Source organism: Hordeum vulgare, chromosome 6H (assembly GCF_904849725.1).
Source record: "Hordeum vulgare subsp. vulgare chromosome 6H, MorexV3_pseudomolecules_assembly, whole genome shotgun sequence".
NCBI classification, from domain to species: domain Eukaryota; kingdom Viridiplantae; phylum Streptophyta; class Magnoliopsida; order Poales; family Poaceae; genus Hordeum; species Hordeum vulgare.
Window position 1 is genome coordinate 26,305,314 of NC_058523.1, and position 71,782 is coordinate 26,377,095.

Here is a 71,782-nt window from a genome sequence, read left to right on the forward strand (position 1 = left end):
TCGGCATCTGGCTTACGGGGCACGGCAATGGCTTTGTCGTATTTCTTGAAGTTCTTCTTACCCTTGCCCTTCTTGAAACTAGTGGTCTTGTTGACCATCAACACTTGATGCTCTTTCTTGATTTCTACTTCTGCATACTTGAGCATCGAGTACAACTCGGGAATGGTCTTCTCCATCCCTTGCATGTTGTAGTTCAGCACAAAACCTTTGTAGCTTGGTGGGAGAGACTGGAGGATTCTGTCAATTATAGCATCATCCGGAAGTTCGACTCCAAGTGAAGTCAGACGACCGTGTAACCCACACATTTTGAGTATGTGCTCACTGACAGAACTGTTCTCCTCCATCTTACAGCTAAAGAACTTGTCGGATACTTCATATCTCTCGACACGGGCATGAGCTTGAAAAACTAGCTTCAGCTCTTGGAACATCTCATATGCACCGTGTTGCTCAAAACGCCTTTGGAGCCCCGTTTCTCAACTTTATAACATGACGCACCTAACCAGAGAGTAGTCATCACTCCGCGTTTGCCAGACGTTCAGAATGTTCTGGGCTGCTGTGGGAGAGGGAGGGTCACCTAGCGGCGCATCAAGGACATAAGCCTTTTTAGCTGCTTCAAGGATGAGCTTCAAGTTGCAAACCCAGTCCGCATAGTTACTACCATCATCTTTCAGCTTGTTTTTCTCTAGGAATGCGTTGAAATTGAGGTTGACGTTGGCCATCTACAATATTTATAAAGACAACTTTTAGACTAAGTTCATGACAATTAAGTTCATTTAATCAAATTAAGTATGAACTCCCACTTAAATCGACATCCCTCTAGTCATCTAAGTGACACATGATCCATGTTGACTAACCCGTGTCCGATCATCACGTGAGACGGACTAGTCATCATGGTGAGCAACTTCATGCTGATCGTATTCAACCATACGACTCATGTTCGACCTTTCGGTCTCTTGTATTCGAGGTCATGTCTGTACATGCTAAGCTCGTCGAGTCAACCTAGGTGTTTCGCGTGTGTAAATCTGGCTTACACCCATTGTATGCGAACGTTAGAATCTATCACACCCGATCATCACGTGGTGCTTCGAGAGAACGATCCTTCGCAACGGTGCACACTTAGGGGAATACGTTCTCGAAATTTTAAGAGGGATCGTCTTATTATGCTACCGTCATTCTAAGCAATAAGATGAAAAACATGATAAACATCACAATGCAATCATATAGTGACATGATATGGCCATTATCATCTTTGCACTTTCGATCTCCATCTTCAAGCATCGCATGATCATCATCGTCACCGGCGTGACATCATGATCTCCATCATCATGATATCCATCATCTTGTCTCCGTCATCGTCACGCCAACTACTACTATCACTACTACTATAGCTAACCGTTAGCAATGAAGTAAAAGTAGTAAGCACATGGCGTTGCATCTCATACAATAAATTAAGACAACTCCTATGGCTCCTGCCGGTTATCATACTCATCGACATGCAAGTCGTGAAACCTATTACAATAACATGATCATCTCATACATCATACATGCAACATCACAACTTTGGCCATATCACATCACATCTCAAACCCTGCAAAAACAAGCTAGACGTCCTCTAATTGTTGTTGCAAGTTTTACGTGGCTGATTTGGGTTTCTAGCAAGAACGCTTTCTTACCTACGTGACAACCACAATGATGATATGCCAAAGCTATTTACCCTTCATAAGGACCCTTTTCATCAAATCCAATCCGACTAGAGTAGGAGATACAGACACCCGCTAGCCACCTTTATGCACGGTGTGCATGTCTACCGGTGGAACCAGTCTCACGTAAGCATACGTGTAATGTCGGTCCGGTTCGCTTCATCCCACAATACCGCCGGAAAATAATAGGACTAGTAGCGGCAAGCAATTGACAAATCATCGCGCACAACCTTTTGTGTTCTACTCGTGCATAGAATCTACGCATAGAAAACCTGGCTCGGATTCCACTGTTGGGTAGCGTAGCATAAATTCAAAAAAATTCTTACGCATATTCAGATCTTCCTATGGAGAGACCAGCAACGAGAGAGGGGTGAGTGCATCTTCATACCTTTGAATATTGCTAAGCGGAAGCGTTACTAGAACGCGGTTGATGGAGTCATACTCGCGGTGATTCAGATCGCGGTGTGATTCCGATCTAGTGTCGAACTACGGCACCTCCGCGTTCAATGCACGTGCAGCCCGGTGACGTCTCCCGCACCTTGATCCAGCAAGGAGGAGGGAGAGGTTGGGGAAGATCTCCAGCAGCACGACGGTGTGGTGTCGATGGAGAGACGGGGTCTCCCGGCACGGCTTCGCCAAGCACCGGCAAAGAGGAGGAGAAAGAAGAGCAGGGCTGCGCCGAGGGAGAGAGAAAACTGTGTCTCCAAAAGCCCAAAAGTGCCCACTATATATAGGGGGGAGGGGCTGCGCCCCCTTGAGGGTTTCCCTCTCCTGGGAGGGGCGGCAGCCCTAGATGGGGGAGGTGCGGCGGCCAAGGGGGGGAGGGGTTGCGCACCCTTCTCGTGGGCCTTAGGCCCACCTGCGCTAGGGTTTCCCCCCTTCTCCACCTCCTGCGCCTTGGGCTGAGTGTGGAGGGCGCACCAGCCCACCTAGGGGCTGGTTCCCTCCCGCACTTGGCCCACCTAGCCTCCCGGGGTCGTTGCCCCTTCCGGCGGACCCCCGGGCCACCTCCGGTGGTCCCGGTGGTCCCGGTACGTTACCGGTGACCCCGAAACACTTCCGGTGTCCGAAACCATCCGTCCTATATATCAATCTTTACCTCCGGACCATTTCGGAGCTCCTCGTGACGTCCGGGATCTCATTCGGGACTCCGCACAACTTTCGATAACCTCGTATAACAATTCCCTATAACCCTAGTGTCATCGAACCTTAAGTGTGTAGACCCTACGGGTTCGGGAGACACGCAGACATGACCGAGACACCTCTTCGGCCAATAACCATCAGCGGGGTCTGGATACCCATGGTAGCTCCCAGTTTCTACACGATGATCTCATCGGATGAACCACGATGTCAAGGATTCAATCAATCCCGTATACAATTCCCTTTGTGTCGGTATAGAACTTGCCCGAGATTCAATCGTCGGTATACCTATACCTTGTTCAATCTCGTTACGGTAAGTCTCTTTACTCATTCCGTAGCACGTCATTGTGTGACTAACTCCTTAGTCACATTGAGCTCATGATGATGTTCTACCGAGTGGGCCCAGAGATACCTCTGCGTCACACGGAGTAACTAATCCCGATCTCGATTCGTACCAACCCAACAGACACTTTCCGAGATACACGTAGTGCACCTTTATAGTCACCCAGTAACGTTGTGACGTTTGATACACCCAAAGCACTCCGACGGTATCCGGGAGTTGCACAATCTTATGGTCGAAGGAAAAGATACTTGACATTAGAAAAGCTTTAGCATACGAACAATACGATCTAGTGCTACGCTTAGGATTGGGTCTTGTCCATCACATCATTCTCCCAATCATGTGATCCTGTTATCAATGACATCTAATGCCCATGATCAGGAAACCATGATCATCTATTGACTAACGAGCTAGCCAATTAGAGTCTTGCTAGGGACACATTGTGATCTATTTATTTACACATGTATTAATGTTTCTTGTTAATACAATTATAGCATGAACAATAGATCATTATCATGAACAAGGAAATATGATAATAACCATTTTATTATTGCCTCTAGGGCATATTTCCAACATATCCAATATCAGCACGGTGCTTCCTCGAAGTTTTTAGTAACTTCTTTTCTTCATGCTCTGAGAGGCTAGCACTAATAATAACGGGATATATCTCTTTTTCATCAAGATAAGCATACTTAAGAGTATCAGGCAACTGTTTGAGCTCGAACACAGGATCACCCTTTGGTGGGGGTGATTCTCCAAGCAGTTCAACAGGCAAATTATTCTTAAGGATAGGATATTAGTCAAAGATATATAACTCTATCTATCTCATCCCTTTCATCCATATGCATATCATTTTCATGCTCAAGCAAGTATTGCTCTAAAGGATCAGTAGGAGGCACAGCGATAGAAGCTAGGGCAATAATTTCATCCTTACTAGGCAACTCTTTTTCATGAGGTTGTCTACCAAACTTGGAGAAATTGAACTCATGTGACACACCTTCAAAGCCAACAGTGACAGTTTGCTTCTCACAGTCAATATGAGCATTGATAGTATTGAGGAAGGGTCTGCCAAATATGATGGGACAAAAGCTGTCTTGTGTGGTAGCAAGAACGAGAAAATCAGCAGGATACTTCATTTTACCACACAAGACTTCAACATCTCTAACAATTCCCAAAGGGCGGATAGTATCTCTATTGGCAAGCTGAATAGTGACATCAATAGGTTCCATCTCAACAGGTGCAATCTCGTCTTTAATTTCATCATATAAGGATTGAGGTATTGCACTAACACTAGAACCTATGTCACATAAACCATGATAACAATGATCTCCTACCTTAACAGAAACAAGAGGTGTGCCAACAACAGGCCTATGTTTGTCTCTAGCATGTGGTTTAGCAATTCTAGCAGCATCTTCACAGAAGTGAATATCATGGCCATCAACATTGCCGGACAGGAGATCTTTGATAATAGCAATGCTAGGTTCAACTCTAATTTGCTCAGGGGGTGTAGGTGTTCTAATGTAGCCCCTACGTATCACAGTTGAAGCTTTAGAATGATCCTTTATCCTAACAGCGAAAGGTGGTTTCTCAATGTAAGCACTAGGAACAATAGGATCATTATAAGAATGACTTTCTCTTCAACTGGATTGGGTTTAACTACATTGACTTCTAAGGGAGGATGGTATTTAAACCACTTCTATTTAGGGAGATCAATATGAGCAGCAAAAGATTCACACAATGAGGCTACTATCTCAGAGTCAAGTCCATATTTAGCACTAAAATCACAAAAGGTATTTGAACAAAGAATTTAACGCAATCAAACTTGAGATTCATACTTGACTCCTTACCTTCATCAAACTCCCAATCTTCAGAGTTGCCTTTAATTCTTTCCAATAAATTCCATTTGAAGTCAATATCTCTCTTCATAAAAGAACCGGTACAAGAAGTATTAAGCATGGTGCGATTATCATGAGAAAGGCATACTTAAAAGTATCTGGATATATATGGATATATCTCTTCATATGGATATATGCGGATATTTCTCTTCATATGTATATATCTCTTTTTCATCCAGATAGGCATACTTAAAAGTATCTGGAAACTGTTTAAGCTCGAACACAGGATCACCCTTTGGTGGGGGTGGTTCCCCAAGCAGTTCAACAAGCAGATTATTCTTAAGGATAGGATATAATTCTAAGACAACTCTACCTATCTCATCCCTTTCATCCATATGCATATCATTTTCATGCTCAAGTAAGTATTGCTCTAAGGGATCAGTAGGAGGCACGGAAATAGACGCTAAGGCAATAGTTTCGTCCTTACTAGGCAACTCCTTTTCATGAGGTTGTCTACCAAACTTGGAGAAATTGAACTCATGTGACACACCTTCAAAGCCAACAGTGACAGTTTGCTTCTCACAGTCAATATGAGCATTGATGGTATTGAGGAAGGGTCTGCCAAATATGATGGGACAAAAGCTATCTTGTGTAGTAGCAAGAACGAGGAAATCAGCAGGATACTTCGTTTTACCACACAAGACTTCAACATCCCGAACAATTCCCACAGGGAAGATAGTATCTCTATTGGCAGGCTGAATAGTGACATCAATAGGCTCTATCTCAACAGGTGCAATCTCGTCTTTAATTTCATCATATAAGGATTGAGGTATTGCACTAACACTAGCACCCATGTCACATAAACCATGATAACAATGATCTCCTATCTTAACAGAAACGACAGGCGTGCCAACAACATGCCTATGTTTGTCTCTAGCGTGAGGTTTAGAAATTCTAACAGCATCTTCACAGAAGTGAATATCATGTCCCTCAAGATCGTCGGACAAAAGATCTTTGATAATAGCAATGCTAGGTTCAACTCTAATTTGCTCAGGGGGCGTAGGTGTTCTAATGTAGCCTCTACGTATCACAGTTGAAGCTTTAGAATGATCCTTTATCCTAACAGGGAAAGGTGGTTTCTCAATGTAAGCACTGGGAACCACTGGATCATTATAGGCAATGCCTTTCTATTCAAGTGGAGTGGGTTTAACTACATTGACTTCTAAAGGAGGATGATATTTAAACCACTTCTCTTTGGGGAGATCAATATGAGCAGCAAAGGATTCACAAAATGAAGCTACTATCTGAGAGTCAAGTCCATACTTAGCGCTAAAGTCACAAAAAGTATTTGTCTCAACAAAGGATTTAACGCAATCAAACGTGAAATTCATACCTGACTCCTTACTTTCTTCAAGCTCCCAATATTCAGAGTTGCGTTTAATTCTCTCCAATAAATTCCATTTGAAGTCAATATCTCTCTTCATAAAAGAACCGGCACAAGAAGTATCAAGCATGGTGCGATCATCATGAGAAAGCCGAGCATAGAAGTTCTGAATGATAATTTCTCTCGAGAGCTCGTGGTTGAGGCATGAATATAACATTAATTTAAGGCTCCCCACGCTTGAGCTATACTTTTTCTATCACGAGGCCAAAAATTATAAATATAATTCCGATCACGATGTACCAAATGCATAGGATAAAACCTTTGATGAAATTCCAATTTCAATCGGTTGTAGTTCCATGATCCAGTATCATCACATAGCCTATACCATGTCAATGCTTTATCCCTCAAAGATAAGGGAAAGACCTTCTTCTTGACCTCATCCTCGGGCAAACCTGCAAGCTTAAATCAACCACAAACTTCATCTACATAGATTAGATGCAAGTCTGGATGTGATGTTCCATCTCCTGTAAGAGGATTAGCCAGCAGTTTCTCAAGCATACCCGAAGGAAATACATAGCAAATATTTTCAGTAGGTGCAGCAGGTTCAGGAGAAACTCCTTGTGCTTCCATTCGAGGTGAAGATACCCCGAACAAGCTCCTCAAAGGAATAGTTTCCATAGTAACAAGTGACAATAAATTTCAGGACAAAATGTTTCCTTACCAAATTCCACTTACCAAAGGCGCGTCACTCCTCGGCAACAGCGTCAGAAAAGAGTCTTGATGACCCACAAGTGTAGGGGATCTATCGTAGTCCTTTCGATAAGTAAGCGTGTCGAACCCAACAAGGAGCAGAAGGATCTGACAAGTGGTTTTCAGCAAGGTATTCTCTGCAAGCACTGAAATTATCGGTAACAGATAGTTGTGCGGTAAGATGATTCGCAACAAGTAGCAAGTAACAATAGTAACAACGGTGTAGCAAAGTGTCCCAATCCATTTTGTAGCAAAGGACAAGCCTGGACAAACTTGTATAGGAGGTAAAGCGCTCCCGAGGACACACGGGAATTTCTGTCAAGCTAGTTTTCATCATGTTCATATGATTCGCGTTCGCTACTTTGATAGTTTGATATGTGGGTGCACTGGTGCTTGGGTTCTGCCCTTACATGGACAAACATCCCACTTATGATTAACCCCTCTCGCAAGCATCCGCAACTACGAAAGAAGAATTAAGATAAAGTCTAACCATAGCATTAAACTAGTGGATCCAAATCAGCCCATTACGAAGCAACGCATAAACTAAGGTTTAAGCTTCTGTCACTCTAGCAACCCATCATCTACTTACTACTTCCCAATGCCTTCCTCTAGGCCCAAATAATGGTGAAGTGTTATGTAGTCGACGTTCACATAACACCACTAGAGGAAAAACAACATACAACGCATCAAAATATCGAACGAATACCAAATTCACATGACTACTTATAGCAAGACTTATCCCATCTCCTCACGAACAAAAGTGACTACTCACAAAGCATAATAATATTCATGACCAGAGAGGTATTGAATAGCATCAAGGATCTGAACATATAATCTTCCACCGAGTAATCCAAATAGCATCAACTACAAAGAGTAATTAACACTACTAGCAACCTTACATGTACCAATCGGAGTCGCGAGACGGAGATTGGTTACAAGAGATGAAGTAGGGTTTGGAGATGAGATGGTGCTGATGAATATGTTCATGGTGATGAGTCCCCTCCGATGAGAGGAGTGTTGGTGATGACGATGGCGACGATTTCCCCCTCCGGGAGGGAAGTTTCCCCGGCAGGACGACCCTGTCGGAGCTCTAGATTGGTTTTGCTCAAGTTCCGCCTCGTGGCGGCGGCAATTCCTCCCGAAAGCCTCCTCTTGATTTTTTCTGAAATGAACCCTCCTTATAGCAAAAGAGGGGAGCCAGAGGGCCAACAGGGAGCCCACAAGCCCCCTAGGCGCGGCCAGGGGGTAGGCCGCGCCTAGCAGGCTTGTAGCTTCCTGGTGGCTCCCCTCTGGTACTTCTTCCGCCCAGTATTTCTTATAAATTCCAAAATAATTCCTCGTTGATTTTCACAGCTTTTGGAGTTGTGCAGAATAGGTATCTCAAACTTGCTCCTTTTTCAGGCCAGAATTCCAGCTGTCGGCATTCTCCCTCTTCATGTAAACCTTGCAAAATAAGAGAGAAAGGCATAAGTATTGTACCGTGTGAAGTGTAATAATAGCCCATAAAGCGATAAATATCAACGTAAAAGCATGATGCAAAATGGACGTATCAGAGCCCACCATACCTTCCCTAACCACCACCACAAGTGTCCTCGGGCTAAATAGTGGACGGGCCTCGGGGGGTTGCTGGGTAGAGGCGGCATCTGGAGGCGTCTCTTGCAAGGATGGCTTGAAGAGAGACATTTTGCATTTTGCCTTAGGACGTTCCGGCTCCGACAAATCAGGCAGCATCAAGTCATCATCTCCACGATCGTAGCCTAAGTCTTCGTCGTCCTGAGCCATCAATCCATCATAGGCGGGTATTGAAATACTGGTTCGGGTCCTCATCATATCCTCCATGTCATCATCAACATTTGGTTCTTCGACAGCGGGGGCGACATGATCTGGCACTAATGGAGGCTCTCCCTCACGTCGTACGCTACCATCATCAGTCACGACAGGTGCAGGTAATATGGTAGGTGGGGTGGTGTTCATACCTTCTTGAGAAGTTGGCATTGGTGTGATACTGGGCTCCTCGAGACGAAGAAGAGACTTCGGCCAAGTCAAGATCCAGTTCTTGCATGCGCCAATAAGCGTAGGGGTCTCGTCGTCACCGACTGGTATCGAAGGAGGCAAATGCTCGAATCCCGCTAAGACACTGGCCACGTTAACCTTGAAGACGTCATCGGGCATCTGTCGGTTGTGGAACATGCGGTCCTTCAGCTTCACGATGGTTGCATTTCCCACAACCACCTTCTGGCCCTTGATGTCATAGAGTAGGGTGCACGGGGTGTCGTCGGCCTACGAAGGAGACATGTCTGCGACATCAAACATCTGAAAGGCAACTGAAATGGAAGACTATAGACATGTTGGTGAAAAGGGTATGACGCGTAATTATCGTGAGGGTGTCGAGCTCAGCCAGTGAGGAAGGCCTGCCGAGCATGCTAGAGACCGAGGTTGGGCTGCTACGAACAGGAACGTGATCTTTTGCGGTTGCTTGAGCAGTTGTTGGTGTTGTGGTGTTCGCCGAGTTGCTCCCGACAAAGCTGGGGATTGGGTTGTCCTCCGGCCGTGCATTTGGATTGCTCTTTGACCAATTGAAAATTGTCGGAATCAAGTTGGCCACTGCGTTAGTGACCAACCCACTTACTACGTCGACCAACTCTTCTTTGGTCTCAGCTTTGGTCTTATTGATCACAATCGCGACCTTCTCGTCGATGCTCTCCTGAGTGACGACCAACTGTCTCTTCCTTCTATCCTCTGGCCCCTCGGGGTAGCATGTCTTCCACGAGGCGCCATCTTTGACGCTGTGGACACGTCCATAGGACGGCGGCTTGTCCACCGGGACCTTTTTCAGTATGTTCAGGGCCCAGTTGAATGGGGTGTCCCACTTGGGCCTCGCCGACGACTTAGACGACTCGTCGCTTTCGGCTGCCTTTTGGTGTTGCTCTTTCTGCAAAAGGAACGTGGATGGTTTACTAATGTGACAAAACTTGTAGTCAAATTGATTGGAAGCTAATATGATAATGTGGTAATATAACAATTACCAGAAGTCTCATGAACTCCCTCGTGTTCGGGTCCGTGTAAAAGATCTTTTTGACTTTGTCCAACTTGTACCAGGCCCTGATCCAGTCATTCTCCAGCGGGTTGATGAACTCCGCCAAGGGGTCTGGGATCCCGAGGCTTTCACGTTCGGCGTCCTCCTTGGCCCATATGTGCCTCTTCCCCTCGTAACCACGGCTTCCGAGGCGGTGGGGAGGCGTGTTCCTGGCCTGGAGCGCCTTCATTTTCTCCGACTTTGCCTTGACTTCTTTTTTTTCGCAATTCTCCAGGAATTTTGTGAAGTCCTCTTCCGTTATTGTCGGATTATCAGCACGAATCTTGGACCACGGTTCATTCTTCCCAACCGCTTTTTCCACCCGAACTTTCCAGGAGGACAAGTCGTTGGTGAACGTCACCATCGCCTTCTCGTTTATCTTTGTCATGGCGGAGTCGTCCCACGGCTCTTTATATTCCTTTTCATTCTGGTTGGGGAACATGAACCTATTGTGCAACTTCTTTAGGAGCATGTGCTCAATATGTGGTATCTGCTTCAACCTCTCGTCGTTGATGTTGGCGGTTTCCTTGAGGATGCATCCAAGTTGATTGCACCAGCACTTGTGCGCTTCCTCCGGCACCGTTGGCTCTAACTTCAAGGGGTGAATCTCCGTGACCACAATTTGTCTGATGCCAAGCTCGTTTGGTTTTCCTATCCTCTTCTTCTTCAGTGCTCTACCGGCTACGACATCATAGTTGCCGGTCTCGAGGGCGGTTTCGGTGCTGGTTCCGGTGTCGGCACCGGGGTCGGGGTTGGGACCATTGCCGCCACCATGCAACCCCATCTGGTGTTCGTCCAGGTAATCAAAATAGCGATTTGCTGCCTCCATGGGGTCTACGGAGCAAGCAGAACCACCCATGACTTCGGCACTGGTAGACATGTTTCCTATGCAACAATTGTAAATAAAAGATATAATGAAGAGAAAAAAGGGGCCTATATTTGGTCGGAATGTTGATTCATTCCCCTTCCGGCAAATCCCGGGTACTCCATATGTCCTAGTTTCTAGCACAAGTCATGCCGAAAATTTCGGCATGACCTTTGCTAAAAAGTGGACATATGGAGCGCCTGAAATTTGTCGGAACGGAAATGAATCAACATTCCGGCAAAACATAGGCCATTGGGATACCATGAGGACAATAAATGGAATTCTCTTGACACCATCACAAGATTAATTATACAAATATAAACAGAAAATAATAAGTACTATGCACACCATGAGGATATAATAAGTACTAGCAAAGGGATGCAATGATCTACGTCGAATCTGAGAAAGGAAAATTGTTTCACTAGGGAAAAATGTTTTCTTGCCACATTTTCTGCCCACTAATTCAAAACATCAACTTTCTACCCACTAGTTCAAAATTGGTGTATCAAACTACGGTTTCTACCAAAACACATGCCTGCTGAAATGAATTTGTAGAAACCATAACTAGATAAGAAATGCTACACATCATCTATATGCATGCATACCAAAGCAAAACATTTCAAGTTCAGCAAGCTTTGAACCTTGCCGGGGGGTCTGGTACCTGTTGTCGAAGAGCACCTTGCCGGGGGGGTCAGGTACCTGCTGCTGAAGAGCACTTTCAGAGAGAGAGAGAGAGAGAGAGAGAGAGAGAGAAGGTGGGGAGTCGGGTACCTGTCGGGGCCTCACCTCAACCCTAGCCGACAGGGAGGGGCGGCGGCGCCGATGGGAGAGCTCAGGGCGGATCTATTGATGAAGGGCACGGCTCTGGGGGTGACGGCGACGTTGGGTGAAGTGAGGGGCGACGCGGGGAGGAGTCAGGGGCGGCGCCAATGGGAGAGCTCGGGGCGGATCTGCTGATGAAGGGCACAGCGTTGGGGGTGACGGCGACGCTGGGTGGAGTCAAGGGCGGCGTGGGAAGGAGTCAGGGGCGGCGTTGGGGGTGACGGCGACGCTCGGTGGACACCGGCGGCGGGGGAGGAATTAGGGAAGAAACAGGGGCGGCGGGGAGATTTGATGACTTAGCGCACGCGGCGGTTAACTCAAACTAGCGGTAGCGGTGGTTTAGTACCAGCGCTACTACTATAGTAGTTAGCAATAGCGCTCGTTTAGTACCAGCGCTACTGCTAACTACTATAGCAGTAGCGCTTGTACCGACCCAGCGCTACTGCTAACTTTCTTTACTTTATTTTCTTTATTACTTTCTTTTTATTATGTTTCTTTATTATTTTCTTCTTATTAATTTTCTTTACTTTTTATCATTTTTCTTTCCTTTTCTATTTACTTTTCTTTTCTTTTTATTATTTGTTTTTCTCCCGATCGACGATGACGGCGTCTCCCTCTCCCCCAATGCGCGAATATCACCGGAACCATGCATGTGGTAACATATCAGTTGACCGATAACAGCTACTTAAGTGCGTACACAAAATAGATACAAATATATAAATGTTGGTTTCTGATCAGCTGCGTCGACGATGTTTCACATTGAGCTTCTTCCCTTTCTTTTTCGTTGCCGAGTAATTGAGCCCCTCCTTGTGACATTTCTGGATCCATGGAGTACGATCTTTCCGCCGCATGTAGTCTTGATTCTTTTTTTCACGTATGCTTCATCGTCATCGTCATCTTCCCTCATCGGGTTGCCGTATTGGTCGTAGTCTTCCTCGTTGGCGACTCCATCCATTCCGACGATGCTCCTTTTGGATCTCCTCACGACAACACGACTGGGGTTGGCCGGGTCGGTTATGAAGAAGCATTGTGTCACGTGCTTAGCGTGTACCCATGGCTCATTTTTGGCGATGATGTTAACGTTCACGGAAGTGCTCTTTGCGTCGGGTATAGACATGGTGGTGAAATACTTGTTTTCTCTTACATGTCCTTGGCCCATCTTACACGGAACATCGTCGAATCGTGCATTCCAGCATAGTCAAGCTCCCAGATCTCTTCGACCCTTCTGTAGAATCTTTCAGTTGTGCCGTTGGCGTCGGTCACGCATTGAATTGTCACCCTGGAGTTCTGGTAATCACTATCCATGTCTTTGGCCTCCGTGTAGAACGTGTACCCATCGATATCGTAGGACTGATAGGTCACGATCTTGGGCGCAGGGTCATGTGCTAAGGCGTGTATGAGCAATTCGTCCGAACTGCCCTCTTCCGGGGGATTTTCAAGAACTTGCTCTTTGAACCAACGCAAGAAAGTAGCGTTGTGCTCTACAATAACTTCGTCGTCCGTCTTGAGCATCCCCTTATCATGGTACTTCTTTGCGATGCTTTCCTTGTGTCATGCCACATAATCATCTACCACATCTAGGTGTTGTAGCACTACTAAGTTAGCCCTGTTAAAGTCGTTCCGTCAATCCGAGTAGTCCACATGCAATTCCCTCTGGCCGTTGTTTTGACCATCTCCTTCGAGCTTCCCATCGTGCTTCTTGACGGGCAAACCAACAACAGGGTCTCCGACGCTTATATAATTCTCGCAAAAGGAGACGCATTCATGCGTCAGATACCCCTAGACGATGCTCCCTTCGGGACGGGACTTGTTACGAACAAATTCTTTGATGACCCCATTCATCCTCTCTAACGTCATCATGCTGTGAAGGAATGTTGGCCCGAGGTCGATGATGTAGTCCACGATGTGGACACACAGATGCACCATGACATCAAAGAACGCGGGCGGGAAGTGCATCTCAAGCTCACATAGTATGAAAACGATCTCTTCTTGTAGCCTTCGGAGCTGCTTCACACTTATGGACTTTCGAGAGATAACGTCAAAGAAGTTGCAGAGACCAATAAGCGTGTCACGGACGTTCTTGTCCATTATCCCTCTAATGCCAACCGGGAATATTTGCGTCATCATCACGTGACAGTCATGAGACTTCATCCCGCTGAACCTTTTCTTCTTGGGGTCTAGAAATCTGCTTATCTTCCCACAGTAATCGGAACTGACTTTGATTCCCATAAGGCACTTGATGAATTGATTGATCTCCTTCAGACTTAAGGTGAAGCAAGAAGGAGGGCAATAATTCTCCTCCTTCTTGTTGACTTTTCTTCCCCTTTCCCCCTCCTCTGTCTCGGTCTCCGTCTCCTCCATCAACTTTTTACGGTGGATGTCTTTCCTGATCTTCAAATCTTCCAAGTCATTCCTTGCCTTCGGCCCATCCTTGGTCTTCTCCGGCATGTTCATCAGTGTGCCAAGCAAGATCTCGAGGACATTCTTCGTGATATGCATTTGATCAAGGCAATGCGGCATGTCGTGATTGGGCCAGTATTCCAAGTCCCAGAAAACAGACCTTGTTTTCCATACCTTCAGCAGCGGCTCTGGCGCCTTTTTGATCTTTCCCAACGTGGGGCATTGTTCCTAGTTTCTCAACAGCTCATCGATTTCGGCGCCGCTCCTCTTATGTGGAGGTCCTCGAAGCTCAGCCAACCCATTGAATAGATCTCCACACTTTCTCCACGGGTCATCCTTCTCGATCCATCTACGATGCCCCATGTACACGATTTCCCCAGACCCGCCATCTCTCGTTGACGTAAGCTGCTGAGACGTTGTATCATCCATGCACCTCGTGCATCCGCAGTATATGTGGCACACCTGGCCTGAGGTGTACCCGTAACCGAGATAGTCATGCACCGTCGTCATCAGCGTGGCTCACATATGGAAATACTCTCCTTTGCTGGCGTCCCATGTCCATACCGGTGATTTCCATAACGTGTCTAGCTCCTCTTGCATAAGCCCCATATATAGGTTAATACTATTTCCCAGTTGTTTCGGCCCTTGAATTAGCATGCACATGTGTATGTACTTTGTCTTCATGCACTTCCATGGGGGGAGGTTGTACATCCATACAAACACGGGCCATGTGTTGTGGTTGGTGTTCTGGTTTCCAAACGGATTCATGCCATCAGTACTCGCACCAAGCATGATGTTCCTTGGATCTTCTTTAGAAAATCCATATACGATGTTGAATGCTCTCCACTGGCTACCATCTACGTGGTGTCTTGGCCTCGGATCATCTCCATCGTCGGGCTTCTTCCTCTCCGCGTGTCAGCGCATGAGCTTTGCTTCCTTAGGATCTACGAAATACCGCTGCAGACAGGGAATGATCGGAAAGTACCATACAACTTTCTGAGGAGCTTCCTTTCCTGCCTTCTTGTATCGAGAAGCATTGCACACTGGATAGTTGGTTTTTTCCTCGTGCTCCCTCCGATAAATGATGCAATCGTTGATGCATGTGTGGTACCTAATGAGCCGCAAATCAAAAGGGCAAACAATTTTCTTGGCCTCCTCAACACTACTAGGACACAGGTTCCCCGCGGGGAGAACTTTATTATGTAGATACTTCAAATGCTCATCGAGGCTTTTGTCTGTCCATTTGTTTTTGGCCTTCGTCTTTAGAAGTTCGAGCGTGAAACTCAAGCGGGTCACCTCGGGATCGCAACCGTCATACAATGGAGTCCTCGAGTCCACTTCAAGTTGAGCCAGCTTGGCCTCCTCTCTAGAAGCAGCTCTCTCGCTAGTCGTACTCTTGCGAAGGAGGTCTTGAACATGAGGGTCTTGCACGACTGCACTTAGTAGCATCGAAGACTGCGGCATGACCACCGCCTCTTCTCCACCATGTCTGGACTCTTCTTTGCCGTGTCCGGAATCTTCTCTGCCGCCGTCATTTCCGGACTCTTCCCCGCCGCCATGTCCGACACCATCGTCGTCGTGTCGATCGGTCATCTCTTCGTCTAGCCCCATGTCATTATTCCGTGCCATTTGGACGTCCTCATCATCATCATCTTCTTCACTTATCCATTGAGTATAGCCATCCATGAAACCATTCATCAGCAGGTGCGCCTTCAAAGTGCCACCATCAAAAGGGTCAAAAGGACTCCTTCCTTGCATCTTGCACACGGACATCTAATCCTAGTACAATTATTTGCATGCATGTCCATCACCGCAGATTGCATGTACCGCTCCACCTTCCATCCACTCACCTTCATGACCGACTGCACGGTATAACAAGCAAAAGGGTTATAAAATAAATAATGCATGCATGCTTCAAAGTCATATAAAATTTTGGCATGACCTTTCCTAAAAATAGGACATATTGAGTTTGCTCGAAATTCAACGAAACGAAAATAAATCGACATTTTGGCAAAACATAAGCAACTCGATCGGAGGGCATGTGACACTCGCACAAATCTCTCCACATATATATATATATATATATATATATATATATATATATATATATATATATATATATATATATATATATATATATATATCCCAAACACACATATTCTCATTCACACACATATTCCCATTCTTTAAGTGAACAACTTTTTACTCACCTATATATCTCCCGAGAGAGACCGATCGAGTGAGATGATGAGAGAGACCGATCGAAAGTGCACGCGTGGATGGCTAAATAGCTAGCTAGATCTAGTTGTTGGGGAGGAGAGGTGAATCTAGCTATCTAACTAATGGAGAGGGAGTTATGGTGGAGGGGGAATTAATATAATGAGGAGAGGAAGAGAGGTAGGACAAAGAGAGATGTGAGAGAAGTCATTTATGAAGGAGAGTTATGGTGGAGGGGGACATTAATGAGGAGAGAAGAGAGGTAGGAGGAAGAGAGAAGAAGAGCAACAATGGTGTGGAGAGTGTGGAGAGGGGAGAGGAGGGGGAGAGAGGTGAAAGTGGGGAGGGGAGGGGGGTAAAAAGGTGGCAGCCGCAACTAGCAGTAGCGCTGGATAACAGAGAGCGTTGCTGCTATGCTACTAGTAGTAGCGTTGCATACCAGCGAGCGCTACTACTAAGTGGGGCCAACTAGCAGCAGCGGTGCTGCAAAACAAAGCGCTACCGCTAAACACTTAGCAGTAGCGCTGGATTTTGGACAACGCTGCTACTACAGCTACCGTCGGTGGCATCGTTTGGTCTCACATAGTAGTAGCGCCTTTTTAATAAGCAGCGCTACTGCTAAGGTGTTAGTAGTAGCGCTTTACTAGCTCAGCGCTACTGCTAATTAGCAGCAGCGTTTTCTTTTTTCCAGCGCTACTACTGAGGTCCTGCCTATAAGGTTTTTCCTAGTAGTGGAAGCAGAATACAAAACACTTGCAAATGTCACAGCAGAAGTCATCTGGATACAGTCTATGCTTAAGGAACTTGGAGTATCCCAAGCTCAATGACCTTGTTTATGGTGTGATAATATTAGTGCTACTTACTTGACTGCTAATCCAGTGTTTCATGCCAGAATAAAACACATTGAGATAGATTTCCACTCTCTGAGAGAACTTGTTGCAAATAAATAGTTAGAGGTCAGATTTATTCCTTCCAAATAGCAACTTGCAGATGGGTTCACAAAGGCTTTGCCAACCAAAGGCTTTGAGAATTTTAGACGTAATCTCAATTTAATCCAGTTGTGATTATGGGGGGGTGTTAAACATATTATCTATCATGTTATTGTCACGTTACAACTTGAAATCGTAGCTAGCCTTGGAGGGCAAGTTGGGTTAGTTAGAGATATCTTAGAGGAGGATTATATTTCTGTTTATCTCTCTCTATCCCGATGTATCTTCTCTCTTGTTGTAACAACCTGATCGATGTATGCCTCTATGAGATCTGGCCCCGTTCAATCAATATATAAAATGCGGGCTCTCCATTTTGGAGAGTCGAGACGCTTTACAATTCCTTTCACATATTAGACTTGCCTCTCAAGTCCCCAGCCAACATCTGCTTGAAAGTAATTGGGCTGCCTTGCTGAAAAAAAAATAACTTCTTGCTGGTGTTTAACCCCTGCTTTGATGTGCCTTACTTTATGGTGAAATTGCAGAAACCTACTGAAAAAATGGAAGTAGTAACCTCAGTTGGGTTTTGAGGTTCTGCACAAATTTATTGGATCTCCGGTATGTGCATCCTAGTTCTGACGTAGCTGCATCTTGCCCAGAATAATCTAAGATGATACTATTATTTCTTGATTATTCTGAACCTATAAAATCCTTCTGGAACACATGCTTCATTGTGTGCAAATTTCGGACAAAAGGAGACACTCTTTCATCTAGCAATGTCATATGGAAAAGGATAATTTGAGATACATTTGTTGCAGCAACTGCCCATGGTTTTGCTTGAAATTCTTCCGCTTCCACATTTCTGTCGTCTGATGCTTCTGTTTGTACTAAGTAATCTCCACTGGCTACTCCAGTGAGGCTTCTTAAACATGGAAACTAAATACACATTATCATTCATTTCACTCTGGCATGCGTATAAATAAAATGCATAAATTTATCTCAAAGTAATTTGATAGCATATGGTTTTTATCGGGTATTACAAATATGTCCAAACATGTAGACTAGTGGTGAAGGTTGACTGTTATGTTTTGAAAGCCATGTTCATAGTTGAAATGAAACTTTTATGGACTTGGAGGGAGTAATAAGATAGAGCCAAACAATACTTCTAGCACAAACATAAGAAACACAATTGTTTGTGGTTTGGTCCACCAAATTAATGACCCCGTATTTTGTTTTTCATGAAACTGTTTACATGTGTTTTTTTTCATTTAACTTGCTGAGTGTCATCTACTTGTAATACTCCATCAGCTCGTAAATTGAAGAGATTTTGGATAATAATTTAGATTGTCAGTGTGTACCAGAGTATTCGGACTATAGGCGCCAGTTGTTAGACTATCGCCGCAACGCACGGCAAAGACTAAAGACTGACTTGGATCGGTCGCAGCTGCCCCAAAACACAAAACCACATTAATTTGAGGCTCTCTTATATGTCGTGGAACGATACAAAGATGCATTGCTATTTCCAGTGCTGCGACACTACGCCTCGGCCAGCTCCCTGAAGGTGATCGGGCCGACGAACCGCGCCGGCCCGTCGTAGAACGCTCGGCCGGCGAGCCTGGAGGTGGCCTGGGTAGGGTGCAGGAAGTCCCAGAAGAGGAACTTGCCGCGGTCGCCGCAGTAGCTCGCGCTGGGGGTGCACCCTCCATCGGCGTTGAACCTGCCGCCGCCACCACAGCACGCGCTCTTCAACTCCGTCAGCCCTGCACGCAACAACGCGAGCCACATTACATTCTTGTTGCAAGTATGGTCATGCATGACGCTATCTCTTTGGTGTCAGCTTGATATTCATATGCTGGATTTGATGGAGTCCCAGACCAGAGGATACTGCGATTTTACCTGCAGACTGTGGGTCTTGGACGATGCTGGAGACGAGCTCGTAGGAGCTGCCAATGGCGTACTCCATGCCATGCATTTCGGAGCTGAGGCCGGCGAACAGGTCTTGGAGCCCGTCGTTGAGGCTCTTCGCTAGCCGGTTCAGCGGCTCCACGCACTCCCCGGCCGGGTTCCGGCTCCTCCAGTACGGGCAGCACCCGAGCGGCGCCACGTCGATCACCGCGAACTTCCTCGCGCCAAGGTTGTACAGCGTCTGCACACTCATGCAGCCGACGATCAAAAACATGAAGATGGATCCCCTGTAGAAATGATGCACATTCATCTCTTACTTTGACGTGGCTGTCGTACGTGGAGACGACGGCTTCCCGGAACTGCTGGAGCGCGGTGGAGTCCGGCGACGTGTCCTGCGAGAAGAAGTCGATGGCGTCGTTGGAGCCCGCGCTGATGAGGAAGATGGACTTGGACAGAAAGGCGGACGCTCCGAAGGCACCCAATCTGGCTGTCAGCATCTGGTCTTTGAGATCCGAGAAGTACTCGATCTGCTTCGTCATGTTGATCGTATCTCCCTAGTAACATGATCATCACTTGGTTGTCAATGTTGGTTGAAGGTCCAGTGTAGTACTAGTACTTACTGATTTAAACTCAGTAACGGAAAATGTTGAAATTTTGAATTGGGGGTGGTTCATGACATTAAAGAGAGAGATGGAGATTCAAGATGCGAAGAATTTTCTCAACTTTAGGTAGTAAGGAATCATCTGCTCCACCTAAATTGTTCCGGTGATCATTACAGTGTAGAACATAATTTCAAATGTACTTGGGGAGTTGGGGTTAGTGAGCAATTCTATCGATATTTGTGTCTGGACAAACAAAATTAGAATTCGTGTTTCTGCATCACAAAGAGTGCCAGAAATATCACTATGATAGTTAAAAAAACAAAGAAGTATCACTATGATAGTTAAAAAAACAAAGAAATATCACTATGATAAGTCAGACAAAGAACCACTCTCAGATACGTACTGTGGAATCAAGAACACCGGAGCCTCCAGAAGCAAAGCTGGCTCCTCTCATGAAGGCAGCAGCAGCCACCGGCTTCTTGGTAGTGTTTCCCAACCCCTCGCCGCCACTGCTGTTAGCGGCGACGAGAGAGAGATATGGTGGCGGGCTCCCGCTGAAGCCCATGTGGACAGCTGCAAATTTCACCATTGATCAGACAGAGAGCCAAGCTGCCATTGATTCAGAACGTATGATCAGTTGGATTGCTCACCCAAGAAGTCGGCGCCAATGAACCCATTGCTGAACCTGCCCGTCGGCTCGCCGCCAGGGAAGTCGATCCCGTTGTGAGGGAAGTCGGCCCTGGCGCTGCTCCCTGGCAAGTTGTTGTTGTTTCCCACATCGGCAGTGGAGTCGCCAAACACAAAGATCGCCGGAACCATTGGCCTTGAGACGACGGTGCTGCTCACCATAGCGACAAACAGCAACCGGATCGCTGCAGCCACGAACAGCAACCGGAGTGCCACCGAAGCTCGTCGCAGCACGGCCATGGCAGACTCCAGTCACCACACAAAGAAAAAACTTCTGATACTTCTGATGCTTTGCTAGCAGGTCTAGCCAATTTATTCTGATGATGGAGAATGAAATGAACCCTGGCAGCATGCTCCAGCCAAGCTCAGTGCACCGTACTACACCTTCTCCAATTACAGTTACTTGCTCCATTAAAATTGTACCAAGATAACTACCACAAGGCTGAAGAGAAAACAAGCCACAATTGTCTAGGTTCTAGCTGCCATTCTTAAAAATATTTGCTGGAGTTTGCACCACATGGTACTGAAACAAATCAATCCACACAATACATCTGAAGATTCAAAATTAAAATATATATATATCCTTCAAAAAGTTCAGTATGGGAATTCATTGATGCATAGTGATATATACAGAGCACAATCATAGTGCAATCTGTCAGTGAAATCAGAAGTAAAACCACCTTTTTCTCAAAAGATAAAGTAAAATAAAACCAATTACTAATGGTATTCATCTCTGAAAATCAGAACACACATCACGCATCGGGTAGAAAAAAAAGGCACGAATAAAATGCATAAACACACTAACCGCATTTCTGCTGATGTTACAATGTGACAAGTTACAAAGGCAACCTCTGCCAATCAGCGCAGCATTTCCTCCAGAAAGTTTTTGCTGAGCATCTGCTCTATGAACAATACAACAAAATTTTGCCAACTGTTTCACATACATTGTTTTCTCATCGGCACAAATTTTAGTGCTGATGTAATTTTCAGGGGACAGTGTCCCTTGTAATGACAGATGCAAAGATGATTCGGACATCATCCGTATAACGAAGACAAGTAGGCATGTTTGCTTCTTCGGTAGATACCATGTGATTACCACAACTAAGACCACATGCATGTGCACTAAGACAGAGTTACGCCTTTTTCCTGGTGATTCTGTAGTCAGATAGAAATCATGTCAGAATAATTGATGCAAACGGTGGAAAAGAATTGCAGTGATGATTAACAAACCTGAAGCAATGAATCCCAAGCGCGTTGGTGATTTCATGGATAACCGATGTAGCAAAATGCATGTACAGCGCCACTGTCAAATTGATCAAAGTAGTCAGATCAAAGATACGTTTAGCACTACAGCCTATGATGGGCACATGATAATTACTGTAATCCATGTCTTGTGATATATATTTGTCAAGTGAAATTTGTTACTGTAAAGAATAACTTGGAGGATCCATCTGAAGCTTATAAATCAATAACAAGTACCGAAGCACGACCAAGTGACTAATACAACATTCTAATGTCTGACCAAACACATGACAATATGAACAGAGGTAGTACTTTTTAGCAACAGTACGAAAATGATCTAAACGTCTTATATTAGTTTACGGAGGTAGTACTTTTTAGCAACAGTACGAAAATGATCCCTCTAGTATATTGAGTGCACAACTCTGCAACTCATCCACTGAAAGAAACCGTGCTGTGAAAATAAGGTAATACCTGTAAATAAGCAGTATATCAGGAGAACGAGCTGCTCATCAAAAAGGGGGTTTCTGCAACAATGAATGACCATAAAATCAGAATGTCATACAAAACTAATATTATGTACAGTGTAATACAGAAGGCTCAGAGGCACAAACCCATCATCAAGTCGGGCAGTCAGCGCATTAGCAATTGCAAAAGGAAAATATGCTAGGGCCTGCAAAAGGAAGCCAGTTTTTAGACATGACAAATTATAAACATACTAGCATAGGCATCATAAAGAACACAGCACAGGAACCAGGTCATTAGGCAAGTACCATGCACATTCCTGTCTTCAGACCTTTGGGTTCATCACATAAGTGAGCCAGAATCATTCTTCCCTGTGCAGCAACATAAGCAGATAAGTAATGTTCATGCCGTTACCAAAAATAGCATCTGTCACACAAGAAAAATAGGCCCCACCATGCGCGATTTATACCGGTGTATACAAATTGTTTCAGGCATACCAAACCAATAAGAGCACAATGGTAAGAGTGTAAACTAGTCCAGCTAACAGTTGCTTATTCAAAACTACCCACAACTTGAATCTCAACTTCAAATTGAAGTATTCTGTCACCATGGTATATATACCATGAGACCAATCAAACAACCCTTGGATAAAGAGTCAAAATAAGAGCAGAATCACAACAGAAATGACAAAGCCCAGAGTGGCAGGCAAAATGACAAATTAGTTTCAAACATGAAAAGGTATTAAAGAGAAACAGCACCAAAACACAGTATGTATTAGAAGAAGACCTTACCACAAGATAGCCAAACGCAAAACCAGTTCCAATAATTAGCAGGTGTGGTTGGTTTCTCATTATATCTGAAGGAGATAGATAGGACCTGCGAATTAATTTAACGCCCATCAGTAATGATGTAACTGATATTTTTGCCCACATGCTATCTTCAGTTACTGCTCTTTTTTAATTAAAAAAGAGTATAATAAGATATATACAATAGAACTCAGAAGGGTCAACAGCATACCACACAAGAGTTCCCGCCATCAGTAAACCGAAAGGGAAGAGCTGGTAAAAATGAAGGGTCGAAAGTCACATGGAGAAATGAGAACCGCAATATGACAACAAATCTAGACCTTACCATTGCTAGTGCCAGCAGCATGCTTCCTTTTCTTGCGACGACGACTTTGTAAACATTGTGAGTGCTGTAAGTTAAGACACTAGCTTAGTCCAGCTTGATTAACACTTGAATGTCAGTTCTAAATTAAACAAATGTGGTGCCTTATCAACTCAAAGGCTCAAAGATCTGCCAACTAGCCACCCAAAATCAATACAAGAACATAAACAAGCTAAACATCCAAAAGAATAAGAGGGCAATTCAAATCTCTCGACACTGGAATTCTTTGAACTGGAGTATTAGAGCTATCTAGTACAGGTATTTCAGATCTATTGAGCAAGCGAAAAACATAGATCAGATAAAATGAGAATCAAAGCAGAAAATACTACACAAAATGACAAATAGAACTTACTTAGAGCCAATCGTCGGGATTACAGCAAAAGCAATCATTAGAAACAGCACAATGCCATATAGGGAGATTTCTGGAAAAGAAGCAATGGACAATAGACTTTAGCATAGGGAATACCAGCATTTGTCACTGTCCGAATTCATGTTACTGTTTTCAGTTTTCACAGTATTAACAGCACAAGGTTACATCGGCAACAGATGAAACAGTCAAGCTCATGTTAAGGAATTTATTAGCTTATAATTTTAATACAAAAAACTAAATTAGAACCATAAGCTTGGTAGTCTACATACCAGGAACAAGAGGCAGCCAATTAAGGAGGGGGACTGATTTTCGGAAATCCTGTGCCCACCATTCAGCCCCTATGGAAGGAAAATGAAAGGAAACATGTGCAGTTAATATCAATATACTATATGGCTGGATATGAATCACATATGCATGATGTATACATATGCACAGTATATTAGCAGGAGAAAAGTACAGATTGACAAGCTCGGCATGGATTTGATTCATGTGAAGGTTGATAAAAGTAAGTCAAATAGTACCTGTGAAAAAGGTGACGATATGGCACACATAGATCAGCATAAGGCCTTCAGTCGGCCCATTGACTACTGGAAGAACAAGTGTGTTTGTAAAATAGCTACACAGAAAACAATTATGCGTGAGATGGAAAAATGATACACAAAAGCAACACAACAAATGTCTGCCGAGGTATCGCCAATGCAGATATAGGAATAATCATAAACATCACAAAGGATCAATGGTATGAAGGTTTCAAACTCTAAAATAGTAGTGCTTTTATGCTCTTGATCTAAATAGGGTAGTGGGTGGTCCCAACATGCAAATCAACTGTCCATGTGCTTCACAGTTGGCACCTTCTATGAGAGCATTAAAACGTTACCAACATAACAAACCACATGAACATAGCTGGTCCGACTAAGGCATATGCAGTTTCACGAACCATTTGAAAAAAAAAAAAGATGGCACAAGCACTGTGATACATGTTCAGCATTTGAAAAACTATAAAGCATCCAAAGAGACTTGGAACAGCAACTTCATAAGGGCAACATTATGCAAGGAAAGGTATAACCTGTTTGGTAATAGATGTTGAATGGTATGGAGCAATGCTTGCGGCTAAGATAGTTTCGTACTGTAACATAGAAGCGAAAGAAACAGATGAACTCACTGTTCCCAGGTTGCGAAGTAGAAGGGGACAGCTGAAATGACCCAAAACCAGAAGGTAGCGTTTCCACACATAGCTGTGCTTCCAAAAGCCAGGGACTCGAACTAATAAATAAAGTGATCAGTTCACAACAATTTTAGTATCTTTGCATATGTAAGAAACAAAGTTGACGAATAGCCTTACAGCACATGCAAGCGCATCGCATCCTGTTCACAGTAAAAACTTGTCAGTGTCACATGCATGGTTTGTCAAGACTGACTTCAGCTAGCTGGATTTGGGATGGAGATTACCGTGATCAAAAAGTTCGCCTAAGGGACTCGATGAGTTGGTACGTCTTGCTTGTTTACCATCCACAGCATCAAAAGTCTGCATCCATATTACAACATGTATATTACAATTCTAAACTGGCAGTGACTGCAAATTACACATGGTAGAATCGTAAGAAAATCAAGATATTTGTGAATTAGAGATTAATAGGAAAAGGGTCCACCACACATTTAGGAACTAATAGCAAGCCCTTTGTAGCATGGGTCATAAATGCTTTAACAATATTGCCAGAACTGCAGATTAATGACAATGCCTCTACAAGCATTAGTTGAATGTCATACTTATCTGTTCTATAAAAAACATCACACTAGTGCTATGCTGAAAACTGGAAAGGGAGAGTAAGATAGTAGTAGAATATCGCATAATTGGATGAGCGTATAAAGTTGGATACCTGGTAAAGGAAGAGAAGTATTCCATGCGCAAGATGAACCCATCTAGGAGGCGCTGTATCAAGATGAGGTGAATACAACTGCGGCGAAATGACAGACACAAGTTTAAAGCTTGCTAGAGTATTACTGCGGCGGCAACTAACAAGCAGCAAAACCTTCATATTTGCGTGTTGTGCATTACTGACATAACATAGTACTTACAAAGCCAAGGAATGCTGACGTCAGCAGAAACATGAAACCTGTCAGCGTGATCTGGAAACAAGAAGAAACATTTTATCAGGCCTTGAAACAAAATACGATTGCTTGCAACAGCAGAATGTGCAGGACCCTCACCATGTTTGGCCTGCGGATGATTTCGACATGGAGGCAAAAGAAACAAGGTCAGTCTCTGGTCCGCACACATAGTTGAACAAACAAAACAAGATGAAGGGAAAAGCGTAAAAACGCAATCACTTCCACTGAGTAACCACGATAATAATTTACCGCTGCCGAACTGTAATAATTATAAAACAAAACAGTAGTATATAAACAAGCAAGCATGGTGTGTCTTAGGTTCACAAGCCACAACGAACCCACTACGGCAGAATCCTTCATTAACAATCGTGCGTTCGGATCACTCTGACCCTACACGAATATAAAATGACCACATTGAGGTTTCGAATCGCCGGCTTTACAGAAACTAGAGAACACCCCCGATAACATGTGACGAAAGCGAGCAACTAATCCGGGTATTAATTATACGGCATGGAATATGTGCAAAGCAGGCTTTCCAGCGCCTCATTAGCGACTCCACTAAGCGAAAAGCCGGGGGTGACTGAAGGCTGCTTTCGCGTTGTCTGCACCCTGTGCCTGCAACCGCAAGATGCTCCCCAGGGCCAAAGGCGGACGGTTCCTCATGCCGTTATGCGATAATAATAGTATAACGGCGAAAGAAAAGCACGCATTCCACATCACGCTCGCGTGGGGGGCTGAACTGAACACCGCCGGATCATGGCGGAACGCCGGGACGCTCGTACTGTGCTGTCCGCGCTGAGATAACAGGAGAACCGAACGCGTTTGCGCCGGTCGGGCGGATGCATTGCCCGAGCTCGGCGGGGAACGGACCGTGCGGGCTCGCGCGCGCGTGGATGGGAGGTGCACGCGGAGGACGGCGTACGAAGTAGGAGGGGAGGGGAGGGCGCTTACGGGAACCAGAGGGGGAAGACGTTGACGAATCGCGACCAGAAGGGCTGGAGGATGTACTTGGCGACGACGGAGTGGTCGACGCCGCTGTACTTGTACTTGCGCAGCGTCGCGACGCCGTGGCTCCCGACGTACCCCATCTCCTCCTCCCCGCCCCGCCCCCAAATCCGAGTCCCCGGCCGGCGGACGGAGGGAGCGAATGGGGGAGCGGAGTGGCGGGAAGGCGGCGTGCGCGCGCGCGTGGGGGGGATTGGCGGAGGAATTTATGCGGGGGGGATCTGTCCCGTTGTGGCTGGCAATGGTGGTGGCCGCCGGTTGGGTGAGTGGTGATATGAGGACGGAGGGAAGAGAGGGAGGGAAGGCCGGGCCGTTTTGCGATTCGGCCCCTGCGGTGCATAGCTTTATGAATAATCACCCATGCTGCCGTGTAGGTCAACACACAACTAGGAGTACCACACATTTGTGGCTCATATTGCTTCCCTTTTCTCGACAACCTAGTGACGTAAATTATTGTACGCGCCAATGTGATGATGTATATCTATGTAAAACTTTTAACCGAAGGTCTTGTCAGACGTCGATGTTATGAGTTTTGGATTACGCCTTACGTGCATGCATAAATATGTACAACGACACACGGAGAATTCATCCGGCATACAAGTGCACTAATCGAACTCTAAGTAAGTATATACTTCTTATGGTGATTACAACCAAATGCATTGAAAGGACGTGGCAAAACGATCCCTTGGCATCATAATTTCAAGTAAGAGGCGACATGCAACTTTGCTACTTTTTCGTTGCGTCCTCGTGTTTGTTTCGTTTCTTTCTTCTCTCTGGTGTCTTCAATGAAAGCATTTTGTTTTTATTTTTCCGTTTGGCGTTGTCTGTATGTTATGGATTGGGTATTTCAGGAAGTAAAGAGAAATTCCTTTTGTAGCTTGCCTCTTGCTGACAACAAGACGGATTGGATGGTAATGAGCAAAGAAAGCGTCGTCATAATAATCATCAAAGCTTGTCGACGGGTACAAGCACAATCTTAATGGAAAGGGATATGTGTGTCTCCACATAACAAACCCTCACACAGATGAAACAAAGTAGCATTCACATGAAACATTTCTATCGGCTCAAAAGTAGGAAACAAGAGATGTGACCATACATATATGTGTTGTACGGTCTCTGCATCATGTTGTTGTACAATACATGCTTGATTTCATGAATTGCAAAAAAATGTGAGGGGGAAGACGGCATAAAAACTCTCTCACAATACCTATTGCAATCGTGATATTACGACTATATACATTTTTATTAAGTCATCATTTATTAGATAATAACACCATGCAAGCAACAATCGCTAATGGCTCGTATTAATTGTTGGAAACCATGGCTTTGGTCATAGTAAGTTGTAGTGGCACATGAGCATATTTGGTTCGTTTTTGAATTGTTATAATCAAATGTGATAGAAGGACATGAAAAAATCTTGGAAGCACCATAGTTTAGGAAAGAGTCGAATGCAAACTTGTTTACCCTTCGGTTTGTGTATATGCGAGCCATTGCAATCAAGATTTCTAATGGACAGGAGAACATGTCTCTCCACATACCAGCAAATCCATCATATGTGACACAAAACTTTATGTGCAACATTGCTATCAATCCCAAAAGTATGGCAACAAAGAGATGTGGCCATTACACACTAGATGCCCATCCCTAGGCGTCGGATGGTACTGCATCGTTGTAGACTTTTGTAGTACAACCTAGGACGGGTTACACAAATTGCCAAAAGGTGGAGGGTCAATCCGTGAAAGACGACGACAGAATTTCCCGTGTCCCTGTCTTCGTGTCCTGTGCGTTTACCGACCGTCAACGCGGGCCAGGGTTTCCTTCCCTGTCGAGCACGTGAGTGAGAGAGAAAACCCAGCCCAACAACAAGCCCACGGGTGATTTCCGCTCACTCGAGGCCCATGAGGTCTTCTTACCTTGGGCTGAAATCCGGGCTCCCGCGTACCACAGCCCACCCGACACGAGACCACAGCTCTGTTCCCATTCCCCATCCCTCGCCGCCCTCCCGCGCCGCCGCCGCCGCCGAGGATGGGGAGGGTGACGCAGGCCATGCGCGCCGCCAAGGTGCCCCGCCACGCCCTCGTCCCGAAGCCTCCTCCCCCGCCACCACGTGGGCCTCGGCCCGCCGACGGTAAACCTCCCCGCGGCAAGCCGCCCCTGAGAAGCCCCAGGCCCGCGGCGGCCCTGGCCTTGACCGACCGGCCGGCACCTCCGGCCGAGAAGAGGCCCATCACCACGCCCGCGGAGCTCTCGGCGGCCATCCGCGCCGCGGTGGACGCCGACGTGGACGCGGCCGCCTCGCTGGCCCTCAAGGCGGCGCCCACCATCCCGCTCCCGGCGCAGTCGCTCGCGCTCCTCCTCCGCCGCCTCGCCGCGCACCGCTCCGTCGCCGCGGCCCGGGACCTCCTCGCGGCGCTCCCCTACTCCGCCGACAACCCCGCGCCGCGCCCGGCGCTGCTGGCCCTCGCCGACGCGTGCTGCCGCCGCGGCGACCCGCGCGAGATCGGCCAGCTCCTCCCGGTCCTCGCCGACCACGGCGTCCGCGCCGACGCCCACGTCTACAACGCGCTGATGAAGGCGCACTGCTCCGACTCCGACACCGCGGGGCTCCTTGGCGTGCTCCGCCGGATGAAGGACGACGGCGTGGACCCTGACCTCGTCACCTACAACACCCTCGTCTACGGCCTCGCGCGCGCCGGGCTCGTCGCCAAGGCCAGGACCTACCTCGGCGCCATGGCCGCCGAGGGCCTCTTCCCGGACGTCATCACCTACACCTCGCTCATGAACGGGATGTGCGTCAAGGGGGACGCCCTGGGCGCGCTCAAGCTGCTCGACGAAATGGAGGCCAACGGGTGCGAGCCCAACGACCGGACGTACAACACGCTGCTCATGGGTCTCTGCAAGAACAGGAAGCTGGACAACGCCGTCGAGGTGTACAAGTCCATTGTAGGGGCTGGGATGAAGCTCGAGCCACCGGCATACGCGACGTTCATCAGGGCTTTGTGTCGGGCGGGGAGGGTTCCGGATGCATATGAGGTGTTTGATTATGCGATTGAGAGCAAGAGCTTTGCGCAGGCGACAGCGTACAGCGAGCTCGAGAGCTCGCTCAAGTGGCTCCGCAAGATGAAGGAGTAGGGTGAAGATGCAAGGAAGGCTCATAAGCCATTGGCTTATGTTGCTGCTGGTGCTTGCTTCACACCTGATTCAGTGAGTTGCATCGCCTGGCTTGTTTTGATACAGTTGATTAAGCAAAAGGATTTGAAACTACTACTGTGTTTGTATGGGGTGATACTGTCTGTTCAATCAATCAGACTGTAAGATGAAATTTTCGGAAACACAAATATGGCAAGAAATCTTACTCATGAGTCAACCTTTGGTAGCATGATGTAGTGCCGTTCACAATATATGCTTATAATCTGTCTGTTCAACTGGCTGAATTAGCTTGTACTCCCTCTGTATCAAAATTCAAGATGTTTTTTGACACTCGTATTGAATGTACATAGAGAATAATGTTGGTAGCCTATAGAGACATGCTCTTCTAAGTTCTGAGAAAAAAAGGCAAACTGATTTTAAATGTTCCAGGAGCATATCAAATGGTGTATTCCTAGTTACAAAACTGAATATGTTTCTCCTGCATCTTCAGCAAATGTTCCAAGAGTCAGTGTAGGATTGATCAATATCCAGGGTTTCTTGCCTTCCCGTGCTAACAATGTTGGTGTTTGGTTCGGCTGTGGATTTCTAAAATCTGTTGTGGAAAAGCAGCGGTGGAAAATCTGTTGTGGAAAAGCTGTAGGTCATTTGGCAAACCAGCTGTATGAGCTATGACTCTGGAGATAAATGTCTGAAATACCCCTAAGAGCTGAGAGAATGGTTGCATGTTGTTTAATGATAATTACGGCATTACATATTGATTTAGAACATTAATAAAACCTAATTGAATAATTATCCAACTATACCATGATCAACAATATCTTTTGACATAGCGATATCATTTTTTATAAGGATCAATATGTAGCACACAAATAGAAATAGCACACGACTTTTTGCAAAATGAACTTGCGATTGAACTCAAATATTTCATCACTCGTCAGTACATCAGCACATTAGAACAATTGCATTTTTCAAAACCGAATCCCCAACAAGTAGATTCTACGCAAAATATTATATACGCTTCTCTCGCCAGAGAAGAGGCGGCGAGGGTGAGTTCTGTCGAGCCGGGTGAATCGGGCCGGGTCGTGTGGATCGATTGGATGGCAAAGGTGGGCAATTTCAGCCGAACTTCAGGGGTATGTTAGAAGAACCACGCAGCGGAAGCCAGGAAAGCACCTCCATGGCCGATTTTCCCTCGTACGTGTTGTTGGGCATAGTTTATGCCTAAGTAATTTTGGTGATTGATGATAGTACCGCAAAGGACTAACCATGTGTGTGATTAAGATTTCAGATAACACACGTCAACGGCACAAGACGACTCGCCCCCCTCGTTCGTGGAACAGAAGACCGGCGTTCTCTACGATTCTCTTTATTTGAGTCATAGGAAAGTCGTACTATTAAGAGGGGAACCGTAGTGGAAAGGTTTGGGTGGAATCAATCTTTGCACGCGCACACTTCACATATTTTCCCTTACCTGCATCTTTGGAGTGGCTTCCGCCTCTGTGTTTCCTTCCTCTTTGCAAAATGGTCCCCCAGCGGTAGTACCGCTGGGCCAAGCGGTAGTACCGCTGGAGTGCTAGCGGCAGTACCGCTGCAGCCAGCGGTAGTACCGCTAGCTGGCGGTAGTACCGCCCCTGGTCAGCGGTAGTACCGCTCCAGGAGCTTAGTACCGCCTGCCTAGCGGTTGTTTGTGGACGGACCTTTTTGCGAAGACTTTCTTGGCGGTGGAAGTTCTTATGCTCTACCAGGGGGCCAGCGGTAGTACCGCTGCAGCCAGCGGTAGTACCGCTGGAGCTCGGGCAGAGAGTGGGGAAAACGGTTGGATTTCCCCCCCCCCACTATATAAAGGGTTCTTCTAGCTGTGGAACCTTATCTCTTCCACTCCCAAGCTCCATTGTTGCTCCCTAAGCTCAAAAGTGCCCGATCTCTCTCCCTAGCCAATCAAACTTGTTGATTCTTTAGGGATTGGTTGAGAAGGCCTAGATCCACACTTCCACCAAGAGAAAAGTTGATTCCCCCACCAATCCCTTGCGGATCTTGTTACTCTTGGGTGTTTGAGCATCCTAGACGGTTGAGGTCACCTCGAAGCCACATTCCATTGTGGTGAAGCTTCGTGGTCTTGTTGGGAGCCTCCAAGCTTTGTGTGGAGTTTGCCCCAACCTTGTTTGTAAAGGTTCGGTCGTCGCCTTCAAGGGCACCTATAGTGGAATCACGGTACCTTGCATCGTGCGAGGGCGTGAGGAGAATACGGTGGCCTTAGTGGCTTATTGGGGAGCATTGTGCCTCCACACCGCTCCAACGGAGACGTACTTCCTGTCAAAGGGAAGGAACTTTGGTAACACATCCTCGTCTCCATCGGTTCCACTTGTGGTTATCTCTAACCTTTACTTTGTGTATGCTTATGTTGTCGTCTATCTCCTACTTGTCTTAGTAACTCTCGTTATTAGCTTCATTAGGGTTCACCCCATTGTTATATTAATTGTGAACCCATATGTTGTTTACCTTAACTTGTTACGATTATTTAAAAAGTGGTCGTTGCCTATTCACCCCCCCTCTAGTCAACCATATCGATCCTTTCAATTGGTATCAGAGCCGCGTCTCTTTATTAAGGGTTGAACCACCCGAAGAGTATGGAAGGCGAAGAGGGAATTAACCATGGGCAACCCGAGGCCATGGACTTGACTTCGGTCACAAGGGACGACTTGAATACGGCTATGGCCGCCCTCAAGACGTCCTTGACGAACGAAGTCAAGACCATGCTTAAAGAGTTAATTGAGGGGTTTAAAAGTTCTCTCGAACCGGCTATAGTGGTTAAACCCACCGTCACCGATTCAGAGGCCAACTCCTCTAAGGAAGCGGCTAAAGGTATGCGACCTTCCTCATCTCACGAAAAGGATGGGACTGGAACATATGCCTCAGTTCCACCCCCCATGGCCTATGGAGGATCCGTTCCCGCACCGCGTCTTAATCCTGTCGGTCCTCCTCCTAAGCTTGTAAAAGGTGACTTTGCTAACTGGCTATTTTCTATTAAGTCTCATTTGAATCACAGCTAAAGGTGACTTTGCTAACTGGGTATTTTCTATTAAGTCTCATTTGAATCACAGCTCAACAAACTTGTGGAGAATCATCGAACAAGGATATTATCCCCATGATCCAAGCAACCTCACTCCAAGAGAAGATGCAGACAATCAATACAATCACTCCGCTTTGTTTATTCTCCAGTCCGCAATGCCACCTGAAGATTTTCCTCACTTGCGTCCCTTCACATTGGCCAAGGATTGTTGGGAGCATATTATGGTGTTGTACAAGGGAAGCTCAAGCATTCAACGATCCAACTATGAAGTGATACTTGATAAGGCCGATGAGTTTGTGATGAAGGAAGACGAGGACCCTCGTGATCTCTATCGGAGGGTGACTGCTATTGCTGTGGCACTCAAGGATCATGGGAGCAAGGATGTGGATGATACATGGGTCAAGCGCAAGTTTCTCAAAGCCATCATGCCTTTCAACAAAGCCATGTCATCTATCATTCGTCAGCGGCCAGACTTCCACTCCTTGTCTTCCAGTGAGGTGTTGGATGAATTCATTGCAATGTCAATCATGAACGAAACAGCCGACAATGCACTTGCTCGTGTTCGCTCAAAGACAACTTCACCCAACCTTGCATTGAAAGCAAAAGCAATGCCTGAAGAAGAAGAAGAAGAGGATGATGAAGAGGAGAGTTGCCCTGAAGACACAAAGTATGCCTATCATGAGCACATGGCTCTTGCATCAAGGCAATTCTGGGGCAACAAGAGGGACTCAAGACCCACCTTCACCAAGAGCAACTCGAGTGGATTCAAACCCAAACAACGAGTAAGGACATGTTATAACTGTGGAAACGTGAGCCACTTCGTGGCCGAATGTCCCTATGAGAAAAGGGAAGACAACGGGGGCAAGCTCATTCGCAAAGACAAAACCAAATCATTTCCAATCAAGAACAACTTTGTGAAGAAACCCCACTCAAAAGGGATGGTGGCCCTTGAAGAGTACCCTTCCGATGATGATGATGATGATGATACAGTGGCAACGACAACTGTTGCTATTGCCACTACCTCTCCCCAGAAGGTGTCTCTCTTCAACGCCCCCAACGAGAACCACATCACCAAGTGCCTCATGGCAAAAGGTATCAATCAGGTAACTCCCATCATTAAGACCAACATCGCTTCTGCTCCTTCATTGTTAAATTGTGTTGAAGATAGTGATGTTGGGGAACTTAATGAGCATGATCTTGACAAGTTTCTGTGCACTATTAAGGGAGAACCCAAGAAGCACTTTGTTGCTCTCTTGGAACAACTGGGTGAGGCCACTGACCTCATTGAGTCTCATGAGGAGACCATCTCCGAGCTTCAGGGACACAGTCGTGACTATGCCGATGAAATTGCTGAATTATCTAATGCTCTAGAAAAGGATCGCACTCTTCGTTTAGCTCTTGAGGAGTCATATAACGATGACTGGGCTAAAATGCAAAAGAAACTAGATCATGATGTTGTTCTTACTCGTATGCTTAAGTCTGAAATGTATGCTCTTGGGGTTGGCCATGACAGACTCAAAGAGGAGTTTGACACACTTGACAAGGCCCACAAGGTCTTGAAAGGTGTTCATTTCTCTCTGAAAGAGTCTCATGATCAACTCCAAGCAAAGCTTACCAAGGAGATCTCTACTTGTCCTCCCTTTGTGTTAATTGATAATGCTTGTGCAACTAACCCCTGTTGTGAGCATGTACATCTTGTGGAGGAAAATGCCAAGTTAAAGGAGAAACTTGAGAAGGGCCTTGTGGCATGCATACAAGGTGAGAAGAGCCTGAACGACCTCTTGAGCACTCAAAAGGGTGTTGTAGGAAAGGAGGGACTTGGACTTACCTCCAAGTCAAAGGTAAAAGGAGGAACAGGAACAAACGATCTCCTACCCTCATGGACATCTTTTTCAAAGAGGGTGAGGGGACTCAGAAGGTGAACAAGAACAAGGTGGACTATGGAAACCTCAAGAAGGGCAAAACCATTCCTACTAACACAGCTGACAAACTCCATTCTTCTTATGTCTTATGTTGTGCTAGTGATGGGCATGTTTATGCCAGATTTGTTGGTTCCTATGATGAGTATATTGAATGGGCTATCTGGGTTCCTAAGACCCTTGTCTCTAACATGAAAGGACCCATTAAAAAATGGGTACCTAAAACCAAGCCTTGATCTATTGCAGGAGTTTGCTTCCGGTGGGGTGTCATGGTTGCTCGATAGTGGAGCAACAAATCATATGACCGGAAGCAAGGACTTAGTGGTGGATGTGCATCCTTCTCCATCTATGCCCACCCATGTCCAATTCGCCGATGCATCCTCATCAAAGGTATGGGATTCGGTAAGGTGGTCGTCTCTCAAGAGTTATCTATTGAGAAGGTCATGCTTGTTGAGTCACTTGCCTACAATTTACTTTCGGTTCGTCAACTTGCAATTGTGGGTTTTTCCACATTCTTTAATCTTGATACCGTGGTCCTCCTGAGGAGCAAGACTCTTAAAGTAGCCTATGTTGGATATGTCAAAAATGGTCTTTATTTGGTGAACTTCTCAAAGTGACCCCCTAAGACCGCGACATGTTTAATGGCTAAAGTTGATGTGGGCTGGCTTTGGCATCGCCGTTTAGCTCATGTCAATATGAGATCTTTGCAAAGTCTTCTGACAGGGGACCATATTCGTGGACTAACAAATGTGAGTTTTGCTAAAGATCGTGTTTGGAGTGCCTGCATTGAAGGAAAGATTCATGAAACTGCTCATCGTCCAACGACTCTTATCTACACTAAGAGGCCATTGGAGCTTCTCCATATGGATCTGTTTGGCCCTCCATCATTTGATAGTCTTGGAGGCAGAAAGTATTGCTTGGTGATTGTTGACGACTACTCAAGATATACCTGGGTATATTTCTTCAAAAAGAAGAGTGAAACTCAACAAACTGTCATCAACTTTGCTAATGAAGCCCAACGTCAACATGAAGCAAAGATCTTGATAATTAGAAGTGACAACGGCACTGTCGTGGTTTTTTCACGGCAGATGTCCTCGTGGAAGGACTTAATAGTGGAGCCATCGTACCTTGGTGGCGACTCAAAGGGGTTAAGCGGGAGAGACACTACGATTTACCCAGGTTCGGCCCCTCGAGAGGAGGTAATAGCCTACGTCCTGCTTTTGTGTGCATTGATATGGATTCGATTACAAGGAAGGCGTAACTCGCCTAAACCTAGCACTCGATGATTTCTAACCTATCCTCTGTCCCCCAGGACCTCGCCTTTATATACAGGTCGATTCCCTAGGGTTTACAAGGATTCCTTCCTTTTTACAACTCGTGACCATTGCGATCTCTAAATCGCCATCTTCCAAAGCTGGGAGACCCGCCAAGAGCCATACTCGTCGTGCGACCTTGATTCGGCCAAAACGAGGCCCAACTAAACACTTAGATGAGTCGCCCAATGGATAACCCGGCCCAACTAGGGCGGGTCATCCACAGGTTACATCCCCAACATTAGACCCCTAATTGACTTGAACCTTTCTTCTTCACGCCAATACCTCTGCTCCATTGAAGGCGATTCATCCCCTATTTTTCTTCATTTGTCAAAAAATTGCACACCCGCCATCGCCCTTGGGCACTGACAATCCCTTAAGTCGCCAGATCATTACTAACTGGCATTTTCTTATTCCTCTTTTTTCGGGAAGACCGCCACAACTCCAATGGATCCTTAGCGCATTGTTATCCCGAAATTTTCGGCGCACATTTATATCGAATCTTTTATCCCCCGGCGGTTCCCGCTCATGGCGCCTCGATTCCAGCACCTGCCTAGATAAATAGGCCCGGGGGGGCAGAACTCGGGCTTCCCACCTACCAGTCCTGTCACCTTCCTCCCCACCGGCGCAGCGAGAAAAACGCATCGCCCCGAGGAATCCGTCGCCGACCGTGCTTTCGGCCTTCACGCGAGGAGCTTCGGTGCCGCCTGTGGGCTTTCACCGTCGTCCATTCTCGTGTCGCAACCAACACATCCGCCATTGTCATCGTCGACTGCATCGCCCTCGGTCACCTCTCCATTCACCACGAACTTCACCGCCGCCGGAAACCTCTTCGCTCGACGGGTCGCCCGTGCTTCTCCAGCAAACCCCATCACCGTCGGCTCTTCTCACCCGACAACATCAGGTTAGGCTTCCACCTATCTTTAGGAGTAGATTTATTCTCCGCTTGAACTTCCGCCATTGCCGTATGCTTGAAGCTCCTTGCATATAGACGCTATCTGCTCTGAATCGATTAGCATGAGTATTGGTAGGATAGCTAATGTTCCGAATACTTTCATCTATCCGCTGTACTCGTGAATCTTTGAAAATAATGTTTTCACCAAGCGAAGGGCATCATCTGATAATAAACTGTCGCGACCAGTCATTTTCTCTAGGTTTTCGCGTCTGTCTGGTAGATCCATTCCTTATTTACTATTTGCAAAAAGTTGTTTATAGTCTTCATCTCCTGGTACTTCAAATGAAACGCCCCTACCGTCTTCAGAACGTAGTCCTTGGGAATAGCCACACTTCCATAAGTCGCCATAGTGACCCAACTCGGCCCTTTGATCTGGCGGGTCAAAACCCTTCCTTAATCAAAGTACTCGGCGGGTTAAATGAACTGATTTCATCCCATACAGTAGGTGTCCAAGGCATGTAATATCATACTTTACTTATTTGTAGCATGGGCGCCGTCTTCAAGAGTGACTGGCTTCCTACCAAGGTCGATGACTCCATATTAGCCGATTATGTGAAAACGGGCAGTTTGGATCCTCAGGATGTTATTGGCTGGCGCACTGGGTTCGGAGAAGATCTCCCTAACCCCAAAGAAGGGGAAATAATCGTTTTTGTTGAAAACCTGGAGCGAGGTTTTAAGCCGCCCGGATCAAAGTTTCTTAGGGACGCCTTAACTTTCATGAACGTCCGTCTCCAGGATCTGGGACCCAATTCCATAAGTAATTTGTGCCAATTCCAAGTTCTCTGTGAGGCTTATCTGCGGATCGAGCCTTCTGCCCCTTTATTCTGGCATTTCTTTCATCTGAATCGCCAAAAGGAATTCCACAACGGCCCCGGCTTGGAACTTGGTGGCGTCAATGTCCAGCGCCGCAGGGATAGCCCATTCCCCTCACTCACCATGCCTAGCCATCCCAAAGGCTGGGGCGAGTCTTGGTTTTACTGCCAAGAGACGTCTCCTGCTGGCGAGAACAAGCTTCTGGGTTACAGGCCAACTCGCCTTCCGACCAACTTCAAGCTTCCAGACAAGCTTACCGAGGAGGAGGAATCGGAATTCATCCCAATACTATCTGAATTAAGATCTTTGACGAACAACGGTCTTACCGGGGTCGACCTAATCCGCTGTTGGGTTGAATGGCGTATCCTCCCTCTGAGCCGCCGGGATGGTCTGATGTGTGATTTTGATGGCACCCTGGATCATCTTCAATGCTATTTCCGCACAGCTTTAACGGAAAAGGATATTGTTACCATTATCAAAAAGCTGACTGGCGAGCCTGCGGGGAAATGCGGCCAAATCGGCCTTAAGCCTTTCTGCAAAATTAACCCGGCGCCCAAGGTAAACAAACCTAACCCGCCTTTGGTCTTTATTATTTATGCTTCATTTGTATTGTGGTTTCGTAATATATGTCATTTCAGAAAGGCGATAAGTTCTGGTCCAGGAGGCCCAAAAAGCAAGCCGTGAAAAATGGCAAGCCGCCCTCAAAGAAAACCAAGGGTAAGGGCAAATCTGCTGCATCTGAACCATCCGAAGTTGACGAATCTCAAGTCGGCGATGCACTTTCGGAGGTAAAAATTCATTCTCTTTTCACTCGCCACCTATTACTGTTAGCCTTTGTATTTATATCTCTCCCTTCCCTTGAAATAGAATGAAGATAACGAAAGCCAAGAGGACTCTGTTGAGGTAATTTCCGTTTCCTCCGATTCATCTCCTTCTCCACCTAAGCCGGCCAGGCGAATTTGTGGGAAAGTTCCCTTCTCACATCCAAATGCTTATTTGGACCCAAATTTCCTACTGAAGAAAGCACAGCATGCCTCAAACCGGAAAACACGAAGTCACTCCGGCGATCTGGTGTCTGGCTTACCAGCAACGAACAAAAGAAAGCCAAGCGAGGTACTCTTATGAGTAGCCATTCTTCATGTTTCTTTGGATCACGTTTGTAACCCGCCTGTATTATTGACGTATAATTCTTGCAGAACTCTCCTCCCACTTCTGGCGACTCAGTGATGTCGACACTTCCACCAATGATTCGAGTTCCGGGGTAAGTCTTTTGATAACCTTGCCTTGACTTTTGAGTATAACGATCTTTTCAATTCCTTAACGTGCTTATTCCCTTTTTTCAGGGCACAAGCCAAGAAGAGGAAAACCAGTGGATCAACTCCTGATGCAACTTTAGAACTCACGAAAGAATCAACTCCGACTCAAGACAATCCAGATCAGACTGAGCCTGCGACTCAAGTGGATATTCCTGAGTCGCCGAAGGAAACAATGGATGCCCCTAAGCCGCCGAGCGCATTGATGACAACAGAAGACCCAGATGCTGTAGTTATTACTGGCTCTGGCTTTTCTAAGCCGGCGGCGACAGTTTTGTCCAAACATGTAGCATCCTCCTCTCAAGCCATTCCCGAGTCTGGGCTCTCCAAGGCGAAACTTTCCGACTATGCAAATTTGGAGTTTAAGGAACTCTGCTCTGGCTTTGCAAGTTGCCTGGAGGCGAGCTATGAGATGGAGAAAAACCTGCTGAAGATGTTAAACAACAAACATGAGGTAAATTTTGTTATACTTATATTAACCCCCAAGGGCCGGGTCATCAGTAAAAAGATGAGCCGGGTCTTGAAAATTTAGAAAAAACTTCGCGACCAGTAACCCCCAAGGGCCGGGTCATTAGTAAAAAGATGAGCCGGGTCTTGAAATTTTTTTTTAGAAAAAACTTCGCGACCAGTAACCCCCAAGGGCCGGGTCATCAGTAAAAAGATGAGTCGGGTCTTGAAAATTTAGAAAAAACTTCGCGACCAGTAACCCCCAAGGGCCGGGTCATCAGTAAAAAGATGAGCCGGGTCTTGATTTTTGTATAATTTCACCTGAAAAAATTATACATTAGCCCCCAAGTGTCAGGGATATTGCTTTGCAGTAATTCTGAGACTTGCCCTTATTTTAAACTTTCAATAGGAAAACCTTGCTCAGACCGAATCGGCGCTGGGCGATTTAAGGAAAAACTTAGCTGGACAACAAGACGCCCGAGCTAAGTCGGAGGAAAAATGTCAATTGGCCTTGGCCGAACTGGTAAAACTCAAGGCCGAGTTGAAAGAAGCTCGGGCTGAACAAAATGCCGCCTTGAAGAGGGCAGAGAAAGCTGAAGCTAGGCTGGCCACTGTACAACAGGAATTGTCCGGCTTAAAGCATCATATCTCCAACATGACGCAAGCCATCTTTGGTAAGTTTTACTTAAACCTTTGATCTCCTCCTCTCTTTTTTGTTTTACTTACGATAAGTCGCTAATCATCATGATTCAGGTCCAAGAGCCGCCAACCTTCAAGAAGACTGTGTGTTGATGCTGAAGGCGATTTACACGCTGACAGTGCAATTGTACACAGGCAGTGTCTTGACTGTTAAAGCTGTGATGGGTTCCAAAGAACCTATCACTTCCATCAAGAAGGTGCTTGGCTGCTTGTCCACACTTCCCCCTCAGATTGGCGAGTTAACTCGGTCAGCCGCCCGGAGAGGTATTCTGACTGCCCTCAGTCGCTGTTTGGCGTATGCTCCAGAAATCAACTTAGAAGAAGTAGCCGCAGGCTTTCCTCAGCTCAAGGACGATGGGTCCGAATTTGTTGAAGAGGACTATCAGCGAGTCGTCAAGGACTCTCGGCTGGCTGCAACTCAACTTGCCGCAAGCCTTGACTTAACAAAATACCAGGCGGCTTATGATAGCAGAAACAAGAAGATCAGCCCGCCAACCTTCGTGACGACCAGTCTAACTCCTCGGCGACCCAAGAATCCTTTCGACTTGGAAGCAGACCTGGCATCAATTCTGACTGATGAAGATGACTTTGCTGCTTTGGCCAAGTGCAATTGGGTATTGGGCGACTTGCAAATCGAAGTCGGCCAGAGCTCACATCAGGATGATCCCGAGGCGCCAGCAAAGTAAATTTTATTGAATTTGGCCTGAGAGCCATGTAATAGGTCCTTTTTCCGTAAGTTAGTACTGTTTTTGATGATACCTCTTGCAAGAACCTTTATATCGCCCTTAAGGCGATTTGAAATATTTGACCCGCCTTTTGTAAGAGTCTTTTATAGCGCTTAATTTGCCATGGATGAAACAATTCTTATCACCCTCCTGTCTTAAGCTTTGAGAATAGCATATGTGAAAACAAACAAACTATAGATATTTTCAACAAGCATCAGAAAGAAAAGGCTTAAAACCTTCAGGGCTATGCCACAACGAAAAATAGCAACAATAATTTCGTCAGCTCATAAGGTTGCGACAGGGGGAGGCGAGTCAGAAAGCTCGTGCACCCACCCTAAATGCAGGTTTCGTCGGCTCATAAGGTCGCGACAGGGGGAGGCGAGTCAGAAAGCTCGTCACCCACCCTAAATGCAGGTTTCGTCGGCTCATAAGGTCGCGACAGGAGGACGCGAGTCAGAAAGCTCGTGCACTCACCCTAAATGTAGGTTTCGTCGGCTCATAAGGTCGCGACAGGGGGAGGCGAGTCAGAAAGCTCGTGCACCCACCCTAAATGCAGGTTTCGTCGGCTCATAAGGTCGCGACAGGGGGAGGCGAGTCAGAAAGCTCGTGCACCCACCCTAAATGCAGGTTTCGTCGGCTCATAAGGTCGCGACAGGGGGAGGCGAGTCAGAAAGCTCGTGCACCCACCCTAAATGCAGGTTTCGTCGGCTCATAAGGTCGCGATAGGGGGAGGCGAGTCAGAAAGCTCGTTCACCCACCCTAAGTGCAGGTTTCGTCGGCTCATAAGGTCACGACAGGAGGAGGCGAGTCAGAAAGCTCGTGCACCCACCCTAAATGCAGGTTTCGTCGGCTCATAAGGTCGCGATAGGAGGAGGCGAGTCAGAAAGCTCGTGCACCCACCCTAAATGCAGGTTTCGTCGGCTCATAAGGTCGCGACAGGGGGAGGCGAGTCAGAAAGCTCGTGCACCCACCCTAAATGCTGGTTTCGTCGGCTCATAAGGTCGCGACAGGGGGAGGCGAGTCAGAAAGCTCATGCACCCACCCTAAATGCAGGTTTCGTCGGCTCATAAGGTCGCGACAGGGGGAGGCGAGTCAGAAAGCTCGTGCACCCACCCTAAATGCAGATTCTGTCGGCTCATACGGTCGCAACAGGATGACACAATTTGCTTTTTAATGGAGAAGCCCCCAAGTCGGGGAATATTTTATTACCTCATAATGAAACTGAAAAACTTACAAAGTGTAGAGCTTAAGAGCTCAAGTGTAGTAAGGCCATAAATGGGCAATATTCCAAGGGCGAGTTGACTCGGCCTCCGTGGTCAGTCGATTAGGCCGAAGATCCACCAAATAATAAGAGCCATTGTGGAGGTTCTTTCTGACGACGAACGGGCCTTTCCAAGGGGGTGACAACTTGTGCATGCCTGCTCGATCTTGTATTAGACGAAGCACTAAGTCGCCTTCCTGAAAGGTCCGACTCTTAACCCGGCGACTATGATAACGTCGCAGATCTTGCTGATAGATAGCCGAACGGGCCGCAGCCAGGTCACGCGCCTCTTCCAAGGCATCCAAAGAATCTTGACGCGCTAGCTCATTATCTTGCTCCACATATGCGGCGACTCTAAGAGAGTCATGCCTTATGTCAGTAGGGAGAACAGCTTCTGCTCCATAGACCAAAAAGAAAGGGGTGAATCTCGTGGATCGGTTCGGGGTGGTCCGAATACTCCACAGTACCAAAGGTAACTCTTCAACCCAACACCCTAGAGTCCTTTCCAGGGGAAACATGAGTCGGGGCTTGATCCCTCGCAAGACCTCCTGATTCGCCCGCTCTGCTTGCCCGTTGGATTGCGGGTGAGCGACTGCAGAAATATCAAGTCGGATATGTTCTCGACGACAAAAATCCTGCATCGCCCCTTGGGACAAGTTAGTACCATTATCAGTGATAATACTGTGCGGATATCCAAACCGAAAAATTAGCTTCTTAAAAAATTTGACCGTTGTCTCCGCATCGCAAGCTCCAACAGGTTCCGCCTCAACCCACTTGGTGAATTTATCAACTGCCACCAATAGGTGAGTCTTCTTGTTGGAGGACATTTTAAAGGGACCAACCATGTCCAGCCCCCAGACCGCAAAAGGCCAAGTAATGGGAATCATTCTTAATTCTTGAGCCGGCACATGAGCCTGCCTCCCATAACGTTGGCACCCCTCACACCGGCGAACTATGTCTTCTGCATCTGCATGAGCCGTCAGCCAAAAGAAACCATGACGAAAAGCCTTTGATACCAAAGAACGTGACCCGGCGTGATGTCCACAGTCTCCGGAATGAATGTCATTTAGGATCGCGCATCCTTCTTGAGGGGAAACACATCGCTGAAACACCCCCAGAAGCGCTCCGTTTATATAACTCGCCATTAATGATGACCATGGATTTGCTGCGCCGAACGATCTGGCGAGCCAAAACTTCGTCGGTGGGTAACTCGTCGCGAGTGAGATAAGCCAGATAAGGGAGAATCCAATCCGGAGTGACATGGAGAGCCGCCACGAGCTGAGACTCGGGATCCGGTATCGCCAATTCCTCCTCTGAGGGTAAAACCATGGATGGTTTATGCAAGATATCCAGAAAAACATCAGGGGGAACCGGTTTTCTGTGAGAGCAGAGTCGCGAGAGGGCATCAGCTGCCTCGTTGAGGCGCCGGTCAATATGGTCCACCTGATAGCCATGAATATGACCCGCCACATGAGACACAGCTCGTCTGTAAGCCGCCATCATGGGATCCCGAGAGTCCCAGGTACCCGAAACTTGTTGCGCCACCAAATCGGAGTCACCAAAACACCTGACTCGTGTTAGGTTCATCTATTTTGCAAGTCGCAAGCCGTGAAGCAAAGCCTCATATTCCGCCGCATTATTAGTGCAGGGAAACATGAGTCGGAGAACGTAACAGAACTTATCTCCTTGAGGGGATACTAACACCACACCAGCCCCCGAGCCTTCGAGCTGCCTGGACCCATCAAAGTAAATAGTCCAGTAGGTAAGGTCAGGCCGGTCTTCCGGAGCCTGTAGCTCTGTCCAGTCGTTAACGAAATCAACTAGTGCCTGGGACTTGATAGCTGTGCGGGGAGTATATTGTATGTGATGAGACCCAAGCTCTATCGCCCATTTGGCGATTCGCCCTGTTGCCTCCCGATTCTGGATGATGTCTCCAAGGGGAGCATAACTAACCACTGTGATCGGGTGCTCCTAGAAATAATGCTTAAGTTTTCGACTCGCCATAAACACCCCATAGACTAGTTTTTGCCAATGCGGGTATCGCTGTTTGGAAAGAGTTAACACCTCGCTGATAAAATATACCGGGCGTTGCACTCGGTATTCCTTCCCTTCTTCCTTTCTTTCAACGACCACAGCCACACTTACTGCCTTGGAATTCGCCACGATATACAGAAGCATAGGCTCCTTTTCAGTTGGGGCTGCCAGGAGCGGCGGGTTAACCAATTGGCGTTTCAGGGCCTCAAGCGCCTCGTCTGCCTCATTTGTCCACACGAATCGATCGGACTTCCTCAATAATTGATAAAGAGGAATCGCCTTTTCCCCTAGGCGACTCACAAAACGACTTAAAGCCGCAATGCGACCCGCCAGTCGTTGAAATTGATTAACATTCGCCGGCTTTTCGAGAGAGGTAACCGCTTCGATCTTGTCCGGGTTAGCCTCGATGCCGCGCTCCGATACCAAGAAACCCATCCATTTTCCTGCAGGTACACCAAAAACGCACTTGGTAGGATTTAGCTTCATCTGATATACCCGTAAATTATCAAAAGTCTCCTTAAGGTCTTCCAATAGTGTCTCCCCCTGGCGGGTCTTGATCACAATATCGTCGACATAGGCATGGACGTTGCGACCAATTTGGTTGCGAAGACAATTCTGGATGCAGCGTTGATAAGTCGCCCCCGCGCTTTTGAGTCCGAAAGGCATGGACTGTTGGGGAACGTCGCATGGGAAACAAAAAATTTCCTACGCGCACGAAGACCTATCATGGTGATGTCCATCTACGAGAGGGGATGAGTGATCTACGCACCCTTGTAGATCGTACAGCATAAGCGTTAGTGAACGTGGTTGATGTAGTGGAACGTCCTCACGTCCCTCGATCCGCCCCGCGAACAATCCCGCGATCAGTCCCACGATCTAGTACCGAACGGACGGCACCTCCGCGTTCAGCACACGTACAGCTCGACGATGATCTCGGCCTTCTTGATCCAGCAAGAGAGACGGAGAGGTAGAAGAGTTCTCCGGCAGCGTGACGGCGCTCCGGAGGTTGGTGATGAACTTGTCTCAGCAGGGCTCCGCCCGAGCTCCGCAGAAACGCGATCTAGAGGAAAAACCGTGGAGGTATGTGGTCGGGCTGCCGTGGAAAAGTCGTCTCAAATCAGCCCTAAAACCTCCGTATATATAGGTGGGAGGGAGGGGACCTTGCCTTGGGGCTCAAGGAGCCCCAAGGGGGTCGGCCGAGTCCAAGGGGGGAGGACTCCCCCCCCAAACCGAGTTGGACTTGGTTTGGTGGGAGGGAGTCCCCCTTCCTTCCCACTTCCGCCTTTTTTTTTCTTTTCCTCTTGATTTTTCTTCTCTTGGCGCATAGAGCCCTTTTGGGCTATCCCACCAGCCCACTAAGGGCTGGTGTGCCACCCTCAAGGCCTATGGGCTTCCCCGGGGTGGGTTGCCCCCCCGGTGAACTCCCGGAACCCATTCGTCATTCCCGGTAACTCCGAAAACCTTCCGGTAATCAAATGAGGTCATCCTATATATCAATCTTCGTTTCCGGACTATTCCGGAAACCCTCGTGACGTCCGTGATCTCATCCGGGACTCCGAACAACATTCGGTAACCAACCATATAACTCAAATACGCATAAAACAACGTCGAACCTTAAGTGTGCAGACCCTGCGGGTTCGAGAACTATGTAGACATGACCCGAGAGACTCCTCGGTCAATATCCAATAGCGGGACCTAGATGCCCATATTGGATCCTACATATTCTATGAAGATCTTATCGTTTGAACCTCAGTGTCAAGGATTCATATAATCCCATATGTCATTCCCTTTGTCCTTCGGTATGTTACTTGCCCGAGATTTGATCGTCAGTATCCGTATACCTATTTCAATCTCGTTTACCGGCAAGTCTCTTTACTCGTTCCGTAATACAAGATCCCGCAACTTACACTAAGTCACATTGCTTGCAAGGCTTGTGTCTGATGTTGTATTACCGAGTGGGCCCCGAGATACCTCTCCGTCACACGGAGTGACAAATCCCAGTCTTGATCCATACTAACTGAACTAACACCTTCGGAGATACCTGTAGAGCATCTTTATAGTCACCCAGTTATGTTGCGACGTTTGATACACACAAAGCATTCCTCCGGTGTCAGTGAGTTATATGATCTCATGGTCATAGGAATAAATACTTGACACGTAGAAAACAGTAGCAACAAAATGACACGATCAACATGCTACGTCTATTAGTTTGGGTCTAGTCCATCACGTGATTCTCCTAATGACGTGATCCAGTTATCAAGCAATAACACCTTGTTCATAATCAGAAGACACTGACTATCTTTGATCAACTGGCTAGCCAACTAGAGGCTTGCTAGGGACGGTGTTTTGTCTATGTATCCACACATGCAAATGAGTCTTCATTCAATGCAATTATAGCATGGATAATAAACGATTATCTTGATACAGGAATTATAATAATAACTATTATTATTGCCTCCAGGGCATAATTCCAACAGTCTCCCACTTGCACTAGAGTCAATAATCTAGCCCTCACATCATCATGTGAATTACATTGTAATAAATCTAACACCCATACAGTTCTGGTGTTGATCATGCTTTGGCCGTGGAAGAGGTTTAGTCAGCGGGTCTGCTACATTCAGATCCGTGTGCACTTTGCATATATTTACGTCCTCTCCCTCGACGTAGTCGCGGATGAGGTTGAAGCGTCGTTTGATGTGTCTGGTCTTCTTGTGAAACCGTGGTTCCTTTGCTAGGGCAATGGCACCCGTGTTATCACAGAACAAGGTTATTGGATTCAGTGCGCTTGGCAGCACTCCAAGATCCGTCATGAACTGCTTCATCCAGACACCCTCCTTAGCCGCCTCCGAGGCAGCCATGTACTCCGCTTCACATGTGGAATCTGCTACGACGCTTTGCTTGGAACTGCACCAGCTTACTGCACCCCCATTAAGAATAAATACGTATCCGGTTTGCGACTTAGAGTCGTCCGGATCTGTGTCAAAGCTTGCATCGACGTAACCATTTACGGCGAGCTCTTCGTCACCTCCATACACGAGAAACATCTCCTTAGTCCTTTTCAGGTACTTCAGGATATTCTTGACCGCTCTCCAGTGATCCACTCCTGGATTACTCTGGAACCTACCTGCCATACTTATGGCCAGGCTAACATCCGGTCTAGTGCACAACATCGCATACATGATAGAACCTATGGCTGAAGCATAGGGGACGGAGCGCATATGCTCTCTATCTTCATCAGTTGCTGGGCACTGAGTCTTACTCAATCTCGTACCTTGTAGAACTGGCAAGAACCCTTTCTTGGACTGTTCCATTTTGAACCTCTTCAAAACTTTATCAAGGTATGTGCTTTGTGAAAGTCCTATCAGGCGTTTTGATCTATCCCTATAGATCTTAATGCCTAGAATGTAAGCAGCTTCTCCTAGGTCCTTCATAGAGAAACTTTTATTCAAGTAACCTTTTATGCTCTCTAAGAACTCTACGTTGTTTCCAATTAGCAATATGTCATCCACATATAATATTAGAAACGCCACAGAGCTCCCACTCACTTTCTTGTAAATACAAGATTCTCCAACCACTTGTATAAACCCAAATGCTTTGATCACCTCATCAAAGCGTTTGTTCCAACTCCGAGATGCTTGCACCAGTCCATAGATGGATCGTTGGAGCTTGCACACCTTGTTAGCATTCTTAGGATCGACACAACCTTCGGGTTGCATCATATACAACTCTTCCTTAAGGAAACCGTTAAGGAACGCCGTTTTGACATCCATCTGCCAAATTTCATAATCGAAAAATGCAGCTATTGCTAACATGATTCTGACAGACTTAAGCATCGCTACGGGTGAGAATGTCTCATCGTAGTCAATTCCTTGAACTTGTGAAAAACCCTTTGCCACAAGTTGAGCTTTATAAACGGTTACATTGCCGTCAGCGTCCGTCTTCCTCTTAAAGATCCATTTGTTCTGAATAGCCTTGCGACCCTCAGGTAGTACCTCCAAAGTCCACACTTTGTTCTCATACATGGATCCTATCTCGGACTTCATGGCTTCTAGCCATTTGTTGGAATCTGGGCCCACCATTGCTTCTTCATAATTCGCAGGTTCATTGTTGTCTAACAACATGATTGACAAGACGGGATTACCGTACCACTCTGGAGCAGCACGTGGTCTCGTCGACTTGCGTGGTTCGATAGAAACTTGAACCGGAGTTTCATGATCATCATCATTAACTTCCTCCTCAACCGGCGTCGCAACGACACAGGTTTCCCTTGCCCTGCACCACCATCTAGAGGGATGAGAGGTTCGACAACCTCATCAAGTTCTATCTTCCTCCCACTCAATTCTCTCGAGAGAAACTCCTTCTCGAGAAAAGCTCTGTTTTTAGCAACAAACACCTTGCCCTCGGATTTGAGATAGAAGGTGTACCCAACTGTCTCTTTTGGGTAACCTATGAAGATGCACTTTTCCGCTTTGGGTTCCAGCTTTTCAGGCTGAAGCTTTTTGACATAAGCATCACATCCCCAAACTTTAAGAAACGACAACTTTGGCCTTTTGCCATACCACAGTTCGTATGGTGTCGTCTCAACGGATTTTGATGGTGCCCTATTTAAAGTGAATGCAGCTGTTTCTAATGCATAACCCCAAAACGATAACGACAAATCAGTAAGAGACATCATAGATCGCATCATCTCTAATAGAGTACGATTACGACGTTCGGACACACCATTACGCTGTGGTGTTGCAGGCGGTGTTAACTGTGAAACAATTCCACATTGTCTTAAGTGAGTACCAAACTCGAAACTCAGATATTCACCCACGATCAGACCGTAGGAACTTGATCTTCTTGTTACGATGATTTTCCACTTCACTCTGAAATTGCTTGAACTTTTCAAATGTTTCAGACTTGTGCTTCATCAAGTAGACATAACCATATCTACTTAAATCGTCAGTGAAGGTGAGAAAATAATGATATCCGCCGCGTGCCTCCACGCTCATCGGACCACACACATCGGTATGTATGATTTCCAACAAGTCACTTGCACGCTCCATTGTTCCGGAGAACGGAGTCTTAGTTATCTTGCCCATGAGGCATGGTTCGCACGTGTCAAGTGAATCAAAGTCAAGTGACTCGAAAAGTCCATCAGCATGGAGTTTCTTCATGCGCTTTACACCAATATGACCTAAGCGGCAGTGCCACAAAAATATGGCGCTATCATTGTTAACTCTAACTCTTTTGGTCTCAATGTTATGTATATGCGTATCGCTATCAAGATTCAATATGAACAATCCTCTCACATTCGGTGCATGACCATAAAAGATGTTACTCATAGAAATAGAACAACCATTATTCTCTGACTTAAAAGAGTAACCGTCTCGCAATAAACAAGATCCAGATATAATGTTCATGCTCAACGCAGGCACTAAATAACAATGATTTAAGTTCATCACTAATCTTGACGGTAACTGAAGTGACACTGTGCCGACGGCGATTGCATCAACCTTGGAACCATTTCCTACGCGCATCGTCACTTCATCTTTCGCCAGCCTTCGTCTATTCCGTAGTTCCTGTTTCGAGTTGCAAATATGAGCAACAGAACCGGTATCGAATACCCAGGCACTACTATGAGAGCTGGTTAAGTACACATCAATAACATGTATATCAAATATACCTGATTTTTCTTTGGCCGCCTTCTTATCTGCCAGATACTTGGTGCAATTGCGCTTCCAGTGACCCATACCCTTGCAATAGTAACACTCTGTTTCAGGCTTAGGACCAGCTTTGGGTTTCTTCGGCAGATTGGCAACAGGCTTGCCGCTCTTCTTCGAATTACCCTTCTTGCCTTTGCCGTTTCTCTTGAAACTAGTGGTCTTATTCACCATCAACACTTGATGCTCTTTACGGAGTTCAGACTCTGCGACTTTCAGCATCGCAAACAACTCGCCGGGAGACTTGTTCATCCCTTGCATGTTGTAGTTCAACACAAAGCCTTTATAGCTTGGCGGCAGTGATTGAAGGATTCTGTCAGTGATAGCTTCTTGCGGGAGTTCAATCCCCAGCTCAGCTAGATGGTTTGAGTACCCAGACATTTTGAGCACATGTTCACTAACAGGTGAGTTTTCCTCCATCTTGCAAGCATAGAATTTATCGGAGGTCTCATACCTCTCGATCCGGGCGTTCTTCTGAAAGATAAACTTCAACTCCTAGAACATCTCAAATGCTCCATGACGCTCAAAGCGACGTTGAAGTCCCGGTTCTAAGCCATACAATACTGCACAATTAACTATTGAGTAGTCCTCCTTACGTGCTAACCAAGCGTTCTTAACATCCTGATCAGCCGTAGCGGGTGGTTCATCTCCTAGCGCAGCATTAAGGACATAGTCCTTCTTCCCAGCTTGTAAGATTAGCTTAAGATTACGAGCCCAGTCTACAAAGTTGCTTCCATCATCTTTCAACTTAGCTTTCTCTAGGAACGTATTAAAATTCAGGATGACTGCCGCGTGAGCCATGATCTACAACACAAATATATTCAAAGTGGACTTAGACTATGTTCAAGATAATTAGAGTTTAACTTAATCAAATTATTTGCTAAACTCCCACTCAAAAAGTACATGTCTCTAGTCATTTGAGTGGTTCATGATCCACTTACACTAGCTCAAGTCCGATCATCACGTGAGTTGAGTATAGTTTCAGTGGTAAGCATCCCTATGCTAATCATATCACCTATATGATTCATGATCGACCTTTCGGTCTCATGTGTTCCGAGGCCATGTCTGCACATGCTAGGCTCGTCAAGCTTAACCTGAGTGTTCCGCGTGCGCAACTGTTTTGCACCCGTTGTATGTGAAGGTTCAGTCTATCACACCCGATCATCACGTGGTGTCTCGAAACGACGAACTGTAGCAACGGTGCACAGTCGGGGAGAACACAATTTCGTCTTGAAATTTTAGTGAGAGATCACCTCATAATGCTACCGTCGTTCTAAGCAAAATAAGGTGCATAAAAGGATTAACATCACATGCAATTCATAAGTGACATGATATGGCCATCATCACGTGCTTCTTGATCTTCATCACCAAAGCACCGACACGATCTTCTTGTCACCGGCGCCACGCCATGATCTCCATCATCATGATCTCCATCAATGTGTCGCCATCGGGGTTGTCGTGCTACTTATGCTATCACTACTAAAGCTACATCCTAGCAAAATAGTAAACGCATCTACAAGCACAAACGTTAGTATAAAGACAACCCTATGGCTCCTGCCGGTTGCCGTACCATCGACGTGCAAGTCGATATTTCTATTACAACATGATCATCTCATACATCCAATATATCACATCACATTGTTGGCCATATCACATCACAAGCATACCCTGCAAAAACAAGTTAGACGTCCTCTAATTTTGTTGTTGCATGTTTTACGTGGTGACCAAGGGTATCTAGTAGGATCGCATCTTACTTACGCAAACACCACAACGGAGATATATGAGTTGCTATTTAACCTCATCCAAGGACCTCCTCGGTCAAATCCGATTCAACTAAAGTTGGAGAAACCGACACTTGCCAGTCATCTTTGAGCAACGGAGTTACTCGTAACGATGAAACCAGTCTCTCGTAAGCGTACGAGTAATATCGGTCCAAGCCGCTTCAATCCAACAATACCGCGGAATCAAGAAAAGACTAAGGAGGGCAGCAAAACGCACATCACCGCCCACAAAAACTTTTGTGTTCTACTCGAGAAGACATCTACGCATGAACCTAGCTCATGATGCCACTGTTGGGGAACGTCGCATGGGAAACAAAAATTTTCCTACGCGCACGAAGACCTATCATGGTGATGTCCATCTACGAGAGGGGATGAGTGATCTACGTACCCTTGTAGATCGTACAGCAGAAGCGTTAGTGAACGTGGTTGATGTAGAGGAACGTCCTCACGTCCCTCGATCCGCCCCGCGAACAATCCAGCGATCAGTCCCACGATCTAGTACCGAACGGTCGGCACCTCCGCGTTCAGCACACGTACAGCTCGACGATGATCTCGGCCTTCTTGATCCAGCAAGAGAGACGGAGAGGTAGAAGAGTTCTCCGGCAGCGTGACGGGGCTCCGGAGGTTGGTGATGAACTTGTCTCAGCAGGGCTCCGCCCGAGCTCCGCAGAAACGCGATCTAGAGGAAAAACCGTGGAGGTATGTGGTCGGGCTGCCGTGGAAAAGTCGTCTCAAATCAGCCCTAAAACCTCCGTATATATAGGTGGGAGGGAGGGGACCTTGCCTTGGGGCTCAAGGAGCCCCAAGGGGGTCGGCCGAGTCCAAGGGGGGAGGACTCCCCCCGCCCAAACCGAGTTGGACTTGGTTTGGTGGGAGGGAGTCCCCCTTCCTTCCCATTTCCTCCTTTTTTTTTCTTTTCCTCTTGATTTTTCTTCTCTTGGCGCATAGAGCCCTTTTGGGCTGTCCCACCAGCTCACAAAGGGCTGGTGTGCCACCCTCAAGGCCTATGGGCTTCCCCGGGGTGGGTTGCCCCCCCGGTGAACTCTCGGAACCCATTCGTCATTCCCGGTAACTCCGAAAACCTTCCGGTAATCAAATGAGGTCATCCTATATATCAATCTTCGTTTCCGGACTATTCCTGAAACCCTCGTGACGTCCGTGATCTCATCCGAGACTCCGAACAACATTTGGTAACCAACCATATAACTCAAATACGCATAAAACAACGTCGAACCTTAAGTGTGCAGACCCTGCGGGTTCGAGAACTATGTAGACATGACCCGAGAGACTCCTCGGTCAATATCCAATAGCGGAACCTGGATGCCCATATTGGATCCTACATATTCTACGAAGATCTTATCGTTTGAACCTCAGTGTCAAGGATTCATATAATCCCGTATGTCATTCCCTTTGTCCTTCGGTATGTTATTTGCCCGAGATTTGATCGTCAGTATCCGTATACCTATTTCAATCTCGTTTACCGGCAAGTCTCTTTACTCGTTCCGTAATACAAGATCCCGCAACTTACACTAAGTCACATTGCTTGCAAGGCTTGTGTGTGATGTTGTATTACCGAGTGGGCCCCGAGATACCTCTCCGTCACACGGAGTGACAAATCCTAGTCTTGATCCATACTAACTCAACTAACACCTTCGGAGATACCTGTAGAGCATCTTTATAGTCACCCAGTTACGTTGCGACGTTTGATACACATAAAGCATTCCTCCGGTGTCAGTGAGTTATATGATCTCATGGTCATAGGAATAAATACTTGACACGCAGAAAACAGTAGCAACAAAATGACACGATCAACATGCTACGTCTATTAGTTTGGGTCTAGTCCATCACGTGATTCTCCTAATGACATGATCCAGTTATCAAGCAACAACACCTTGTTCATAATCAGAAGACACTGACTATCTTTGATCAACTGGCTAGCCAACTAGAGGCTTGCTAGGGACGGTGTTTTGTCTATGTATCCACACATGCAAATGAGTCTTCATTCAATGCAATTATAGCATGGATAATAAACGATTATCTTGATACAGGAATTATAATAATAACTATTATTATTGCCTCTAGGGCATAATTCCAACATGGACACATAGCAAAAGGCCCCGAAGGGGGTTACGAAGGCCGTCTTCTCCTGATCCTCTACGGCCATTTTGATCTGGTGATATCCTGAATAGGCGTCCAGAAAACACAATCGTTCGCATCCCGCCACCGAGTCAATGATTTGATCGATGCGGGGAAGAGCGAAGGGATCTTTGGGACAAGCTCTATTGAGATCTGTATAGTCAATACACATACGGAAAGTGCCATTCTTCTTGAGTACCAACACCGGGTTAGCCAGCCATTTGGGGTGAAAGACTTCCACGATGAACCCGGCGGCTAAAAGACGGGCGACTTCTTCTCCAATCGCCTTGCGTTGTTCCTCGTTGAATCTGCGAAGGTACTGCTGAACAAGTTTGCATTTTGGGTCAACGTTAAGATGGTGCTCAGCGAATTCTCTCGGTACACCGGGCATGTCAGAAGGTTTCCATGCGAAGATGTCCCGATTCTCACGGATGAATTCGATGAGCGCGCTTTCCTATTTGGGGTCCAGACCCGTCCCAATGGTAAACTGCTTGGATGAATCGCCAGGAACGAAATCGATTGTCTTAGTGTCATCCGTTGGCTTGAACTTGAGGGGCGACTCAGAATCTGTAGTTGGCTTCTTGAGTGGTGACATGTCCGCCGGGTCAACATTGGCCCGATGGTGTTTGAGCTCTTCCGCCGCACAGGCGACTTCCGCATAAGCCGCGTCCCCTTCTTCACATTCCTTTGCAATCCTTCTATGTCCATCAACTATGATGGGTCCTTTGGGACCGGGCATTTTGAGCTTGAGGTAAACATAACATGGGCGAGCCATGAAGCGGGCGTAAGCCGGTCGCCCGAACAGCGCATGGTAGGGGCTTTTCAGTTTGACCACCTCGAAGATTAGAGACTCCGACCTATAATTCTGCGTAGTTCCAAATGCCACTGTGAGCCTGACCCGGCCAATGGGATAAGCCGACTTGCCCGGGACAATCCCGTGGAAAACCGTGGTTAAAGGCATCAGGTCTTTCTCCAATAGATTCATCCTCTGGAAGGTGTCGAAGTATAGGATATTGATGCTGCTGCCACCATCCATTAATACCTTTGACAGGGTGTAACCCCCCACTTGGGGGGCCATGACCAACGCCAGATCGCCCGGGTTATCTACTCTTGGCGGGTGATCCTCTCTGCTCCATGTTATGGTCTGCTCAGACCAATGGAGATATCTGGGGATCGCCGGCTCAGATACAATGTACGCCCGGTGACTTACCTTTTTATCTCGCCTGCAAGCATTAGTAGTGAAAACGTGGTACTGCCCATTACTTAGCTGTTTGGGGTTGCTGCGGAAGCCCCCATTATCATCCTGGTCCTGCGGAGCCCCCTGTGGAGGCGGCTGCTGGAAAGCTCCCGGCGGGTTGTACCGCCGCTGGTGGTGCACCGGGTACTGGCCACCGCCTGGCTGCGGGCCTCCCTGAGCTCCCTGTTCAGGAAAGCCGCCGAAGGGGTTCTGTCTTTGGTTGGACGCGGAGAGTTGGTCCTGGCGCCGGTCTGGATTTTCGTTTTGGCTCTTCTTGATTGCCTCTGCCCGAAACTCTCGCATCACGAAATAGTTTTCCCAAGAATGACTCGCCGGGCCGTCAGCCGTGGCGTGGTGCGGGCAAGGGCCCTTGAGTAGCTCTTCATAGTTACGCGGTCTTTTCCCACTGAAACCTCGATTCTTCTTTTTGCCGTCATTAGCATTGGTGTTGGCGACCAAGTCCGAGGGCTCCTCCTGCGGTCTACGCTTGCCATTGGTCCCCTGATTGTGACGGTTGCGCCCCTGGAAACGGGTATGATTTTTGGATGACTCGCCCTTTTTGGGCGAGTTAACCTTACCATCCTCGCCGGGATCCTTAGTATCATCGACCTCGGCATATCTAGTGAGGGTGTCCATCAGTTCGCCCATGTCTTGGACCTTCCATTTGAGTCGCCCCAACTTCTGTACTAAGGGCTCGTAATGACAATTGTGCTCGAGGATAAGCACAACTTGAGCCGCCGTAATACCATCTGACGAATGAATAATTTCTGCAACCCGCCGTGACCAATGGTGGGCCGACTCATCCGGGCGCTGAACACAGTGTTGTAGGTCGACAATCGTCATCGGACGTTTGCAGGTTCCCCGGAAGTTTTTGATGAAACGCTCTTTTAACTCGGCCCAGGACTGGATGGAATTGGGAGGCAAGTTTTTCAACCAAGTGCGTGCCAACCCCTCGAGCATCATCGTGAAGTATCTGGCGCAAACCGCCTCGTTTACGTCGAGCATGTCGATGGCAATCTCATAACCCTCGATCCATGACGTCGGTTCGAGGTCTGGTGTATAATTAGGCACTTTCCTTGGTCCTTTAAAATCCTTGGGCATCCTTTCATTCCGAAGGGCCGGGGACAAGCATGGTACCCCAACTCGCCCTCCGCCCCCCACGAGGGGGACCGGGGCGTCTTGGATGTTCGGGAGATCTCGGCCCGGCGGGTTCCGTTCGGGCGGGTTGTCCTGCAGGAAGTGTCGCGGCCCACTGTTTACGGCATGCTGGTCGTCCGGCCTGCTCCTGGTATAACTTGCCTGAGGGGTGGAGTGCAACCTCTCGAGGCTATGCGAGAACTGGGCGTTTTGAACCACCGCCGTCTTCAACATCTCGATGGCCTTCCTTGCTTCTATCTCAGCTGGGGTGTTGCCGTGAATCGGAAGAGACTCCAGGTGGCGAGTTGCGGCAAGCACGTTATCCACCGGGTTGGAGAAGTTGCCTTGAGGTGTCCAGAAACAAGGAATTTGATCCTCAATCGGCTGAGCCGGCGGGTTAGGTGGGCGGCCCGGTCCTCCTGCCGAGGCGGCTCCCATCCCGGGGGTTCGTGGAGTGTCGAACAAACGGGTCGGATTGAGGTCATGGGGCAGGCGACCCTGGTGTCTCCGCTGATGGACGGTGTCGGACGCGCGCTGCTGTCTCTCGAGCCGCCAGTTGTCAGTGTTTAAGCGCATTCTTTCGGCCGCAATTTGGGCTTGTCGAGTCTCGATCCCGGCGGACTCCATCTCAGCATCCTGGTGGGCCTTTGCTACCGCCTCTCTGAGCTTTGCTAACTCTGCGTTTATCTCCTCTTGGTTCTCTGGTGTGAGGGGAGTCGCCATTAGTCTCATGATTTCCGCCGCTAAATTCACCAGGACTGCGGCTGGACTTCTGAACGTCTCGCCGGTCCCATCGCCTCCAGTAAGGTTCTGCGTGGGCTGAGTCGCCCCAGCCATGTAGATGGCAATCTGGCGGCGGGTTCGGTCAAGGACTTCCGGATCCATGGCCAGCAACAAGTCTCCGAGACCATCCCCATGAAGAGACCGGATGGAATCTGAGTCGCCCATGGACGATTCATCATCCGAGTTGACCGGGGTAGTTTCCTGAGTCGCCAAGTGCTCTGGCTCCTCCGATCCCTGCGTGAACCCCACAAAGACCGGGCGAGTTAAATTTTGCGTTATGACTGGGCGGACGTACCTGGCCGGCTCGATGATGTCGGTGGAGATGTCCGGCTCAGGAACGGATGATCCAATCATGCCGATAAAGATGTTGATCTTGCCGAAGGGGACCCTGTAGCCAGGTTCAATCGAACTCGCTTCAGGTCCCCATCGCTGGTTGTCGATGTAGGTTATCCCGCGGCGGCTCCGAGTCATGAGCGCCATCGTGTAACTCCCAAACCCTGGTAGGGCTCCCTTTGAGAACTCAACTCCACCGTGCGTAGGCCCCACGGTGGGCGCCAACCGTCGTGGTTTTTTCACGGCAGATGTCCTCGTGAAAGGACTTAATACTGGAGCCATCGCACGTTGGTGGCGACTCAAAGGGGTTAAGCGGGAGAGACACGGCGATTTACCCAGGTTCGGCCCCTCGAGAGGAGGTAATAGCCTACGTCCTGCTTTTGTGTGTATTGATGTGGATTCGATTACAAGGAAGGCGTAACTCGCCTAAACCTAGCACTCGATGATTTCTAACCTATCCTCTGTCCCCCAGGACCTCGCCTTTATATACAGGTCGATTCCCTAGGGTTTACAAGGATTCCTTCCTTTTTACAACTCGTGACCATTGCGATCTCTAAATCGCCATCTTCCAAAGCTGGGAGACCCGCCAAGAGCCATACTCGTCATGTGACCTTGATTCGGCCAAAACGAGGCCCAACTAAACACTTAGATGAGTCGCCCAATGGATAACCCGACCCAACTAGGGCGGGTCATCCACAAGTTACATCCCCAACAGGCACCGAGTTCAAGAACTACACCTTGGATGAGTTTCTAGGTGCTGAGGGAATAAAACACCAATATTCTGCACCATATACTCGTCAACAAAACGGCATGGCAGAAAGGAAGAACCAGACCTTGATAGACGTTGCAAGGACAATGATGGCAGAATTCAAATCTCCATATAACTTCTGGGCAGAGGCCATCAACACAGCATGTCATGCATCCAATCGACTCTATATTCGCAAAGGCTTAAACAAGACTCCGTATGAGATTCTAACTGGAAACAAACCCAATCTCAAGTACTTCCGGGTATTCGGTTGTAAGTGTTTCATTCTCAAGAAAGGTGCACGTTTAGCTAAATTTGATTCTAGAGCATATGAGGGCATCTTTGTTGGTTATGCTACAAACTCTCATGCTTACCGTGTCCTCAACAAGTCCACCGGACTCATTGAGGAGACGTGTAACGTGGAGTTTGATGAAAATAATGGCTCCCAAGTGGAGCAAAGTGGTCTTTGTGATGTAGGTGATGAAATTCCTCCCCAAGCCATAAGAAGAATGAGGATTGGTCAAATACTCCCCATTGAGGAACCCCTTGTGGCCGAAGGAGAAGGACAATGCTCTACTCAAGTGGAGCCATCACCTCCACAAGCCCCACACGCTTCCGATGAACAAAGAGAAGACTCTCAACAAAATGAACAAGCTCAAGGTCAAGATAAATTGCCCAACAATGATGATGTGTCTCATGATATTCAAGCACTCTCCCAAGACTCCGAACCTGCTCATGATTAAGATCAAGTGCAACCACGAGATCCAGACCAAGTAGAAGCACAAGATCAAGATCAAGAGCAATCACAAATACAAGAACAAACTAGTGAACTTGCTCAAGTCGAAGGACAAGATGATCAGGATACTGTCTCACAATTCCCTTCTGCAGCACCAACAGCCGGTGCCAAGGGAGGCTCAAGACGCAAGGGCAAGCAAAGTAAACAAGTCGATGCTCCCCCGTTATCCAATGAAGAACTCTTGGAGCGTCGAGCAGCCAAGATTGCAAACAAGCTGAAAGTCAAGTCACATCTTATGAAGAATGTACTTGGCAGTTTGAAAAGGGGAGTATCCACTCGTCAACAGATTTGGAATTATTGTGAGCATAACACGTTTGTTTCGTATTGTGAACCTCAACAGGTACAGGAAACGCTCGATGATGAGGATTGGCTTATGGCCATGCATGAAGAACTTAACAACTTCGAGCGCAACCAAGTCTGGGGTTTAGTGCCTAGGCCAACGGAGGAACATAATGTCATCGGGACCAAATGGATATTCAAGAACAAGCAAGATGCCAATGGGATTGTGATTCGAAACAAGGCAAGACTGGTGGCTCAAGGCTACTCCCAAGTCGAGGGTATCGACTATGGCGAAACCTTTGCCCCTGTTGCTCGTCTAGAATCTATTCGCATGTTGCTTGCATTTGCTTCTCATCATAACTTCAAATTACAACAAATGGATGTGAAAAGTTCCTTTCTTAATGGTCCTTTAAATGAGTTGGTCTATGTCAAACAACCCCCGAGATTCGAACATCCCAAGCTCCCCAATCATGTGTACAAACTTAATAAGGCACTCTATGGCCTTAAACAAGCCCCACGTGTGTGGTATGAGTATCTTACTGAGTTGTTACAAGATCGTGGGTTTGAAATTGGGAAGATAGATCCCACTCTTTTTACTAAGAGGATTAAAGGGGATTTGTTCATATGCCAACTATATGTTGATGATATTATCTCTGGCTCTCCTAACATTTCCTTCAATGAAGAATTTGCTGCACTAATGACTGAGAAATTTGAGATGTCCATGATGGGAGAGTTGAAGTTCTTCCTCGGGTTCGAGATTAAACAAGGCCTAGAAGGGACCTTAATCAAACAAGCCAAGTACACTCAAGACATGCTCAAACGGTTCGAGCTCGAAGATGTCAAACCGGTCAAGTTCCCCATGCCAACAAGATGCAAGCTTGACAGTGATCCCAATGGTAAAGGAGTGGATCAAAAGGTATATCGCTCCATGATTGGATCCCTCCTTTACCTTTGTGCATCTAGACCGGATATTATATTGAGTGTAGGGATATGTGCACGGTTTCAATCCGCACCAAAAGAAAGTCATTATATGTCTGTTAAGCGAATCTTTCGATATTTGGCTCATACCCCAAACTTTGGTCTTTGGTATCCCAAAGGAGCAAACTTCAATCTAGTTGGCTATTCTGACTCAGATTGGGTAGGAGATTGTGTGGAGAGGAAGTCAACTTCTGGAGGATGCCAATTCCTTGGTCGCTCATTGGTAAGTTGGTCTTCAAAGAAGCAGAATTGCGTCTCTCTATCATCCACCGAAGCGGAGTATGTGGCAGCTGCAAGTTATTGTGCACAATTGCTATGGATGAGGCAAACTTTAAAGGATTACGGTGTCACTTGTGACAAAGTGCCTCTTCTATGTGACAATCAAAGTGCTATCAAGATTTCCCTCAACCCAGTGCAACATAGCAAAACCAAGCATATTGATATTCGTCATCACTTCATTCGTGAACATATCAAGCTAGGCGATATTGAGGTTCACTTCATCCACACTGAAGAGCAACTTGCAGATATTTTCACTAAGCCTCTAGATGAAGCACGGTTCCAGGAGTTAAGCATGAGCTAAATATCATTGATTCAAGTAATGTGGATTGAAGCTAGGCATGTTGCACCTCACTTTGCATTCTATCTTGGTCTAGATGTAGGCATGGACATAGGGGGAGTGTTGTTCTCTCAATGAACTTTCTCTCCCCCCATTATGCATAAATCAATCTAGTCTTTCACTTTAGCCATTGTCAAATGGCACTTGTGCTTCAAAGATGAGCATTGGTCATGAACCCAAGGATAATTCTTCGCGGTGTCATACCTTTGTCTCAAACATAGGTGGCCTCGGCCACCGCCCCCCCCCCCCCCACCTTTCTCTCATATCAAAGAAAGGATATAAAATGACAAGTCAGTATATATATTTCTGGTGCTATCTTCTTTTTCCACTTACTTGTCATTTTGCCCACGTTCTTCTCTTCTCCTAGGTCCCGTTGTGACATTTGCACCGGTACTACCGCCAGGGGTAGCGGTACTACCGCCAGGACCCCAGCGGTACTACCGCCAGGGGTAGCGGTACTACCGCCAGGACCCCAGCGGTACTACCGCCAGGATCCCAATCTACCACGACCTAAGTAGGAATTTTTTTAGGGCTATCTCAGGGGGAGCGTTACTACCGCCAGGGGGTGCGGTACTACCGCCAGGACCCCAGCGGTACTACCGCCAGGTAGCGGTACTACCGCCAGGACCACAGCGGTACTACCGCTGGCCCATACCCCTTGGGCTATATAAAGGAGGGGGAGCCCGTTTTTTTGCTGCCTCTTTCTTCTTCCTCGCGGCTCCTCCCTCCCCAACCCCGAACTCCTCCTATTTCGATCTCTATTCGTGGAGCCCCTTCTCTCCGTTGAGTTGGAGGGTTTGCTTCACTTCTCCTTCCTCCTCCAAGTGCAATGGACCCCGGTAAAGCTCCTCTCCTTCTTCTCTTGGTTGATGTTCTTGTTCCAGGGTTATGAGCATTGGTGGTTTGGATCCATGCCTTTGCCTTGTTCTTGGATTGCATGAAGGAGATATTTGAGGCGAGTGTAGGTCCTATAAATCGTGCCGTTTATCTTGCCATGCCCTAGGATTTACATGTTTTAGATCAAGCACTTGAACTATGTTTGGATTAGATCTAAAACTTGCTCTCTCTTGACTAGGCATGTGCTTATTTAGGTGGTACTTGTGTTCCTCATGTGATTAGGGTTGTGGTGGAATTCTTAGTGTTCATACACAGCCCATGCCCCTTGTAAAATCCGTGTAGCCATATCTATGGGGGCTATTTTTCTTACAGATCTGAAAATCAAACCCCAGCGGTACTACCGCCAGGGGTGGCGGTACTACCGCCAGGACCCTAGCGGTACTACCGCCAAGGGTAGCGGTACTACTGCCAGAAGGATTCTCTGTGTATTCTTTTCATATGCTTAGCAATGTGTGTTTACTTTTCCGCCTTCTCTGGTTCATTGCCTTGACTCCGCTTGTCGCTCTTTTTCGGTGTGCGTTTTGTGTCACAGGTGGTGCTCGCCGCTCGAACCCCCCACGGGACACACAGTCAAAGCACTTTCGCAATCCAGAGGCTCCAGAGGGTTCCGCCACGTCAGGTCTGCAACTCAAAAAGCAGGCCTTCAAGAAGACCGCTCACAAGGATAAGGGGATCAACACCCGCACAATGCCCCCTAAGGACTTTCTGCGGTTCCGCACTCAAAACCATTACCTCCAAGAGCGGGCTGTGATCAAGAATGTTGATCATGTTTGGGCAAGGGATCACTGTAGGATCTACCGTGATATTGTCATGAATTTCAAGAAGAACTTTGTCCCCGTTCAGTGGATTGACCTAGCTCATCTTCAGCGGAACTTGGACTACTTTGGTGATGCTCTTTTTCTGATTGACAAACTGGGCATCAAGGACATCATCACTTTCAAGACAGACTTTGACCCCAATGTTGTTGTCCAGTTCTATGTCACGGTTCACTTCTCTCCTGATGACGAGCGCTCCATGGTGTGGATGACTGGGACTCAGAAGATGACCGGTACCTGGCGTGAATTCATGGCATTCCTCAAGGTTGAGTTCCAGGGAGCTGACACTCCACTTGGGTCGCGTCCTCATGCTGCAGCTCCCACTGATAGGCCCCCCGCCAAGGACAGATTGCAGCAACTCTATGTGAAGAAGGGTGTGCTCCCCAAGCATCTGGACATCATGCATCAGATCTTCCGCAACACCCTGTTTTCTCGCATTGGCAACTTCGACGAGGTTCATGGCTCTCTGGCTGAGATGCTGCTGCTTTGTGAGGAGGCTATGACTAAGGAGTCTGCCCCTCTTGATATTTCTCATGTGATGTTCACTGAGCTCTGGAACTGCATCATGATGCGCAAGGTTCCCATCTACGGGCCCTATCTGTTCGCTTATATCAGTCAGAAGTGGCAAGACACCTATCTGCAGGAGGAGTTATACATTCAGGCTGACTATATTGTGCACGATCCTGTCAAGCTTCGCGTCAAGGATAAATGGGCCAACCCATCAACCTCCTCTCAACACATGGACACTGACACAGAGACTGCTGCTGACAGAGGAACCGCCTCTCAGTCCCGCCCTTCTGCCATGCCATCTTGGGCCATCAAACTGCAGGATAAGATGAAGACTCTATTCAGTATGCAGGCTAAGGGCCAGTACGAGACGCACGTGGCTCAGAAGGAGAACCGTCAGAGGCACAAGCGTGTCCTAAGGACTCTTGATGTTGACATCTCCAGTGGATCAGAGGACGACATAACTCCAGAGGCTACTTGGATGCGGGCTCAAGGGTACCAGTGGTCTGGCGCTGAGGAGGAAGAGGAGGAGCAGGACGATCCGGAGGGTACGGACGAGTCTGGCGATGCTGAGGATGAGGAGTAACCACCTGTGGCGTTAGGTGTGCCCCTTTTTGGTGTCTTGTGCCAAAGGGGGAGAGAGTCTAGGAGATTTGCTTTGAGAGTCGAATTTTTGCTTTGCTTTGCTTATCCTTCGTGTTTTGCTTCGAACTTGGTTTGCTTCTATTTTGCTATCTTTTGTGAGACATGAACTTGTGTGAGATTTATTTCCATCACATGTTGTGAGTCATATGCTCCTTATTGTCATATTTCTCTATCTTTTGGTTCTCATATTATTCTATGTGCAAATCCGGTATTGTCATCAATCCACCAAAAAGGGGGAGATTGTTGGGGCATAGTTTATGCCTAAGTAATTTTGGTGATTGATGACAGTACCAAAAAGGACTAACCATGTGTGTGATTAAGATTTCAGATAACACACGTCAACGGCACAAGACGACTCGCCCCCTCGTTCGTGGAATAGAAGACCGACGTTCTCTACAATTCTCTTTATTTGAGTCATAGGAAAGCCGTACTATTAAGAGGGGAACCGTAGTGGAAAGGTTTGCGTGGAATCAATCTTTGCACACGCACACTTCACATATTTTCCCTTACCTGCATCTTTGGAGTGGCTTCCACCTCTGTGTTTCCTTCCTCTTTGCAAAATGGTCCCCCAGCGGTAGTACCGCTGGGCCAAGCGGTAGTACCGCTGGCCCTAGCGGTAGTACCGCTGCAGCCAGCGGTAGTACCGCTAGCTGGCGGTAGTACCGCCCCTGGTCAGCGGTAGTACCGCTCCAGGAGCTTAGTACCGCCTGCCTAGCGGTTGTTCGTGGACGGACCTTTTTGCGAAGACTTTCTTGGCATTGGTAGTTCTTATGCTCTACCAGGGGGCCATCGATAGTACCACTGCAGCCAGCGGTAGTACCGCTGCAGCCAGCGATAGTATCACTGGAGCTCTGGCAGAGAGTGGGGAAAACGGTTGGATTCCCCCCCCCCCCACTATATAAAGGGTTCTTCTAGCTGTGGAACCTTATCTCTTCCACTCCCAAGCTCAATTGTTGCTCCCTAAGCTCAAAAGTGCCTGATCTCTCTCCCTAGCCAATCAAACTTGTTGATTCTTTAGGGATTGGTTGAGAAGGTCTAGATCCACACTTCCACCAAGAGAAAAGTTGATTCCCCCACCAATCCCTTGCGGATCTTGTTACTCTTGGGTGTTTGAGCATCCTAGACGGTTGAGGTCACCTCGAAGCCACATTCCATTGTGGTGAAGCTTCGTGGTCTTGTTGGGAGCCTCCAAGCTTTGTGTGGAGTTTGCCCCAACCTTGTTTGTAAAGGTTCAGTCGCCGCCTTCAAGGGCACCTATAGTGGAATCACGGTACCTTGCATCGTGCGAGGGCGTGAGGAGAATACGGTGGCCTTAGTGGCTTATTGGGGAGCATTGTACCTCCACACCGCTCCAACGGAGACGTACTTCCTGTCAAAGGGAAGGAACTTCGGTAACACATCCTCGTCTCCATCGGTTCCACTTGTGGTTATCTCTAACCTTTACTTTGTGTATGCTTATGTTGTCGTCTATCTCCTACTTGTCTTAGTAACTCTCGTTATTAGCTTCATTAGGGTTCACCCCATTGTTGTATTAATTGTGAACCCATATGTTGTTTACCTTAACTTGTTAAGATTATTTAAAAAGTGGTCGTTGCCTATTCACCCCCCTCTAGTCAGCCATATTGATCCTTTCACGTGTATTTTCTGCTGCGTTGCGATGGAATCGAGCCGGTACTTTTGCCCTTTGGTTACGATTCGGCTTTCCAGCAGCGGAATCTAGCTAGAAAAGCTAAACCAAACGGGGCCAATATCTATATGTGGTTACTACCACCTTGACTTTAACTATGATCTTCTCGGAAAGACCCCTAAGAAACATAGGTAGATATTATTTTATCTAGTTTCCTTTTAGCTATTTTCATGATGAAAACAGTACCAGCATCTTTCCATCCCATTGATTAAAAGTTGAAAACAATACAATGTTTCTCGTAATTTAGGTTTAGAGTCATGAAGTTGCTTACTCATGGAGCTTAGCGCAAGCGTTAGTCGTCTACAGTATGACTTTTAGTTTTCTGCTAATAAGAAGGGATGTCTGGTATGTGGTGCCTCCTGAAGATCATACAACAGAGCCACTGTGTTGCTAAAACCGGACTTCTCATGCTGACGGTCTGCTTGCTTGTTGTCAGGGTCTGTCTGGGACCGCTTTACTTCATCAAAATCGGTTCCGCTTCATCAAATCCACTTTAGAGCAGTTTTATAGAGGAGTTGTAACCAATGTTTGACTCTCATTTAGCTCCAACTTCACGAATAGAAAATTTGATGCAAATGATCTATTTGATTGGATGAGAGCGAAGAAACGAAGGGGTATCCACTTACTGATAGTAGTGGTGGGTAATTTTTTCCCAACTCCAGCTTCTATAAATTTATGGATCACCTCCTAGAGAGCTTCACAAAAAACAAAGAGTTGGACCCCAGAGTCTAGTTTTTTACGAAACGGTATATCGTGGAGCTATCCTGTTTGACTTACATTTTTTAGAGCATGGCTGAATTTTCTAGAGTAGAACAGTCCCAAACAGACTCTTAGTCTCTGCGCTTTTAGCTGTGGGTCACCAAATCGCCCGCATACACAAGACTGAAATCCATGGTAGCTAACTAACTGAAACTAGACACTATAGCTAGCTGAACCTTAGTAAATACCACAAGACGTGATTAACCAACAAACTTTTCCTTTCTCAAGTCTCGTGCTTCCTTCGCGAAGAAATATAAGAACGTTTAGATCACTAACGGGGGGAGTACTACCCATATGAAATGTTCAGATTATGCGTTCTTGTTGTTAGCCAGTCGCGATCTCTTGTGCCACCATCTCATAGGTACAGAAGGATTAAAAAAAGATTCTACCGCGGTGTCGCTAGGAAAAATTGACAAATCTAACCCTTGGGCTAAAAAACTCGCAAACTGAACCCGTGGTGGAAAAAAATCACCGAGCTGACCCTTTCGTGTGGTGCCCGACACCTAGGCGCCACACTAACTGTGTGACGCCTAAGCCATCGGCGTCACACAGCCGTCCACGCTGGCACAACTGGATCCACACACCCCCTCCCCCGGCAGTGCGACGCCTAAGCCTCCGACGTTGCACACTGTGACGCCCTCAGCTTAATCGTACGCTAATCATACACGCAAATGCGTACGATCAAACCCAAGGACTCACGGGGAGATATCACAACACAACTCTAGACACAAATAAAATAACATCAGCTTCATATTACAAGCCAGGGGCCTCGAGGGCTAGAATACGAAAGCTCGATAAACACACGAGTCAGCGGAAGCAACAAATATCTGAGTACAGACATAAAACATGGGGTGCCTTAGAGAAGGCTAGCACAAAAGATACAACGATCGAACGAGGCGAGGCCTCCTGCCTGGGAACCTCCTAACTACTCCTGATCATCAGCGGCCTCCACGTAGTAGTAGGCACCATCGGGGTAGCAGTCGTCGGCGGCGGGGACCTCCATCTCCTGGGCTTCATCATCTGGTCGCAGCAAACGGATCAAGGGAACAAGGGGGGAGCAAAGCAGCGGTGAGTACTCATCCAAAGTACTCGCAAGTCTTACATCAGCACTAGTCTAATTATGCATCAGTATCAAAGAAGGGGGTTATATGTGGACTGACTATAGCAATGCGAGAAAAGAGAGAGAAAGCCTAGTCCTATCGAAGACTAGCATCTTCAGGGTCTTGCAGCAATAGACGAGAGTAGAACAGGGGGGTAACACATTAATAGTCATATTGTTGCAGCAATATTAAAGTGAGGTCACGCCTAAAGATCCTCCCTCGACTCCCTGCGAGGAAGCAATCCCGAGGCAAACTAATTCCAGTTAAGTAACAATTGTAGTTGTATAAGATCGGGGCACAACTCCAAGTCGTCCTGTAACCGTGGACACGGCTATCCGAATAGTTAATTTTCATCCCTGCAGGGGTGCACCACATGTCCCGTCACGCTCGATAACACTCTGGCCGGACATACTTTTCTGGGTCCTGCCCGGCCTCGGAATATCGACACGTCGCAGCCCCACCTAAGACTAATCAGAGAGGCCAGCCCGCCGGTCTAAATCCTAAGCACAAAGGGTTCATGGGCCCAGTTCCCCTTCACGCTCCTGCACGTGGCGTGGGCGGCCGACGTCAGTCCTAGCATCCCTTAATCACAAGCGCGATGCATCTCGGGACCACTCGGGCGCGCGCCGCTACACTGCTGGCATCTGAAAAGCTTCGGCTGATACCGCGACGCCGAGTACCCATAATTCTTCCCGCGTAGCCGGTTAGTGCGAAAAGGTCTCCGACCAACCCAGATCAAATACCCAAATCCATTAGCATCTTAATTAGGCCAGCAACACAGTCTCGCGGGAATCCACCCGTCTTACAACTAATCGCCGAAGATCCCAGTAACATGGTCGAGTAACTGTGTGGTTGTAACATCAGGGGAATCCGAGGAATCACCCTCGTTGGATTCCGAACGATGTACCCGTCAAGGTGGGCTTAGAGGAATCACCCTCGGGGGTCCCACACTCGCGGGGTGGCACGACAGAGACGTCATCGGGAATGGTGAAAGAGGAATCACCCTCGATAACCACGACCGACTAGCTATACTACAGAGATATCATCAGGAGTACTTAGCGAGGTGTCACCCTCGGTACCCGATAGTATCCCTGTAGCGTCGTACAACGAAGGAGGGTGAACGTGCTGTGTCGGGTCTGGCTCGTCGATCAGAGATCGAGATTTGGAAACAAGCGGGGCAACTGATCTACGGGGTCAGAGGGGATGACTGCTCCACCTATACTAAGCAGGTTAAAGGTACAGGACTGAAAGTAGCAGTTCATCAAAAACAGGCTATGCATCAGATATAGGAGCTAACTACAACAGTAGCAAAATACTAATGCAAGCAGTAGGAAGAAAGACATAGGCGATATAGGAATGATCAAGAGGGGGTTTGCTTGCCTTGCTGCTCTGCGGCAAAGGACTGATCGGCAGGGTCGTAGATGTACCCGGCAGCAGCGTCAGTCTCGGGGTCTACCGGTAAGAAGAGGGGGAAGAAACAATAAATAATAGCACCGATGCAACACAAAGCATGACATGGAAATATGCAGGCTAGACATGAGCTAGCGCAGGAACATCCGTCATAGACGGGTCGGAAGAATATCTGACGATATTTTCCGGGTCTCGGGCTACTACCGGTTACACTGGATACGATGGAAAAGTCCCATGTTTGCTATGCTAGGGACGCGTGACAGACGAACGGACCGTGTATCCGGGTTCGTCTCGCTCTGCTGATCAACTTTCATGTTGAAATTATTTTGATCTGACTTACGGATTATTTAATATTAATTTTCAAAGTTTTATTAATTATTTAGGAAATAAAACAGATTTAAAAGATTTAGTAAAATCCTATTATGACATCATCGCGATGTCATGCTGACATCACATTTGACTGGTCAACTGACCAGCGGGTCCCGAACGTCATAGGCACAAGTTTTTATTTAAGATTAAATATTAATTAATCAGATTAATTTAGCGGGGGACCCGCGTGTCATACTCTAATTATGTTAATTAATTATTTTAACTAATATATTTATTTATTTATTTATTTAAGAAAAACATTATTTTTATAATTTGTATTAACTAACGCGTGGGGCCTCCCTGTCATAGACCCGGGTGCATTGGCCCCACCGGTAAGTGGCCTAAGGCTATTTTCTCATTTATTTTTATTAGATACCTAACCGTGCAAATACCGTATTTCTCTAAATATCCAAATACACAAATACATACATCACATCTCATACATACATACGGAATACAACCTTTGTTTTTATTTCTTTTTTCTTTTCTCTCAACACTCATCTCTCTGTTAACAGAGACAGAGAAGTTCTTTTGCTACTCCACCTAGAAGAACACAAACTTCGAATCCTTCTACCGGAGTCCACCGTCGACGGATCGAGGCCCCGTTTGCCGGAACGGAACCGGGACGTCGAGGAGAACGACACGGTGGGAGGAGCCCGAGGAGGGGCTCACCGACGGTGACGTGACGGCCCGGTGAAGCCGGAGTTCGCACGTAGTTGACGGTGGAGACGGACGTGGAGGCGGTGACGGTGACGGTGGTGGTGACGTGCCGGCGAGGAGGAGCCGGCCGGATTCGGCGTGGTGGAGGTGTCTCCCTGCCCGGTCCCTCCCGGACCGAGCGGGAGAAAGGCCAACGGGGGGCCGGGGCGGTAGGCCGGCGAGGTGGAGGCCGAGGGAGCCGGGGCCCCCTGCCGGCGGGGTGGAGGGGGTGGCTCGCCGGCGGGAAGGAGGGGCTCGGCCGGCGGGGCGAGGGGAGGGGTCGCCGGGGGAGGGAGGAGGCCGTGGGGGAAGGAGGCCGTGGGGGGAGGAGGTGGACGTGGGGGAGCTTGCCGGCGGGAGGCAGGGGAGGGGCCGCCGGGGGGGTGAGGGGGAAGGCCCCCGGCGGAAGGAGAGGGGCCGCCGGGGCGGGCTGCCGGCGGGAGAGGGAGGAGCCGGCCAGGGAGGGGCGAGGTGGAGAGGAGGGAGGCGACGGGGTGTGGAGGGGCTCGGTCGTGGGATGGGGAGGGGGCGAGAGTCACGGGGGAGATGGGGGTCCCCTCGTGGGCGTGGGGGGGAGAGGACCGAGCGTGGGGGGGAGAGCGTCGGTGGGTGGGGTGGGGCCCCCCACGAGGGGGGGGGGGCTGGCGGCGGCGGCGTGGGAATGGGAGGGAGTAGCGAGGGGAGGGGGACTGGTTGCCAGGGGGGTTAGGGTTTGGCCGGTTGGGCCCTTTTCGGCCCAGCTGGGCCGGCTGGGGGGGGGCTTTCTCTTTTTTTTTTGATTTGTTTTATTTTGTTTTCACTTTTCCCTTTCCTTTTTATTATTTCTTTCTTTCAGTTTTCTTTCTTTCTTTTATCATTATTATTTCTTTAATACTTTCCTCTTTTTTACATATATATTCTTTTAATATTTGCAATGAACTCATAACGTACTCTACTTTTGTTTTCAAATTTGAAATCCGGACAAACTCGAATCAACGCGGGTCTGAGATGGAAATCCGATGACGTGGCATCATTAACGGTTGATCACTGTAGCTTAATTACAATTACTACTGTAGCAAAAGTCGAGGATGTCACAATTCTCCCCTACTAACAAGAATTCTCGTCCCGAGAATTAAGAGGTAGATGGAAAGAGCCCGGGGTATTCATCACGAAGATGATCCTCGCGTTCCCAAGTGGCTTCATCTTCAGAGTGATTTGACCACTGCACCTTAAGGAACTTGGTGACCTTGTGACGAGTTTTACGTTCAGCTTGGTCGAGAATGCGGACCGGATGCTCTTTATAAGAGAGGTCTTGTTGTAGCTCAAGCATATCGTGATCCACTGCTCGAATAGGATCCTTGAAGCAGCGACGGAGTTGAGAAACATGGAAGACATCGTGAACCTGAGAAAGGTTCGCCGGCAGTTCCAATTGATAAGCCACTCTTCCACGCCTTTCGAGAATAGTGAAAGGACCAATATAACGAGGAGCTAACTTGCCCTTGATTCCGAAACGGTGTGCACCTCTCATTGGTGTGACACGAAGATAAGCCTTTTCGCCAGGTTGATAGACCATATCTTGATGATGACGGTCATACTGACTTTTCTGACGAGACTGAGCAGCCTTCAGATTCTCATGAATAATGCGGACTTGATCTTCGGCATGTTGAATAATATCCGGACCGAAGA

General features: G+C 47.3%; 3 protein-coding genes across 3 annotated transcripts; 1 reads left to right on the top strand and 2 right to left on the bottom strand.

Annotated features, from left to right (window-relative positions):
• Positions 1–18,759: 18,759 nt before the first annotated feature.
• On the bottom strand, positions 18,760–21,035 carry LOC123404336 (GDSL esterase/lipase At5g55050-like). Its single transcript, XM_045098259.1, has 4 exons — positions 20,366–21,035; positions 19,678–19,914; positions 19,352–19,601; positions 18,760–19,215 (listed from the first exon to the last, which is right to left on the bottom strand). The coding sequence occupies exons 1-4, from the start codon at positions 20,549–20,551 to the stop codon at positions 18,992–18,994; spliced, it is 897 nt and encodes a 298-aa protein (XP_044954194.1). The 5' UTR covers positions 20,552–21,035; the 3' UTR covers positions 18,760–18,991.
• Positions 21,036–21,432: 397 nt separating this feature from the next.
• On the bottom strand, positions 21,433–27,323 carry LOC123402200 (choline/ethanolaminephosphotransferase 1-like). Its single transcript, XM_045096084.1, has 18 exons — positions 26,951–27,323; positions 26,099–26,108; positions 25,967–26,017; positions 25,768–25,845; positions 25,340–25,415; positions 25,233–25,255; positions 25,053–25,153; positions 24,412–24,506; positions 24,160–24,228; positions 23,873–23,942; positions 23,485–23,548; positions 23,371–23,411; positions 23,145–23,229; positions 22,662–22,724; positions 22,503–22,561; positions 22,363–22,415; positions 21,880–21,952; positions 21,433–21,804 (listed from the first exon to the last, which is right to left on the bottom strand). The coding sequence occupies exons 1-18, from the start codon at positions 27,085–27,087 to the stop codon at positions 21,783–21,785; spliced, it is 1,170 nt and encodes a 389-aa protein (XP_044952019.1). The 5' UTR covers positions 27,088–27,323; the 3' UTR covers positions 21,433–21,782.
• A 1,660-nt stretch (positions 27,324–28,983) lies between these two features.
• LOC123401860 (pentatricopeptide repeat-containing protein At2g17670-like) lies at positions 28,984–30,268 on the top strand. Its single transcript, XM_045095715.1, has one exon. It carries the CDS (start codon positions 29,030–29,032, stop codon positions 30,134–30,136), a length of 1,107 nt encoding a protein of 368 aa, XP_044951650.1. The 5' UTR covers positions 28,984–29,029; the 3' UTR covers positions 30,137–30,268.
• Positions 30,269–71,782: the final 41,514 nt, after the last annotated feature.

What these genes read in the sequence shown, in the direction of transcription:
- LOC123404336 (XM_045098259.1), bottom strand. Translation starts at nt 20,551, where the DNA reads ATGGTGAAATTTGCAGCTGTCCACATGGGCTTCAGCGGGAGCCCGCCA. An exon ending in CCGGTGTTCTTGATTCCACA is followed by an intron (nt 19,915 to 20,365) that starts GTACGTATCTGA and finishes TCATGTTACTAG; the next exon opens with GGAGATACGATCAACATGAC. An exon ending in CGTACGACAGCCACGTCAAA is followed by an intron (nt 19,602 to 19,677) that starts GTAAGAGATGAA and finishes ATGAGTGTGCAG; the next exon opens with ACGCTGTACAACCTTGGCGC.
- LOC123401860 (XM_045095715.1), top strand. Translation starts at nt 29,030, where the DNA reads ATGGGGAGGGTGACGCAGGCCATGCGCGCCGCCAAGGTGCCCCGCCAC.
- LOC123402200 (XM_045096084.1), bottom strand. Translation starts at nt 27,087, where the DNA reads ATGGGGTACGTCGGGAGCCACGGCGTCGCGACGCTGCGCAAGTACAAG. An exon ending in TTGGCTGCCTCTTGTTCCTG is followed by an intron (nt 23,943 to 24,159) that starts GTATGTAGACTA and finishes CTTCTTTTCCAG; the next exon opens with AAATCTCCCTATATGGCATT. An exon ending in TGCTGCTGGCACTAGCAATG is followed by an intron (nt 23,412 to 23,484) that starts GTAAGGTCTAGA and finishes CATTTTTACCAG; the next exon opens with CTCTTCCCTTTCGGTTTACT.